This window comes from Phascolarctos cinereus, unplaced genomic scaffold (assembly GCF_003287225.1).
Source record: "Phascolarctos cinereus isolate Bilbo 61053 unplaced genomic scaffold, phaCin_HiC Scaffold_2;HRSCAF=192, whole genome shotgun sequence".
In the NCBI taxonomy this organism is placed as follows: domain Eukaryota; kingdom Metazoa; phylum Chordata; class Mammalia; order Diprotodontia; family Phascolarctidae; genus Phascolarctos; species Phascolarctos cinereus.
In genome coordinates, this window is record NW_027555625.1 from 313,487,929 (window position 1) to 313,543,209 (window position 55,281).

The following is a 55,281-nucleotide window of genomic DNA, read 5'->3' on the forward strand; positions in this document are numbered from 1 at the left end:
GGAACACAATAAAGAAAACAACGTAAATTGGTTTCATATATCCTCATACTTTACCCCGAGTACTTTTCTTGTTTCACCTTGTCGTCTGGGAGCACGGACCCCACCCCCCCCGAAACAATATATAGTATGACCCAACATGGCAGCGTTCACTTAGCCTCAACTAGGGGCGGAGCCGGAAGCGGTCTCACCCCGCCTCTCTGCAGGAGGGCGGGCGGCTTGGAAGGGGCGGGGTTCCGCTTCCGGCAGCGGTGGCTGCAGCCTCGCTCTGGTCCCTGCGGCTGGCGGCCCAGCCGTGTGTCTCCTCCTCCGCCGCCGCCATATTGTCTGTGTGAGGAGAGGGGAGAGCGGCCGCCGCCGCCGCCGCCACCACCACAGGTAAAGCGCAGTGGGCAAGCGGGGGGGTTGGGAGTGTGGGTTCGGATTGGGGGAACAAAATCTGCTGCTCAGCTGGCCTCTCCGAATTACTCCTAGAAGGCCTGCCGCCTTAACCCTACTCTCCCGCCCCCCCCCGCTCTGGGGGGCCCCCAGCAGCCTTCGGGGCCGTCTTTCGGGGGGCCAGCAGGGGCCGGGGCGGCGGGCGGGGACATCCTGGGGAACGGGGAGCAGGTCTCCAGGAAAGGGAAAGGAGAGATCTGGAAGTGTGTTGGGGTGGGGTAAGAGGGGGCTGGGGAGCCCCTCGAGGTAGAGAGGCTGGGAAGGGGGACAGCCTGGAAGGAAAGGGGAGGAGACATGGGTGGGGCGGGAGGGAGGGGCGGCTGACGAGGGACGGGGGGAGTGGTGTTGCAGGAGGTGGAGGAGAAGGGAGGGGGCTCCTAGGGGGACCTCGGGGGGGGGTTAATGCCCACCCGAAAGCAGAGGATTAGGCTGGAGGGAAGTCCAGGGTGGGGTCTATCGAGAGCAGAGGACCCTGGTGGGGAGGTACTAGGAAGGATGGGTGGGGTTGTAGTTTGGAGACTGGGTTTAGGCCCGGAAAGATAAGGGAAAGGGGTCTATTCAGAGTAGGTCTGGTGGCCTCGGACTATATCAGGTTAGAGTTGTAAAGGTGGTTACTGATGAACATGTGGAGGATAGGGGTTAAGTTAAGGTTTTGTGGAGTGTGTAGGGGGAGGGGATGGAACAAGATCGGCAATTTCTTGACTAGAAAAACGATGGGATTTAAGACAGTAGGGAGGAGCTTCTATAGGATGTAGGATGTACCCTTGTGTGTTTGGGGACAGCGTCCAGTCAATGAAGTTGCTTTCTTGGGTATTAGGAAAGATAGCTTTGTAGAAAAGGGAAAAGGTGAAAGAAACAGGTGGCCCAAACATTAAAAATAGGGAATATTTTTAGTGGGATTAGCTTCCTTATTTTATGGGACTAATAGTTATTAATAAGTTTAGCCTACATTTGGATAAAATTGGAGACCAAGAACCTGAGAAGAACCAAGACTTCCGAATGTTTTTTTCTACTTGCTGGATGACCTGTTTGATCTTAAGTCAGTTGACTTGACAAGCAAGTCTGAGCTGGGGCTGAATGTTAAAATTTGGCCTGGACTTCGGTGTCCTTGTAAACACCTCCAAGAACTTGTAGCTGTTGCTTTTCTCCATTCCAGAATTCCACCTTCAGCTTATCTGGATTGATTTGCCTTGTTCCAACTTTGGTGATTTGGCTTCATAATCTTTTGTGGGGGAGGGGCAGGGATGGGTAGTAAAATATTGACTTGGAAAACAAATTGCCTGTTATGTTTTCTGTTTGATCAACTGAGTAAAGAGTCAAATTACACTAGAACAGTTACCTTAAAAACAAAATTTTGAAATAATAGAATTTAAAATGTTGGGAATAATCTAGTCTAGTCCCTTTTACAGATGAAGAAATTGACACTGAGGATTTTACCCAAGGTCACAGATAATACTAGTTTAGGTTCTTTTAGTAAAGGACTGATGATGGGGAGAGAAAGAGGCCCAAAGTTGAGGAAGGGATTCATTTATGGGCAATGGTTGCTTCTTAGGGGCTGATAACAGCTGGTAACTAACTGTCTCAACACAAGGATATTTTTAGTTCTTCTTTTGCTACCCACTATCTTCCCTAATAAATCCTTGCTTGCTTTCACTTTTGTCTCCATGTTTGAACATTTAACTTAATATCCTGCCTTTTCCTTTTATATTCTTTTAAACTAAAGAATTAATTCCTTTGAGAAGTCATCTTAAAGTCTTTAGTAGATAAGAGCTGAAAAAAAGTTTGTTGGGAATAACTTTCTAAAGAACAAAGGCAACAAAGGATTACTTTTCTGAGGTGCCTGGCTCACAGATGCTCGGGTAGCATTGGGAAAACTTCCTCTTGACACTTAAATGTTCTGCTAGCATGAGATAGTCTCTGCTCTTTGATGTTTGTATAACAGTTCAAAGGTGGAAAGACCATCAACATGTGGCAAAATAAAAGTTTAGTTCTGTTTTGATAGAACTTTCAGAAAGTTTTTTTCTTATTCTGTCTACCATAATAGACTTCCTGGAAAAAATTATATGTTTAACGTGAAACTTATAGTGATATTGTCATTTTGTCCCCATTAATTTGTATTGCCCAGTAGAAATATGTCATCAGCAAGATCAAGTATACAGTTCAGTGCATCACCCTTTTGGAAGCTTATGCTTTTTAGAAATAAGGACTGTGCCGTGATATTATTTTCCAGTTTGGTAGACCTCTGGAAATTGTTCGAAGGGTCCTACTACTCCTTCCATCCACATCATTTGCTTTGAGGTCTCAAGGCTACCTATCTTTAAAGGTCCATGGATTTTATTGGTCACCTTCATTTCAAGGTTTAAGAGTCAGGCCTGAGACCTGCTGAATTATGCAGAATGTTGTATTTAGTGTTTGGAGAAATGCCTTTTAGTCTTAGTTTAACCAACTTCTATAGAATCAAGTGTAAAATAAATAATGGGTTTTTTAAAGTAGAAGAATCTGAAATGGATGAGACTGGGCTTGAGTAAAATGGGCTGCAGGAGAGGAAGTAACTAACTGAAAAAATACTTGGAATGGGAGTCAGAAGTTGCTGTGACCTTCAGCAAGTCACTTTACTTCAGGCCCTAGTTTTCTCATTTTACTAGATGAGGTGTTCTTAATATTTTTCGTGGGGGGTGGGGAAAAGTGTAGAGATGGACATTTTTGGCAGTGTGGTGAAGCCTATGGACTCCCCAGAATAATGATTTTTAAATTCATAAAATAAAATACGTAGGATTACAAAGGAAACAAATTTAATTGAAATAAAAGTTATCAGAATGTTTTAAAAATCTAGTTCAGTGACCTCAGGTTAAGAACCATTGCTACTAGATAATCTTTAAGGGTCTTTCCATGTGGATTTCTGTCTTACATATTTAATGAGAGAGGAGGGGAATAATGTTCTCTTTGTTTACAATTTCATAGAAGCAAAGAATTATAGAACTTAACAGACCTTAGATAGCTTATTTAGTTTCCTTGTTTTATAGATTTAAGAAAATGAGTGAGAGACTGACCCAAGGTCCCATAGCTAGTTAGTGGCAGATCAGGGATTAGAATCCAGTTTTCTTTACTCCCAGTCCCAACATGCTTTCCACTACATTTGCACTGTGGTCCCAAGGCAATATGCATATATGCACATGAGCACACAGTTCACAAGTTAACTGGTATGACTTGACCTAGTATTGAATAAGTACTCAGCCTTCTTTTGACAATAAGTTTCAAATGAGAAATCCTAGGTTTTTGGTTCCTGGCCTGTCATTAGTTAGTTTCCTGGATGACCTTGAGTAAGTTGTTTACTATCTCTGTTTCACAGGAGTATTTAGGGTGAATTAATATTGCTTTTGAACGCTTATGATAGATGAGGCTACAAAAGTAGAAAGCATTTTATTACTTGACTGCATTCAATAGTGGGAAATGTGAGCCAAACTAGATTTGCAAACAAGGAAGAAATTTCTCCAGGATTATTAAGACAAAATTCCCACTAAAAGAAAGATTTGAGTTGGATTATGGATACAGGGTGATTGTTTTTCTCCCTGTATTTTGTGTTCCTGAGAGTAGATTCTAACAGATTTCTCTGTTGAGTAGTCATTTTCCTATGGTCTAGATATCAAAGATTGTTAGCCTTTAAAAAAAAAAGTTTGAGGGTGAAAGATTCACAGTATCGCAAGATGTTGCTAAGAGTGGCATTTCAGTGCTTGCTTTAGGATCCTACACATAAGGTACCTACCTAGTAACTGTTGCTATGGTGGGCAAGCTTTTTTTTTTTTAATATTCTCTGTGAAGGAAAATATTGATGCCTTTTCTGAAGTAAAGGTTAACAGCTTAGATTAACTCTTATATGGTTTTAGAATTGTGGGTTCTTAGAACCATTAGAGCTCTTGAAGGTATTTGTCTGTGCTTACAGTTTTCTCGTTTTGGTGATTTCTTGATAGATTTTCTTAGATAAATTTATTTTAGTTTGTTGAGAAAGATGAGTATTGTGAATTCTCTGAAATTATAATTATATATGCTGATAGTTATTCAGAATTTTTTGTATGTTTATGGCAGTATTTTCTAGTTGCTAAAACAGCTCCCCAGTAATGAGACTTTACTGCTTATATCTTCAGATATTAAGACATTGATTCTTAAAATATGAATCATTATTCAAGTAAAGGTGAAATTGCAGAAAAATTCTCAGATATGTAAATATTCTATTAATTTACTTAGTAAGTCAGAATATACAGGGATTTGCCATGAACGTTTTTTAGCCATTGCACCTGTAACAATTGTAGGGTTTACCAAATGGCACAGGCTCAAAAGGTGAGTCATTTTACCTTTCCAGTCTTCGATTTCTTCATCTATAAAATGAGAGGGTTGGACTAGGAGATTTCTAGGTCACTTCCAATTTTTAATCTGAGAGAAATTGTGATAGTTAAGGTCTAGAGTGTTATATACTCTATAGGATATATAGAGTTGAGAGTGACCTTAGAGAGCATGTGGTCCAACCCTCTCCTCTTATAAATCAAGACTAGAAAGGTGAAATGACTTGCCTAAGGTTTCCTTCATGTTCAGTGAGTAGGACTTGAGGCCAGCTTTGCAGACTGACTCCTAAGGCTCTCTCTACAGTGCAGAAAGTTGGACACTTTCTGAAGTGTTTCCTGTTTCAGTATCAATTTGCTTTGTGTACATGAGGGTATAATTTCTGAAAGGTATTTGTAAATTTAAAATTTAGAAGTTCATGACCTTTATTAAACTGAGGCTACTATCAGTGAAGACAGATGGTTACAAGGAGGTGATTCAGGACTAAGACAAATCTTCAGACTTGTTTCCATCTACAATTTCCATTGTCTTTTTAATGAGATTTCTTGATATACAGTTTCTGTTAGTGGGCAAGGTCCTGTGTTGCTGGTACTTAAAATACCAGCAACACATGGCCTTACCTACTAACAGAAAGCCTAGACTGGGGAAGTGAATGCACTTTGGACTTCTTAAAAGATTTCTCTTTATTTTGGCGGACTGAGCATCTCTTAAAATGGCTAGAATTCCTCACTTCTGACATGGTTAAAACAACAACAACAACAACAACAACACAACAATCATGCTCTGCATTCCTGGGCTACCTTTTACCAGTATCAGAATTCTCTTATATCATGGGGTCTCAAGAAACAAAACTTGGGAGGTTCCTGGTGTATTGTGTGGCTGGTTAATTGCTTTGGTCTCTTGAGGTAGTTATTTCTTCATTAATGTTTGTCTCTTCTCCCTGCCCTATCCTCTGAGAGGATCCACCACTCTGCTTTCTTGTTTACTGTACATTGTCAGGGCTCCTATGCCATAAACTCCCCAGGGTTGGAACCTGTCTTATCATTACTTGCTCTCTGTTTTTATAACTCAATGTGTAATAAGTGGAAATAACATCTGTTTTATAGTTCTTCCTTTTTTTTAGCTGATTTTTATAATACTGTAGCTGCCTAACTAATCCAATTCAGATAAGTAAACCAGGAAGCCCTGCCTATTAGACTTCTTGATTTCTCCTTATTTCACTCCCTACCCCTACCCCCGCCCCCAGTCTAAAGACAGTTTTGACAGGGGTGTATCTGGAGAATTTTGAGTTGAACATTGAATAGGAATATTTATAGTTATATGTTAGTTCAGTTTAACAAACATGAAACACTTGCTTTGTGAAAGTGGTGGAACTTAATGCTAGGATAGAGTGACTTTTAAAAAAGCACAGCCCCTGCTGTTAAGAAATTTATACAAATTTTCAACTGTGTCATTGCAAGGGAAAGGTCCAAATAGTGATCTGAGACATAGATTTCAGGAGAGCAAGATCACATTAAGCTACACAGGTGACACCTGAACTGGGTCTTGAAGGGAAGGATTTCAGCAAGTATAGTTGAGGAGCTGGAATTGTATGTGTGAGACAAAGAAGGGCAAGAACGTGGCTAAGATGAAACACTGAGGGGGTTTAGTTAATAGGGAATGAAGTATTGTAAAGTAAAAGTGGGAAGACAACTTAAGAGACGGACTGTGAAGGGCCAGAAAGTCAGGATGAAGAGTTTGTACTTTGATAGGCAGTGGAGAGTTTTCTGAAGGGGGGTGGGTGTGTGTGTGTGTGTGTGTGTGTGTGTGTGTTAACAAGAAATGTTGTGATAATACCAGTACATTAAGAAGAGTTTGTTGGTGTAGCAGTGTGAAGGAGTGGTGTTGGAACATACTCTTTTGTAGGATATTCAGTTATATTGCGTTAAATTGGGATTATTCATGGTTTCTGAATGTTATTTCTCATGCTTCCAGAAGTTATTGCAGTTTATTGAGGAAGTAAAATTCTGTGTAGTCATGACAATTTAGTAAATTAACTGGGAGGTGGGTTTGCAGATGATAATTAAGTATTTGTTTTAAAATCTGTAAATCCAAAGTAATTTGCAAGTTCAGTCTTCAAAGAACGTTTGTTGAACATCTTAGGGAAGGGAAGAAACTATATAATACTTACTGTGTATGAGGTAGATGCTTATCCCCATTTTACAGTTAAGGCAGAAGAGGTTAAGTGACTTTCCCAGGGTCACACAGCTAGTAAGTGTCAAGTGTCTGAGGCTGGATATAAACTCAGGTCCTCCCAACTCCAGGGCCAGAGCTCTATCTACTGTTCCACCCAGTTGACCCTACTTCTAATAATCTTAAGCAAGACACTGTGTTGTCAGTGTATGCATCCAGTTTGTTCACTAGACCATAGCCTTTTAATTTTCCTATAAAAACAAAGAGTTCAGCTTTTGCTGTATCAATTATTTGTCACAAAATTCTGTGGTTATAGAATTTACAGTTGGAAGAGACCATAAAGATCATCTAGTCAGTCCTCTTATTTTACAGGTGAACAAACAGAGGCCAAGAGAGGTTTAAGTGAATTCTGCCTAGTAATAGAAGTCCTTCATTAATTTTCTATATTGGAAATGAAGAAGCAAAGGTCTGTAGAGAGTACTTTATTTGATGGTTGAAGTTGAAAGACCGGGCCTCAAAATGTCTGTCCTACTTTCTGAGGTTTTATACTGTGTTGCAATCATTTTTTTGTTGTGAAAATGTTAATGTTTTGTTGCTCATGTGTTTGTTTTTTTTACCTGGGGGGGAGTAAATAGTATATGCCATATTTTGTGAGAGAAGTGGAAAAAAGTAAAGGGAAATAATGCTCTGAATTATGAATAGGGAAGAGCTCAGGACTAAGAGTTCAGAGAGCTGTGTTAAAATTCTCTCTCTAATCTTCACATAATTATACTTAAGCTAAGTCACATCCCTTCTCTGGGTCTGTTACCTGACTTGCAAAATGAGGGGGTTGGATTAGATGGTTTTTAAATACCCTTTCCAACTCATGCTATTAATCTAAGAATTATAATTTCTTAATGTAAATATGCAGATTTATACAGGCAGAAGTTTCAAGGTGGTAAGTGAAACTGTGGCAGTTTACCTTCTATACCCTCGTGAGACAAATTGAACTGTTGGCTTTTTTTATTGATATCTTTTATTTCTTACATCATCATAGTTTTCCAAAGCAAAGCGTGTCTCCCTTGCTTTTCTCCTTCTAGAGAGCCATCCCATGTAACTATAAATAGTGTTTTTAGAGAGGAAAAAAAATCAGCACAACTGATAAACACATTGAAAAAGTCTGGAAATGTATAACACCTATTGACTTCCTACCTCCATTGGGGAGTGTGGGGAAAGGCTGAGGTGTCCTCTCATATTTCTTCATTTGAGTCCTGTTTGATTTTTGTGGGGAAAAAAATATTTTTTTTGCATCAGCTTGAGTTTTTAGTGTGTAGTTCTTCCTATTTACATTGTTTTCACTGTATATATTGTTTTCTTGACTCTGCTTGCTTTACTCTTACTTTGTCCATATAAATCTTTCTGTGCTTCTGTTTTCATCACACATTATTTCTTATAGCACAGTAATATTCCATTACATTCATATACCACAGTTTGTTTAACCATTCTCCAATGGAGGGGCATCTACTTTGTTTCCAATTCTTAGCTACCACAAAAAATGCTACTATAAATATTTTGGAGTATATGGGGACTTTCTTCTTATTGATGGCTGTCTTTGGAGTATAAGTCCAGTAATGGAGTCTCTGGTTCAAAGGATATGGACTTTTTTGTCACTTTATTTGCATAATTCCTAATTGCTTTCTCAGGTGTTCCAAATTTAATAATTTATTGTAAATTTGTGAGTTTTTTACTGCATTGAAATTTTGGTGGTACAGTATTTGGTCATTTAAACCTATAGTATCATACTGTAAACAAGTCATTACGTGCACATATTCCTGCCCATGCATGCTGAACTTCCCAACAGTGCTCAACAAGCTTACCTACCAACACTTGCTTGTTAAGACCTGTCATTAGACTTTACCACTGATCTCTTATAACTTTCATTTTGTGTGTTTATTTGGAAAATAATGTCATCACTACAACTTTAACTCTGTTATGCAACAGATGAAACATATTTGAATGTTTTTTCAAAAATTTTTTCTTTCCTTATGCTTCCACTGCCCCTTTATTTTTATTCAGTGCCCCACAATTGTACCTGAAGCTACTACCAGATGACCCCCCCATTGTTCCATTGTCCTCCAGGGGGCAGTATTGCTCACTTTGGGAACCTTTGATTAGTGTCATTTTACCTTTCTAGCACTATTTCCTATTATTTAACCTATCCACCCTACCCCTCCACCCCCCCACTCCTCATATACACGCATTTGATGCCTCAGCAAAACTGTTCTTAATTCAGGGCCTCGAATCATCCTGTGATCTTTCCCACCTCTGCTTGGTTCTATGGTTGCCTATTCCTGAGATACTTTTTCTCCCCCATTCACTTACTAATTTCTACCTCCTTTAAAGCCTAACCCAAATGTCTCCACCTCCATGATCTCCCTTTGATCCTTCATTAGTCTCCCTCAGACCCCTCCAAGCAGTTCATTTTGCAACTGTAACACATTTAGCATGTAAATTGTGTTCTGGTGTTACCTGTTCTTGACATTTCCTAGCTAGACTATCAACTCCTTGAGGGTTCCTAATCTTTGTATCTTCTCTAGTACTAAGCACTGCTCTATGCACAGTTGATACCTAATAAAAGCTTAAGAAACTAATTATTCAGATAGCTCATTATACATACTAACAATATAAAATTACAGAAGTAACTGAAATAACATCCCACCCCCCAAATTACAAAAAAATTCCCCATTTTTGACAGACTTTGCTAGGAAGAAAAAATAAAGACCTTTTTTCTTTGAGAAAAAAAAAGTGCCACTGATTATCTTTGAAAAGTCTTGGTGAAGATTGACATTTAACATTCAACAAACTTGGATCTTGTACTGGAGACCTAATTAAAGTGCAGAAAATGTTTTCTTTCTCCTCTGTTCTTCCCTCCCATTCCTCAGAAAACTTAGCAGTCATATACATGCTTTAAACTGCTTAAGTTAACAAATTATTCCACCTCATCCCCATATCATCTCTAATTACACCGTAAGAGTGCAAAGTCACCAAATATCGACATAGTTTATCAGGTTGTTTGAAGGGGATCATTCAGGTTGTTCTCTGGGTATGTTTAAGGCAAATTTAATAATATATTTTTGTTTTCATGTCGTCTATGTAAACTGCTGTTTCTTCCCCTCACTCCCTTCAAGAAAGTCATCCTTTGTAATAATTTTTAAAAGTTCATTGAAATTGGCCAATGTTGAAAAAGTCTGGTATTATATGCACTGCTTCACACTCGGCCCCACCTCTGCAAAGAAATAGAGAGAGGTGTCTTCTCATAACTCTTCTTTGGCTATTATAATTTGAAAACATTAAGTTTTTGTGTTTATGTATCAGAGCATTAGCTTTCAGTTTTTTTCCATTTACATTGTTATACTTACAGATTATGTTGCTTTATTAAGCCTATTTCATTTTGCATCTGTTTTTTATCTTTCACTGCTTCTCCATATTCATTTTGAGCCAGTCAGTAATATTTAATTACATTTATGTCCCATAGTTGTCATTCTCCAGTCAATGAGCATGTTCTTAATCTGCCAGTTCCTTGGTACCACAAAATTGCTGCTACAAACATTTTTATCTCTTTGCAACCCTTCTTTTTTGACATTGACTTCCTTGAGTTAGATATAGTGGAATCTCTGGGTCAAATGACATGGACATTCTAGTCACTTATTTCTGATTTGATTTTTATTGGATTTATTAGCTCTGTTTCTAATTTGTTAAATTGTAGGTCCAAAGGTAGTTTTTTTTAATTACTTTTTTTATTACAGTTTTCCTTTAAATCAACTGGTTATCATATGCTTCTATGCTTGGTTTAGGATAGTTTTACAATTCTTAAGTTTGCAATTTCTGTTGCTTGCTTTTGCAAAAGAAGCACAGTTAGCTTAGCAGAATTTATTTTCTGAAATTTTATTTTTCCCCATTTTTTCCCCCAGCCATTCTTTCGTCTAAACTTTAGAGGGTAAGCATCCAACTTCAGGCCACTTTGGGTAATAAGAAGTCTTTAAGAATAGTCAGTCAATAAACATTTATTAAGAACTTTTTATGTTCCAGGCACTGTGTTAAAGTGATGGGGTTAGAAAAAAAAGGCGAAAGCTAGTGCTTGGTTTCAAGGAGTTCACAAGTCTAATGGGGAAGACAACATCCAAACACCTATCATAGTATTTCGAAGCTTCAATCAATCATATCTTTCATAGTCATTCATTATTTTAAATGGGTATATACAGGGTTATGTGTTGGGCAAGGCAACCAAGATAAGATCTCTGTTCATGGGTGAAGGGTATTCAGGGGGTAACTAGGTGGCACAGTGGATGGAGTGCTAGGCCTGGACTTAGGAAGACTTGTCTTCCTGAGTTCAAATCTGGCCTCAGACACTTATTAGCTGTGTGTCCCAGAGAGAACCACTTAGCCCTATTTAGGAACTAAAGGAGAAGATGGCAAACCACTCCATTATCTTTGCCAAGAAAACCCCATCTGGGGTCATAAAGAGTTGGACATTACTGAAATGATTGAACAACAATAACAACAGGTATTTATGACATAGCTATAACTATAATGCAGAGTATAAGGAGAGCATATCAGGCATTGTAGTGTAATAGAAAGCTTGGGCTTGAGTCCCAAGTTCATGATTTTCTAGACTGACATTAGGGTGAATCACTTGAACCTGATATCAGTTTCTTCATTTATAAAATAGAAATAAAAATAATATTTGTACTACTTTGCTTTAAAAGGTTATGTGTAGGCAGTGCATTATTGTAGAAAGTGCATGAATTTGGAGTTAGAAAAACCTGTGTTTGAATTCCCAGCTCTGCTGCTTTACCTGTATGACTGGGTATGTTTAGTCTGGGGGCTTTAGGTTCCTCAGTGTAAAATGAAGGGGGTTGAACTAGATGTCTAAGGTTCCTTCCAGAAATTCTCTGAAATAAGAATATAGATAAAACATTATAAACCTTAAGGTATTATATAAATGTCACTTATTAAAGAAAGATACAAAGTGCTATATAACATCTAAGGAATGAGAGCTCATTTATGACCAGGAGAATTAGGAAAGAATTTATCCTTTGAGCCAGGTCTTAAACCAAAAAAGGTAAGATTTCAAGATGCAGAGACTAGACTTAGAGCATTTCAGAATTAGGGAACTGAGAGTAAAAACTAGCTCAGAAGTAATAATCCTTTTAGGTGGAATTTTAGCAGGACTTTACTTTGATTACCCTGCCTATTCCAAGGGTTTTGAATATAGCAGGTACTTAAAATAATAAATGAACACGAATCATGCTGATTGAAATTTATTCAGCATAGGGAGTGGCATAAGAGAAGGCTTAAAATGGGTAGTTAGTATGCCCAAAGGGTTTAAAACTGCATACCGTTTGATCCAGCAATACTACTACTACTACTAAGTCTGTATCCCAAAGAGATATAAAAAAAGGGAAAGGACCTATTTGTACAAAAATATAGCACCTTTTTGTAGTGGAAATTGAAGGGATGCCCGTCAATTGAGGAATGGCTGAGCAAGTTGTGGCATATGATTGTAATGAAATGTTACTGTGCTATAAGAAGTGATGAGTAGGCTGATTTCAGAAAAAAACTGGAAAGACTTATGTGAGATGATACAAAGTGAAATGAACAGAACCAGGAGAACATTGTACACAATAATGGCAATACTGTAGGATGGTAAACTGTGAATTATTCTCAGCAATACAATGATCTAAGACAGTGTCAAAGGACTCATGATGAAAAATGCTATCCACCTCCAGAGAAAGAACTGATGGAGTCTGAATGCAAATCAAAGCATGCTATTTTTTACTTTCTATATTTTTTGGTGGCTTTTTATTTCCTTTGGGTCTGTGTCTTCTTTCACAGCATGACTGATAATGGTAATATATTTTACATGATTGAAAATGTATGACATATCAAATTATTTACTGTTTGGAGGGGGGAGCGAGAATTTGAACTCAAAATTTTTTTAAATGAATGTTAAAAATTGTCTTTACATGTAATTGGAGAAAAAATAAAATTATTTAAATAGTGGTGGAGAAAGGTATTAAGCACCTTTTTCAAATTTGGTGAGAACTTTTCATATTATGTTCCATTTGAGCCTCAGCAACATAGTAAGCTAGGTAATACAGGTATTAGACTCATTTTACAGATGCAGAAACAACCTCAGAAAGGTTAAATAAGTTGATTTTGATCACATAGTTATTAGCTATTATAGGTGGAATATGAACACAATTCTTCCTGACTCCAAATCCATAACTATCCATTTATACCATCCCCTGCCTCTGGGGAGTCTTACATTCTCTGTTGTCATGTTGGAAAGTGAGATTGTGAGATGGTTTTGCATACAGCATTAATAATGATAGCTGCATGTCCTTTGTTAGAGGCATAATCATACATAAAGTTTCATAATTGGTTTGCTGTAAAACTGCTTCATTTTCTTAATTTCCAATCAGGAACCAGAGTTGTGCTTTAGGGATTTATTTTTCCTTAGATATTTTATGGAGATCAATACACATATATTGTTGTAGTTAAACTGGAGCACTGGACTTGAAGTCAAGATACTTAGGTTCAGGTGATTCTGACACTAAATATGTGGCCTTGGATAAATAATTTCTCTTAGGTTATTTTTCTTTATCTTTAAAATGGGCGTTCCTCACAGGGTTGTTGTGAGGATCAAATGAGATAATTGATGCAAAGCACGTATAAAACTATATGGCATCATGCAGACTTAAGTGCCGTGAGACCTCATTCATTTGGACCTGGGAAGAATCTCTAAATATTAATATATATTAATATTAATAATTAATGTTAATATTAATAAAACCATTCACATTATATAGGCTTACAAAACACTTTATTCACAAAACCTGTGAGATAGGTTGTACAGGATTAAATAATCTTAGATTTAAAGCTAGAGGAAATCTTAAAGGTCATTGAATTCCCCTTGTATTTTGGATATTTTTGTTTTTGTTTTTTTCAAACGAGGACAGTGAGGCCCAGCAAGCATGTGACTTGCCCAGGGTCTCAGAGCAGTAGAGTCAGGATTTGATGCCAGGACCTTTTGAGTGCTGAATCCTGCACTAGTATTTTGGCTTTCTACCTTTTCTCTCAAATTTTAACAGATGAGGAAACAGTGTTATACAGTTTGCCCAAAGTTACACAGCTACTTAAATGGCAAAGCCAGGACTTGAACTCAGGTATTCTCTTTATAGGGCAGCTAGTTAAGGCAGTGAATAGAGCACCAGGCCTGGAGTCAGGAAAACTATTTTCCTGGGTTCAAATTCTACTTCAGACATTTGCTAGCTGTGTGACCCTGGGCAAGTCACTTAACCCTATTTGCCTCAGTTTCCTCATCTGTAAAATGAGCTGGAGAAGGAAATGGCAAACCATCCCCCTATCTTTGCCAGGAAAACACCAAATGGGGTCACAAAGGGTCAGACACCACTGAAAAAAACTGAACAATGTTCACTTTATGATTCAGTCTTTTTCCTCTACTTCCAAGTTCACTTTAAAGCATCTATAGCACCTATCATTCATAGGTGTACTCCGATTCAAGAACTAACTTGATGTAATTGGGTGCATTTTAGTTGATAGGGCTCCACTGGGTATATGATCTCATTAGTGGGGTTACTTCCTCTTCTACAAATTAGAACTAGTATACAGCTTCATTTGCACAATTTCTGCCTGAGCCCTTTCATTAATTCACTATGTAATGCTTTAATTCTCTTAATATTTTATAGATACCTCTGCAACATTTAATTTGACCTTTTACTGTTCCTTGCTTGACTAGCCCTACTGAAATTAGGGGTGGTTTTTTTTTATATTTTAGTAATATGAAACTAGGCTGCGCTCCATTCTTTGTTGATAAAAATTCTGTGCAATTAACATAGCATTTTGTTTGTATATTCTAAGCCTCTTAAGTACTTAAAATATTCTTTTTATAAAATAGCCAAGTTATTCTGTTTACACTATTAATTTGTTTAGCCACTATTTTTTTTTCATAATGTAAAGGTAATGGTCCAAGTTCAGAATTGGAATTAATTGAATTAATAAGGTTTTCTTTAAAATACAGAAACAGTAATATTAAATAGAAATCAAACTTCCATGTTTCAGACACCCAAGAACTTTGGGTTTTGTGTCCTTGATCTCTTATGATTTTTTAAGTAAACTTTTATTGGTGACTTTTTTTTATATCACTAGACTTTCTCCCATCATTCTTCCCCCTTTCCCTCCCAGTGAAACATCTTATATGACAAAGAATGTTTTTTAAAGAAAAAAGTGTGTGTGAGGGGAATCAGCAAAACCAACCAGCACATTGAAAAAGTTTGAACCTGTGGACCTCCCACCTCTGCAGAGAATTAGGGTAGGCGTTGGAGAGGCTATCTTCTCATATATCTCTTTGGGGGCACACTTGTTCTTTGTAATTTTGCAACATTTACTTGATTGTTGTGGTTCTTTCCATTACATTGTTGTAATCATTTTGTATATTGTTTTCTTGGCTCTGCTTACTTCACTTTGCCATTAGATCATGCAAGTCTTTTCCATGCTTCTCTATATTCATCATATACATAGTTTCATGCAACATGTAACATTTCATTACATTTATGTACCACAATTTGTGTAACAATTCTCTAATCAAATGGATGTCTACTTTGTTGCTAGTTCTTTCCTACCACAAAAGGAAAGAACTGCTGTAATATAAAGTGTTGGTGTATATGGATACTTCTTATCAGCGATGTCACATTTAAATTGGAAATTTTGTTGTTTGGAACTTCCTTTAGAAAGGTAAGCAGTTAGATAAGCATAGACTTGTAGATTTTGAAGGCATACTTCACAGTTTACAGAGAGCTTTTTTCACCACAGTCCCTTGTGAGCATTATCCCCATATCCACAGCATTTTATAGATGAAGAAACTGAGACTTAGAAGTGAAGTAACTAAGGATCATGGAATTTAGAGTTAGACAGGACCTTAAAAAACACGTAGCCAAACCTTACAAATTTTATAGCTTGGAAAACCAGTGTCTGGAAAATAAAAGTGATTTTCTCAAAGGTGCAGAGATAGAAAGTAGAGCCCTGATTGGAACTCTTAATCCACTATCCTAGGCATATCATATTGCCAAGAAAATATAGTTAATGAATGCCAGACTCAGGTCCAGAATCTGGGTCTTGAGATTGTAATTATGTGCTACCATCCCTTACCTTGTTTATTTGTTATATAAATGTACAGTCTGGTTATAAAAAAGAGCTCCCAACAACAGTTAAACTGTTAAAACAGTTGTCAACATCATTTGCCTATAAAAGCTGTATTTTCCTCAGGAATACTTATGGATATATTTACTGTACAAATCTGTCTTCCTTAGGAATGGTTGATTTATAGTGCATGGATTTTTTTTTTAATCTTGCTTTCTAGATAGAAGTTGCCTTATAAATATTAGGGTTACAGTTTGTAAATTGTTTTGGCTGGTTTGTTAGTTTAGAATTCCACTGCAAACTAGCTTTAGAATAACTACCAACTGCAGGGGAAAACCTGCTAAAACATTATTATTAATTAGTTTTTCTCTGTCAAACAACTTGATTTTATCTTTAGTTGCTAAAAATAAAAGGCAGTATGGTGGAACTGAACTTGGACTTAGAAGCCCTGGATTTGAGTCTCAGGGTGGCTTTCAATAAATCACTTCCCCTTTCTGAACCTTTGTTTTATCTTTTTTTACCTCAGAATCCAACTCCCTGTTCAATGTGATAGTAATAATATTTGTAACCTCACAAGGTTATTAAGAAGAAAGCAACTTGTAAACTATAAAGTGTTACAGAAATGTGAGCATATATTAGAAATGAAAGGCAGGTAGATTTCCAAAAAACCTGGAAAGACTTAAATGATGCAAAGTGAAATGCAAAATCAGGATAATGTGGAACACAGCAACATTGTGCAGTGATCAACTTATTATAAACTTAGCTCTTCTCAGCAATACAATGATCCAAGACAATTCCAAAAGACACATGATGGAAAATGCTATCCACATCCAAAGGAAGAACTATGGAGTCTGAATTCAGATTGAAACATGCTATTTTCACTGTTTTTCTGTTTCACTGTTTTTTCTTTCTCGTAGCTTTTCCCTTTTGTTTTGATTTTTTCACAACGTGACTAATGTGGAAATATGATTAATATGATTGTATATGTGTAACCTATATCATATTGCTTGCTATCTTGGGCAGGGAGGTGGGGAGGAAGGGAAGGAGAAAGATTTGGAACTCAAAATCTTATAAGAATGAATGTTGAAAGCCAAAAGAAAAAGAAAAATAGTGTTTTGGAAAAAAAGTGAGCACATGTTTTTGCAAAAAGACATACACACACATTAGAAGAAGCAGAGCAGTTGCTGATCTACATGGGGAAGGTTCCTTCACTAGGGGTTCCCTATATCTATCTACAAGACCTGATCTTATTGGTGTAGGAACTCCTAGTGAGGAAATTCCCCTTAACTATACAGATAAGCAATTAGTCTGCAGTTCAGTGAGGCAGGAGATGGAGGGAAACAACTTAGTAAGCCAGTTAAACTGGAATGGAGAGTGTATAAAGGGGATAAATAGAAGACCAGAAATGTAGATAAGTAGGTTCATGGAGAACTTTAAAATTCTGGGCAAATGATTTGTGTTATATCCTAGGGGAAATAGGGAGCCACTGGAGATTTTTGAGTTAAGGGAGTGAAGTAATCCAATCTTTTTTATTATTTATGTTAATCAGCTATTATCAATGATAGAGGAAAGAGAAAAAAAGGTTATAGTAAGAGATTTTACTGATTCTTAGTCCAATCAGGTCAATAAACTTACATTTTAAATGGTGCATAATAGGGTTTTCTGGGTTTTTTCTTGATCACTTTGCATTTTTATCCCATTTTAGGTCATGCAGAGCCACATTAATGATCTCTAGTTTATGATTATAGTCTGACTTTTTTTTAAAAAATTTTAATTTTTAGGCAGTTGGGGTTAAGTGACTTGCTCCGGGTCAAAGAGCTAGTGTCAAGTGTTTGGTCTGAGGCTGGATTTGAACTCGGGTCCTCCTGACTTCAGGGCAGGTGCTCTGTCCACTGCACTACCTAGCTGCCCCCCATAGTCTGACTTTTTAATGGGAAAAAATAGTGAAGAGATTTTCTTATATCTGATTGATAAAGTCCTGTTTTAAAATTTTAGCCTAAAAAACAAGGCTGTTACCATGCCCAAGGAATCAGTATCCTAAGGCTTTGTTAGAGAAATCCTGTGGCATTAATTACTTAATAGTAGAAAGAATACTAGATTAGATTCAGAAGACCTGGGTTCAAATCCCACCATCTGTATGGCGAAGGACAAATCTCTTTCCCCTGTGAACTTCCTCCCGCCACCCCCCACCCCCAAACTACAGCAGTTTTCTTAACTATGACCAGGAATAATAGTTACTGCATTGCCTGCCTTGGAGAGCCATTGTGAAAAAAAATGCTTTGTGAATCTTGAAATCTAGCTGTTACTAGCAAGAACATATTATGTTATGGTCTGAAGCACTGCTCTACTTAATGGAATCTGTGATGAATATTTTTGTGAAGGATGGCATCTTTTTGTGTTTAGATGTCAAGAGAGCTTGGATTAAAAAAGTCATGTAATGTTAGAGATAATTCCTATTTCATAGCATTTTAATGTTTACTAAGAGCAGTGCTTATGATCCCATGAATTATGCAATACAAATAATATTATTTCCATCTTACAGATGAATTAAATGAAAGAATATGAGGGAAAGGGAAGTGTCTATAGTCAGGTACCTAGTATAGGAGAGTTGAGAAAGGAGCCTGCATCTTCTGCCTCTTATCTAATATACCAACACCCCTTAAAAATAGATAATAAAAAACTGGTCACACAGTGACTACTAGCCTTCACACTTAAATGAGTAACTTAAGATGATATACCTACAATTACTCTAAATTATTGAAGTTTAACATCAATCATAGCTTCCTGACTAACCGGGAGCCATGATGTCTAGAAGAGAGAGAAATGGAAAATATAAATTATTGGAGTATTTTAAAGTGGCATAACTTGGGAGACGTCCTTGTGTCCTTGATGGAGAGCTGATCTTGGAACCAGGAAGAGTGGGGTTCAGTACTTGCCTCTGATACTGGCACATTCCTTCACTCCTCAAGTGCTTTAGGCAAATTTAAGACTATAAGTTGTGAAGGTGCTGACCTACATAGCTAGAAGGAGTTTTCTCATCTGAGAGTTCCCTATATCAGTGAAATCACAGGTCCAGTTCATATCGCTGTAATTGGGGAATAACTTTTTTTTCAGTCATTTGGATTAGGTAACTTAAAGAAGGGCATAGCAGCCCCATTGTGTTCCCTTCGAACCTCTTCAGGCTCATTTCCTATTGTGAAATAAGGAGTTTTAGATTAAGTGACTTTTGTGGAGTCAGAAAATGAAGTATCACGTGAGAAGAACAGCAAAAAAGCCAATGTCCCCATCATAAGAGGAATAAAATGTAAAGACTGGCAAGGTATAGTAGGAAGGGGTCAGGGCATGAAGGATTTTAAATGTCAAACAAAACTTTATATTTGATACTGGATAGCCAGACACTCTGCCAAGTGCTTTTTACAGAAATCTCATTTGATCCTGACAACAACATTGGGAAGTAGGTGCTATTATCATAATTTTACAGTTGAGGAAAGTATAAAATGGAAGTAATAAGATCCATTAAAATTTGAGTAGGGAAGCGATAACTTGGTTAGACTTATGCCATAGGAAGATCACTGACAGCTGATTGAAGGATGAACTGGAATGAGGAGGGATTTGTTGCAGTAAGATGAACCATAAAGTTCTTGTAGTGTTCCAGGCATGAGGTGACAAGGGCCACGTCATTGTGGTGGCTATGTAAGTGGAGAAAAAGAAACTTCTAGGAAAGATGTTGTGAAGGTAGACTTGGCAACAGATTGGATATGTGAGGTGAGTACAAACAAGGGGTCAAGGATGACGTTGAGGTTGCAAACCTGGGCTACCAGGAGAATGGTGCTGGCCTGGACAGTAATACTGAAATCAGGAAGGTGAGAGGGCTTGGGAAGAAAAATAAATGCTCTTTTGGCTTGTTGAAATATCTACTAGACGTCCATTTTGAAATGTCCAGTAAGCAGCTAGCCATGTAAGATTAGAGATTAGGGATGGATAAATAGATCTGAGAATTATCTGCATTGAATCCATGGAAGTTGATAAGATCATTGAGGTAGTATAGAGGAACAGGCTCAAATTAGCCAATAAACATTTATTAAGCAGCAACTATGTACCAGACACTGTGCTACGTGCCAGTGGGTAGGGATACAAAAAGAGGGAAAAGACTGCCCCTGACCTCCAGGAACTCACAATCAGATAGGGGAAACAACAGGCAAACAAATATGTACAAATAAGCTATATACACTGGAAAAATAGGAAAGAATTAAAAGTGGGAAGGCATTAGAATTGAGAAATTGGGAAAAGCTTACTGTAGAAGATGGGATTTTAATTGATCCTTGAAAGATACCAAAACAACCAGTAGGCTGAAATGAGGGGAGAATATTCCAGGCATGGGGAACAGCCAGAGAAAATACCTGGAACCAAGAGAGAAATGTCTTGTTTGTGGATCAGCAAGAAGGCTGATGTCATTGGATCAAAGAGTACGTGCTGGTGATGAATAAGGTATAAGAAGACTGGAAAAGTGGGATAAGGTTGAACCTAGACTTTAGGAAAATCACTTTGGTGACTGAATGGAGGATAGATTGGAATAAGGAGAGACTTGAGGAAGGAAGACCCCCTAATAGGCTACTTTAGAGGTCCAAGCATGAGGTGATAAGGGCCTGCACCAGGTGTGGCAGTACCAGAGGAGGGAAGGGAGCGTATTTGAGAGATTTCAAAGGTGAATTCAACAGGTCTTGGCAATAGATTGGATATGGGGTGGGGGAAAGGAAAATAGTGTTGAATCAAGTATGAAACCTGAGTTTTGAGGTGGTACCCTTGACACTATTAAGAAAGTGGAAGGAGACAGATGGTGTTTAGGGGGAAAGATAATGAGTTCACTTTTGGACATGTTGGGTTTAAGATGTTTACTGAACATCTAGTTCAAGATATCTGAAAAGCAATTGGAAATGCAAGATTTAGAGGTCAGCAGAGAGATTAGGGCAGGGTAGGTGGATTTGAAAATCATCCACATAGAGATGAGATCACAGAGTGACTTAGTGTAGAAGGAGAAGAAAAGAAGGCCTAGGACAGAGCTCTGTTGGACACTTACAGTTAGAGGGTGTGACTTTTGTGAAGATCAAGCAAAAGAGATTGAGGAGTGGTCTGATTGATACTTGTGAGATACCTACAAGTAAGTAGACATGACCTAGAAGAAGATTTCAGCAAAGGAAATTGAGTAGTCACACAGGAGAGAACCAGGTAGGAGAACCGGGAGAAAACTGTCCCCAAAATCTGAAAACTCCCATTATTCCTGTCCACTTCTTACCTTGGAAGATCCCTTTATCTGTCACCCTTTTCTCTAATTGGTCAGTTTTCCCCAGAACCTCCATTTTAAGGAAAAGTGCCCATGCTAATCATGTTCATTCTTCTTCAGGCTCCACTCCTGATTCCAGACTTCATTCTCCATCATGCCTCTTTACAGGTACCTTTCCAATCTCCTTCTACCCCCTACCTTCCAGGTTCATAACTAGCTACTAGATGAGCCCTAAGGTCCCTTCTGTCTCTGACATCTTGTGATCTTTTCCTTTTTAATTTGTGTGGGCTGGCATATATTCATAAGTAGGACCCCCAATTTAAAGTTAATTATATCTATTCAGAATGGCCTTCTATTTGAGCCTGTCTGCTTTGGGTCTCTTCCCACTCAATTGCATCTTCCACCCAGCTGCCAGTCATTTACCTTAATCACAGATCTAGCCATGTTACTCCCTTACTCAGTAAACTCCAATGGCTATTGCCTTTAGGATCAAATATAAACTCCTTTCTTTGGTTTTTAAAGCTCTTTGCAACATGGCCTCAACCTATATTCCCAATTTATTATATATAATAACCTTCATGTACTTTATGGTTCCTCACATGACACTCCATATATAGTCTCAGTGCCTTTATACTGGCCATCCTCCATTACTGGAAGATACTCCCTTCTCACCTGTGCCTCATAGACTCTCTTATTTCCTGCAGGACTCATTTTGGGCACCATTTCCTACATTTTACCTTTGCTAATTTTCCCTGACAACTAGTGCCCTTTCTCCTTAAACTACTTTGTATTCTGTATATACTTAAATGTGTACATGTCTTCCCTGATAGAGTATAAACTCCATGAGAGCTGGGATGGTTTGGTGTTTTTTTTTTGTCTTCATGTCCCCCAGTGTAATGCCTGACACATATTAGATGCTTTGAAAATATTTGTTGGTTGATTCATCTAGGTCAGCCTTCTCTTTTTACAAATAAGGAAGCTGAGGCCCACAGAGGGGAGGGAGCTTGGCCAAGATCAGACAGGTAGTAAGTGGTAGAGTTAAGATTCAAACACTGATCCTGTGGTTAAAAATCTGGTACTCTCAGGGGCAGCTAGGTGGTGCAGTGGATAATGCACCGGCCCTGGATTCAGGAGGACCTTAGTTCAAATCCTGCCTCACACACATAACACTCACTAGCTGTGTGACCCTGGGCAAGTCACTTAACCCCATTGCCTAGCCAAAAAACCAACAAAAATCTGATACTCTTTTTCACAACACCATTATAAATCTTTCTGTAATAGTATTTAGGTTTAAAATAATTTTGCTGTATTAGAATAATAATTGATTTATGGTTACAAGGCAATTTGCATACATTATCTAATTACATCTTGATAATAACCCTTCAAGATTAGTATAGTAAGTATATGGATTTTACTGATGAGAAATCTGAGGGCAGAGAAGCCAGTGACTTGAATATGGTCACAGCTGTTATGTTGTAGTGTCAGAATTAAATCTTTCTACTGACATAGTCTAGTAGTCTTATTATAACACGTTAAAGCAGTGCTAGATTTAGTCGAAGAACATGGATTGATTGTCCCATTTCTGTACATATTCTCCCTACGTGACCTTGGACAAGTCACTTAACCTCTCTGAACCAACTTTAGTTTCCTTGTGTATAAAACCCAGGGTATTGGTCTACATTGCATCTGAGTCCTTTGGAGCTCTAAGTCTTATGATCCTATTTGTCCCTAGTTTCTGTGCTCCTTTGTGTTTTTTCCCACCCCTTACTTTGTTTCCAAATTTTCTTTCTTGTATTTAGTTCTCCTGGGCACCATTTTATTCCCACAGAATCTTTCTAAAGAGGCAGAGCATTGTGGGGCTACATTGCTACAGATCAAGAATCCCGAGTGTAATTTTCTGCCTGGTGAAGGATAGCCATTTGGAATTAGTCTGAATGGTGATGTATGTTTGACAGTGTGCAAATGTGGTTGATTATTAAATAGTTAACTAGGCCTTTTCCAGTAGAGAATTAAGTCCACTAGATCGTAATTTATAGATCCTATCTGATAGAGTCAGAAGCTGCAGAGGTCATTTTAGCCAAACACTTGAGAATCTGGAGAATTTCATAGTAATTGGCTTTGCTCTGCTCTCGGTGGAGCAAACCACACTCTTAGGGCAGAAAGGAGCAAGAAAGAACCCAGAGCCAGTTAATGCAGTGTTAACTCTTGACTGGCTGGAAATGGACTTTTGTCTGTGAAATAATAAACAATCGAACAGTCTAAAGTTGAGTTGTGGAGGTTTTCTTAGTCTGGTAACTGAGTGGTTGTCATAGGTAGCTGAGATCCTGCTTTATAATATTATGATCCTGCATTTTGATGGCTGGGTGTCAATTATTACTAATAACTCCTATTTCTAAATTAGAAGCACTTTAAGATTTATAGAATGCTTTTACCATACCAACCCATTAAGGTAGATTATATTTTTACTTTGCATATGAGGCTTTGAGAGGTTGAGTGGCTTGCACAGTCATAGATCTGGGACTTGAACCCAGGTGTACTGACATTATGCTATGTTGTCTTATCAGAAGTGGGTTAACTGTAGTGCCTAAAGCTTTTGTGTTCTAAGGGAAACAAAGCATGATGGACTTGTCCTTTGTGGGATCTTAGAGGCCATCTAGTCCAACCAATCCTGAGTTCCTCCCCCCTCAAAAAAAAAAAAAAAGCTGAGGCCCAGAAAGAAATGACTAAGCAGAGCCAGATTGTGAACCTTTGGTTCCTCTTTTATTATTCTTCCCTTAGAACATGATGCCTTGTCGTGCTCAAGTGAGAGGACTCTAAAGTTTGCTAAGAGTTTATATGTATAACGTCTCAAGAACCCTATGAGGCAGGTGCAACAAGTTGTATTATGCCTATTTTATAATTGAGGAAGATGGAAGTTTAGATAAGTTAAAGAAGTGACTTGCCCATGCTCACCTAACTAAAAACTAATGAAAGGAAGGAAGATGTCTTTGGATCATGAAGCAGTTTTTTTCTGTGTGGAAAGAAGAAACACCCATTGCAATGATATTATTCACCTTTTCTGTGATGTTTTGTGGTTTATAAAACTTTTCCTGTAACATCTCTTAGGGGTAGTTGTAGTATCCTCAATTCAGATGAAGGAGTCTGGTCCAAAGAGAAAAAGATTTTTTTTTTGAGGGTCACAGACAATAAATGGCAGAATCAGGACCTAGGATTTTCTGACTTGTGACAGCATGGAAGGAACACTAAACTTTAAAAAACCTGGATTCAGGTTCCATTTCTCCCATTTGTTAGCTGTATAACATTAAGTGACACACAACCAGAGAAGTAACCTGGTATAGTACATATACAGAGTGCTGAATTTGGAATCTGAAAACCACAATTCAGATCCCACCCCAGATACTACCCTAGGTGATTATGGGCAAATCACTTAACCTCTCAGAGCATCAGTTTTCTCATCTGCAAAAAGGAGGTGATGGTATTTGATCTGCCTACTTCTCATAGTTCTTATGAGACAATAATTTTCTGATACTTGAATGCCTGGCAGATAGTAGACACTTAATGCATGCTTGTTGGTAGATTACTTCTGTGAGTTTTGTTTCCTCAATATGTAGAATGTGGGGGTTGGATTAGATTATTTCTAAGGTCCCTCCCAGGTCATAGTCTGACATTGATACCTAAATCTATTGTAGGTAACAAAGAAAGCAGCTGATTTTCTTACTTTTTTTTTATACTTTATCTGATTACTTACAGGGACAGAACAGGAAATTAGACGTGGTGTTTTTGCATCTCAAGATAATACTGATATTTTCAGGCATAGAAATTAGTTACAGTATCTTGCCAGCTATCACTGGATAAGACAGAAGTAGCAGGAATTATTTCAAATCATCATTTTAACCTCCTAGTTACTGACAACTTAGAAAGTAATAAGCTATTATTTATCTATTACAGAATACTTACTGGGTAAGGTATGTGGGATAGGTTTCCGAAATATGAGTTGAATAGATTAGGGCCCCTATATTCTAAAAATGAACTGGCTTTGTGCCTAGCCATGGTGATAGCTTCAAAAATACATTACATCATATAGTTACAAAGTATTTTGACTACACTCTCTGATCCTCACAACAATTCTATGTCAGATATTCAGCAGATATAGACTTCTAGAAATGAAATTACTTATCCAGATTCAAACTGCTACTAGAGTGACATTCAGGAGAGCCAAATTCAAATCTTCTGACTCCGATTCCATTCCTTTCTGTTATGCCACCATTGTATTAAGAATATTTCTAAATCACCCACAAATAATTGTCTTGTTAATTCTGAAGTAAGTACATGATGGTTATCTGTGCCAATGTCTTCAAAGTAAGGATAGGGGCCAACTGGGGGACTGTGGCCTTACACCAAGAGATGTGTCATCAACTAAATGTTTGTTAGATGTACTCTCCCTTTGATGGCCCATTGTGGGGCTTCTTTCCAGTTACACTTATCTTTACCCTTTCTACCCAACATTCCTCTACTGCACCCTGTTTTTCTACTGTGGAAATTCCCAGCCTTTCCTTCTTGGGGAATGTGAGGAGAGAAGAAAAATTGGCTCCTACAGGCAATTATAAGCTAACCACTACCTGAGTACCTACTGCTGTGCAGATGTACAGTACCTTCACATGCATACCACTGATTACTCACCCATGTCTCCCAAGATTACCTCTTGGAATTAGGAGTAATGGCCAGATAAGAGCCCTTATTCCTCCACTTTTCATTTACAGTGGCTCAGCCAGTTGAACAGAATAAGCAGGCATGGATGGGTTACCAAGGAGCATAGATCTCATTACATTAACTTTCACCCTGAACTCACTTCTCTCAAAAATTTCTCTAGGATACTACTAGTATATTTAGGATCCCACCATCCTTCCACTCTTCTAGATTTGAAACATTGGTATCATCTTAAACTCCTCACTCTCCTTCACTCCACATATCTAATCAAGTACATGATCTTGCCATTTCTACCTTCACATCTCTCAAATCTGGCCCCTTCTTTTTACTCACAGAGCCTCTACCCTAATTGAAACCCTCATCACTTGTCACTTGGACTATATGTTACATTAGACTTCTTAATTGATCTCCCTGCCTCTCTCTAATCTGTCCTCCACAAGACTGGCAGAAATAATTAATAAATAAGTAGATATATACATGGGGGATTGCCTGCTCACATTTTTTAGTTATGGTAGATAATTTTATTTTAAAAATTGGAGACCACTGGTCTCTGCAGTACAAAAAGTAATTTGGAAAGAACTGAACTTAAGTTTCCCCTTCTTGTTTAAAAAAAAAATCACTTTTACATCATAAAAAGTATATTTTATGTAGCTGTCAGCCAGCGTGGCTGCCTGAAAAGAGGCAGACTATAGTTAGTCCCACATACCTACTCTAGCAAAAACCTGAAATTCATACCAGACCAAATACTGATCAAGAAATCCAATGAGAAATTATGTAGCACATGACACCCCATCAACTATGCAGAAGGTTGGCCAGAAGCCCATACCCAACAGGCAGTAGGAAAGAGAGCTACAAGTACAGGCTGACAGGCCAGCAAAGCTCGTGTCTGGGAGCAGTAGGAATGGAGACCCTTCTCCACCCTCCTACAGGAAGCTCCAAGATGGAGACCTTGAAAGCCCTAGGGAGTTTTAGGGATCAGTTCAGCTCTTGAGACTTAGACCAGGAAAGCTCAGGGCCTCAGGGTTTCCAAGGTCCTTCGCACTCTGGCTTGAGGGTTATAGAGGGCCTAGAAGATCCAGTACTTTGAACCTTAAAGGTTGGACCCGGAAGGTCCTAATCTTGGGAGGTAGAGGTTGGTACAAGAACCTAGTAACCCAAAGGTGAAGTTAAGCAGAGGTCTGAACCTGGCTCTAGCACAAAGCTCCATTTCTAAAGGTGGAGAGATGAGTAAACTAAGAGACCAAACTACATAAAAAATTATTACAAATATAGAGACTCCCTCTCCCATCAAAGGAGAGAGTAACTCTTAACCAGAAGCATAAGCTCAAAGGGAAAATGGAATTTCCATAAGTACTACATTAATACCTAGGGGGGAAAAATCAGACAAGAGGTGGGTTTTTTATTTGTTTTTAATGAAGTAAAAGCTCTGGAGGAAAATTGGAAGGAGAATAAGTAACTTAGAAGAGAACTTGGCAAACCTCACCAGGTAACAAGCTCTCTAAGAAGTAGTATAGACCAAACTGAAATGAGTAGTTCTATGAAACGGCAATAAGTATTAGGAGAAAATTAGATTGAAACGTAGGGGGGGAAAATGTGAAGTCTGATATTAAAACTGACCTAGAAAACAATTGACCTTGGAAAGCAGGTCAAGGAGACATAATTTAAGAGTCATTGGACTCCTTGAAAAGCATGATTTTAAAAAAATCCTAGGACTATAAGAAATCATAAATTAAAACTACCCAGAGCTAGTAGAACCAGAGGACAAAGTGAGGATAGAAAGAATCCACCAATTACCTTCTAAAAGGAAAAGCCCCAGGAACATTATAGCCAAAATCTAGAGCTGCCACATCAAAAGTAATGCATGCATCCAGAAAGAAGTTCCACACACCAAGGAACCAGTCAGGATCACAAAACTTGGCAGCTTCTACTTAAATGAGAACTATTAAAATGCAGTATTCTAGAAGGCAAAAAAAAGAAAAGGCTTATAATCAAGAATAAATTAACCAGCAAAGCCAAGTATAATAGGGGGTAGCGGAATGAAATAGAGGACTTTCAGGTGTTTCTAATTAAAGACTAGTCCTGAATACAAATATAAGTGGAGAAAACTAGAAAGGTGAATTTATTTGAGCATTTAGAAGGAGCTGTATGAAGTACTAACATTCTAGTTGGGGAGAAGAGACAAATGTCAAAACCTTAATGTCTTCAAAGGGTATTAGGTAGTTAAATATGAAAAACAGTACCAGGGGAGGGGATTGGTTTTGTTCCAAGGGTTTAAAGAGAAGAAAAGAGTGAAAGGGTCAAAGGGATACATTAGTATAGAAATAGGGACAAAGGGGTAGGACTTTATATTTCTCAAAATTTAGAGTGTATAAGGAGAAATTGGGAGGGGATCGGAGGACGATTAAATACATACAGACAGTGTGGTGGAAGTAGGTATTAGGGAGAATAGGACTTGAAGTGGAAAGATAATGCCAGGAAGGGCATAGTGGAAAGCAAAACAAACTTTTAGAAGTAATTTGTGGAATTTATTGTATAGTTTTTTAAAGAAAGAAGTTATGAAATGACTCACAGGTTCACATATAATCTTTATGTTCTGTGTATATGGAGATGCTCTTTTTTGATGTTTTTAGTTCAGAATTTTTAAAAAGTTTTCTTTTTATAACAATGTCACATCTCAATGACTGTCTTTCTATATAAAAACCTCCCTTGTAGAAAAAGTAAGTTAGAATACACTGACCCAGTCTTGACCACATCAAGACCTCACCTAAAATTCCACTGTTCTTTCCAGAGAAAGATTCCTCAGTTTTCACCCTGAAAATCATTAAATCATTGCTCTTGCATTCGTTGGCTGTTTGTTTAGTGCTAGAAGAGACTGAATGAAAAAGGAAGAAAAGAGTGTAAATAAAGCATTTTAAAACTACGTAATAGAAAACACAAAGGAATTCAGAAGAGAACAAGGCAATTTTGCTACTACTTTGTTAAATTTAATATTTACTTTTAAAAAACTATGTAATAGGAGTTCATAATTTCATGTGTTCATAAGTTCATTATTTTCTTTTTCTGTTGACTAAGTTCATGAGAAAAAAGGAAATGGACAGTGTCCTCAGTTGGCAGCCAGGAGACTTGGCTTCTATTTCTTTTCTATTCCCTTTCCCTCTCCCCTTCCCCCATTTTTCCTTTTGAGATTATAATATCCTGTCTTTAGGACTTCACAAGATTGTTGTGATGATCAGTGAAACAGTGAAATGCAAACACTATATAAATGCATTGTATTATTTTTATTAATTGGAATATTGTATTGATAACTCTGTCATAGGTCAAGCTCCAGTATATACTGAGTAGCCAAGGTTTTGGGGAATAGATGCTCATTTCTGTTTTGTGTCCTGTACATTTCTATATGTCCTATAAATTTCTCAATTAGGAAATAGCTTGACAGTTATTTTTCCTGTTCTGAAGTTTTTTTTAAAGGCTTTTTGTCAATAGGTCAAGGTCTGTGAGATTAAAGCCACCAAATTTAGTGTCATAAATGGCAGGTAGGAACCAGAGAAAACATATTTTAAGCAAAACAGACCTGTGTGCTGGACTACAAAGATCATAGATTGTGTTTTGGTCAATACCCGGTAACTGTATAGGGTCCATGGAAGGAGATGGTATTCCTTCAGATGAGTGAGTTTATAAGTGAATGCGCAAGGTTTTGAGGCTTTAGTGGTTCTTGTTGAGGGAGGGAAGGGAGGAGGTGGGTCCACAAAGATTGGTTAGGTTTTTTTCCTGCCTTTAGGAATGGCAGTGCTAGTTAGTGTAGCAATATCTTCAGCATCTGCAATGTAAATTGGATAGTTTGTGTTTGTTTCACTTAAGCCAGTGAAAAGCCAGGCACTGGTTAATGCTTACTGGCTCATCAGACTATTTGGTAGCTGGTATATTGTAAAGACAGGCTCCTTTGGAAGGAAAGTACTTATGAATACAGAGATATTTTGTTCTTTGAGTTTGAGTTAAGCTGCTTAATAGCTTGTGACCTTGGGCACATCACTTAACCATCCTTGTAGTCCTATATCTATGTCTGTCCTTTGACCACATAAGTGATTTGAATATATTTTTATTTTATATTTTATTATGAGTATAATAATTCAGTATTTAAAAAAGAGAACAAGATTGTAGATGAAACTAAGTATAATTTTTTAAAAGGAAGGAAGTTTCAGGAAATGGCTGGAGTAGACCTAACACAGAGCCCAACTTTCCTTTTGTAGAATTGATTTCTAATCTACCTCCTCACAGTTGTACTAAAAACTTAAGATTTCATTGAACTTGGGTCCAAATTCTGTCTTTGTCGTTTACTACTAGGCAAGTTGCTTGGCTCTTGGGCCTTCAGTTTCCTCATCTTTAAAAGGAGGTAGTTGGACTAGATGCCTTGCAAGGTTCTGTCCAGCTCTGAATGTGATTCTATGAGAAATAGATTATAGAGCTATTTGTCCTAGGCAATATTATTCACTTAAAAGATTTATTGACAACCTACTGTGTGTATAACATTGTGCTTACTTCTTTGGAGAATACCAATATGTCTGACATTGTTTCTTTCTCTTTGAAAGTTAGTAATCCAGTTAGGGAAATAAGGTATGTACACGAGTAAGATAAAGATGACAGTGGTATATAAGTACTGAGTAGGTGTATAGGTAATATTACTTTCTCTACCTTAGACCACATAACTAGTTGAGTCCACACACTGAATGAAACAAAACAAAATTTAATTTTAATTTTGAAATTCTATTTTTATTTTCAAGTGCTAGTTGGTAAAATGGAATGAGTCAGTTGCTTGGATTACAGTAGTGGCATTGATGATTGCTGATGTTTATCATTACTGTATGAGGTTCGCAAAACAATAGTATTAAACTAATATCTCACTCAGTGTAGGAACAGTTTTTTTTTAGTTCCAGCTAAAGGGAGTGATTTAGCTCAATTTTTGGCAAGTATTAAGAAAGTACTGTAATCTCAATAATCAGTGTACCTTTATTTAGTACATTGATCCTTTGGTACCTCTATAGTACCTTTAACTTTGAGCATCTACCCTGGAAAGGCATCTACTGATGTAAAAATTCCAGGCCTTAACAGATAACTTGTGTATAAAATTTTGGGTCTTACTAAGTAGGTGCATCTGATCCTTCCATGTTGGTCTTCTTACTGTGCATATTTCTGTAGTGGTCAAAAAGTTTCTATGTTTTCATTGTTTATTGGTTAGATAAGTATTTAGTGTGATTTTTGAAAGGTCCTCTGTGATGTGACCCCACCTACCTATGTAGACTTACCTTCTGTTCTGCCTCTTTGTTACAGACAAACCGGATTACTCATTGATTTTTACCCACCACCAAGTTATTTTTCCCTCTTCTGTTCTCACTGTATTTTCTGTGTTTCTTAGACACTTAAAAAATTTCTGTTGATCTGCATAACTTTTCTCCTTAGTTAAATTGTAAACTACTTGAGTGGATACTGCCTTTTATTTATCTTTGCACCATATGTGTGCTAATAAGCCATAATAGTTATGTTTAAATATTGAATGGTTGGATACCAAATCCTTTTTTTTCTGGAAACATGAGACATCCAAGATTTCCTTGCCAAAGTCTCAAATGATCCTTCATAATATGGGAAAAACTGTATCATTTTAAGGATAGTTTGGATTTTCATACAGCAATAAGTACTGTGGTTGATACATTTAAGAGAGATTTGTTGCTAAGTCATAGAGTTAGAGGTATTGCAAAGAATGGTATTTATGAGCCATTCCTTCCCTCAGTTCCCCATTACATTTTTTTAAGTAATCATTTGTTCATTTTGTTTCTGCAGTTGGAGAAAACAAGGGGTCTAAACAAGGCCTTACCCCTAGTTGGCTCTGAATTAAGTGACTACCAGAACTTTAACATCAAGTCCAGCTTTGCCCGCCAACCTGTCTGACATGTCGGGACCCGTGCCAAGCAGGGCCAGAGTTTACACTGATGTTAACACACACAGACCCCGGGAGTACTGGGACTACGAGTCACATGTGGTGGAATGGGGGTAATTGTCTCCACTTGCTTCACTTTATTCTCCCAAAGGCCCTGAACCTTGTTGGATTTGGCTTTGTAATGTCTGGAAAGCTACCTGTTTGTGCAGCTGTAATACATCAGGGTCGAGGCCAGTGTCCCAGCTTGCATACGTCTCTTAGGTTTGCAAATTCTGTTACTGTCTTGAAGAAATAATTTTGTTTCAATGGCCTCACTATTTTAAAAAACAATGAATCCTAGCATTCTTTTCTCTGGCATAAAGCATTTACCTTAGGTGTAACTGTTAGATGTGAAGCAAATTAGACTTCTATGGAAATACTTCATTAACCCAAAGAATTTTGAGAATAGTGTAACAATTGGTACTTAGATATATTAAGGAAACCCCCAAATCTTGTCCAAGGTACTCTTGGGAATAGAGAACTTTTTTTCCCACCCTTCAGGATTTTGAGGTAAATCTTGAATATTGTTCCCTTTTTTATGAAATACAAAATAAAATGCCTAAATGCATTTTGTCAGAAGACTATGTCTTTGGAATTTGACCCAAATGTTCACTGGAGCAGTTACAGTGTCATTCAGTGCAGCTTGTTTAATGGTGGTAGTACCCATTTCCTCCTCGAAGTGGTCCATATTTATCAGGTCATACCCTGAGTGTAAGCACAATTTAGAGAATACGTGTATTTCTACTTACAGCAACCTTGAGCACTATCTTAATTTAAAGAATGCTTTGGACTCAGTCCTATTTAAATGTCTAAACATCTCTTTCAAGTTTTTGGCATACTGCCATTTAGTTTCCTTGAATTCCTTCATTTATATGTTTATAGAAGAGTAGAAATGGGACAGCTAAGCTTAACTTGTCCAAATTGTAAAGCGTTTATTCCATAGCAGTTATCATTTTCACATTTATATACATTCGTAGTACTTCAGGCCTTCCCATTATGTCTGGGTCCCTTTTAATTGTTTGAATAAAATAGGTGGCCAGTTAACTATTTAGTTGACTTTTAGAATAAAACTTTAGTGCTCATAAAAGAGACCTGTTTGGTACTTTTATGGAGCGAAATTATCCAGAGTAGGAAACAGTAGAAATGAATGTATCGTTAACCTCTAGTTTGTGATAAAGTAGAAGAAAAGACCTGTCTCTGTGGTTCATGAACTACAGAATAGTCTACCAAAAATTTCTTCTTTCCTTTCTAGGCTTTAAATGGGGCTGTCCTTTAAGATGTACATTACAAAAAACAAAAGGATACATTTCACAGTTTACCGGGTTTTTACAAATGCAGATATAGGTACAGTCATTTTTAAAACCTCTTTCTTCCTTCCCTGGTTAGAAGAGATAGGCCCTCATAAGCAGACTATTTCTTGGTAGTAAATAAATGTGGAGTCTTTTGAGGCTAATGGTGTCCTTTGTTTGCAGAAACCAAGACGACTATCAACTAGTTCGAAAGTTAGGCCGGGGTAAATACAGTGAAGTATTTGAAGCCATCAACATCACAAATAATGAAAAAGTAGTTGTTAAAATTCTCAAGGTAAGTGAAGGGAGAAATTTTTAATATTCAGAGATAATTTGAAATGGGGTCTCTTGTTACTGTTTTAGTAGTAGGGAAAAAATAGGCATTAATATCTTGAATTTATATAAATGACTTGTGACTTTTCAATGTATTTTTATATTTTTATACTGGTCTTATTTTCTAATAACTATGTGAAGTAGGTAAAGCAAGTTTCATTGTTTGAGGTACAGTGGGTGTAAGTGTCTTGTCTGAGGTCACAACTAGCTAGTTAGTAGCAGAACCAAAGCTAGAATCCAGCTTTTAATAACTTACGCTTCCATACTAACCAGTATTATTTCTCTGTATGTTGATACATAGAGAACAGCAAAAAAGTTTTAAATACAGTTCTTGTTCTCTGGGAATTTAACTGATTAACTGGTCAGATGAACATTTTAGAATAAGAGAAAGAAGAGAATTGCGAAAGTTTACAGAAAAGAGAAATCATTTCTAGCTGCTGGGAGCAAGAAATGCTTCACAACTAGGCCTTAAAAAGCTGGTAGGATTAAAACAGCTGGGGAGAGGTATTCTGGAAGAACCAAATGACTTCCAAATTCTCTTCCAGTTTTAAAATTCTGTATTTTTTATATTCTACACAGCTAGGAATCAAAATTTTCTGGCTGGGTAGGTGTGTTAACAAAAGGAGAATAGTGTTTTAGCTGCAGTTGACAAAGTGGATTTGAAAGGTTAAGACCAGAAACGGGAAGACAGATTAGAGGCTGTGTTAGTAATCCAGATATGTAAGATGTGAGGTTCCTGAGTAATGTTTTGGGGGTGAGGAATTTTTGTATAACACATGTTCACACACTCTCCCCCAAGTATGCATGGGGGGGGGGAGTGTGGAGAGAGAGAGAAAACGACCGTGAACCCGGGCTTCTGGGTCAGTTGATTTAAAAAAGAATTGATATTTATTTATGGAATGCCTAGAATATGTAAGTCACAACCTTGTAAAGAAGTAAAAACAAGCGTCTAATTACAAAAAAAAGTTAATGTTGTTAGAGTAACAAGAGTAGTTAAAGCAAACAAGTCATTAAAAATGAGTATTTATAGTAGGATGCAAGTTTCTTGAGGACAGAGACTACAGTCTCATTTTTGAGAGTGCCTAGCCCATGGTAGGTGCTTAATAAATGTGTTGATTGAAGGCAGTACAGGAGATATGCTAAATAAAGGCTATATAGACCAATGTTGCTGAGGTTAAGAAGAAAAAGAGGGCATCAATTATGGGTAAGAGTAGATGGCTATTGTGGCCTCTTCCAATTGAAAAATTATGTGATTATGTGACTCTAGTATTATAATCAGGAAAGGATTCATGGAAGGAAGCAGTAGGGTCTAGACCAGGGCCTCAAAGATGGATAGGATTCAGGTAAGAGGAAGTGAGTTGGAGAGATGATAATATCATGTAGTTAGGCAGAAATAGGAATGATTTATTCACTGTCCTCTAAATACAGCTATATGGCAGAGGGTTCCTTTGTTGTTAATTAGTGATTCTAGTTACAATGGATACGTTGGCTTTGAATTCAAGACCAATGAGTTTAAATTGTGAGGGACTTTGAGAATAGCTTGGAGAGAGGGGGCATTTAACTTCAGCTGCTGTTTTAAATTTTTACTTTTTAAACTTTTACAAAGAAGAATGGTTAAAATTGCATTGGATTTTCATGAGAGTGTATTATAAACCATAGCCATTTCCATGCAAGCTATGCTGCTGTGACCATAACGGTCCTGTTGTGTGCATATCTGAATATAACCATGGTAAATCACATCTTTGTACATCTTTTTTATATACTGAAATACTCTTGAATATCATATTTTACTAACATGACTGTCTCCCCTTTTTAGCCTGTAAAGAAGAAGAAAATCAAGCGTGAAATAAAGATTTTGGAGAATCTGCGAGGTGGCCCCAATATAATCACGCTGGCAGATATAGTAAAAGACCCCGTGGTGAGTATGGTAGATGTTAGCAAGGCCTGCTGAGGTTGGATTTGACTTTGAATAAAACTGGCTTCTTTCTGTTTTTGCCTCTGCCCTTAAGTCCTACTTTTGAAATGCTTAATCAGATCAGCCATTTAATCAGATTAGCTTCTTTCTTTCAAAGAGACCTCCACCCACAGACTATTTCTTATTCTTCTAGGATAAGAGACTGATAGCACTGGAAACTGAAATGTGTTAATCCATTTTGCAAACTCAGGTCCGATGCAGATGGGCACGCATTTTGGGCTGCCTAGAGCCTGGTGAGACTTCAGCTCCATGTCTTCTGTCTGAATCCATCCCAGAAATTACCTAAGTGTGGTGATTATCTGAGGGGGGAGGGATCTTAGCACTAGAGGGTTTTCTACTACTGAGGCTGAGGCCGAGACTGCCAAACTCACCACAAAGAGCCTGCAAAACACTGTACCAGTCAAAGATTTCAGTGTTGTTGCTAATTTTTGTTTTCTTTTTTTCCCCAGTCACGAACACCTGCCTTGGTTTTTGAACACGTAAACAACACAGACTTCAAGGTATAATATGTGACAGACCTTTTCAGTTCTTGATTTTCCATCTGTTACATGACTTTTAACTAGAAATGATGCCATCAGAAGGGCCTGCATCTAAGTTGCTTTAAGAGGGAGCGTATCATCTTGACATAGTATATTTTAAGATGTAAAAACTTAACAATCTTTGTATTTTGCCACTCTATTCATTTGATAGTGCCTAACAAAAATCTGTACTTCGTATCTCACCACTCTGATCCACTTGCTAAAAGATTTCCCCTGATGTCTTAACAGAAGAAAGCCATACTGCATGCTTAGTTAGGATCTACTCTGAGATGTGGTTTCTAAGAACACATTATTGTGTTTAAAAACAAGCAAGGGTCTTCTTTGCCTTAGGACAGGGGTGGGGAACCTGTGGCCTGGAGACCTTAGGATAATTATGAAGCTCTTCTTACCTTAAGATAATTGTGAAGAACTTCCAAAAAGCTCTGAAGCTTTTAAAATAACTTTTAAACTTAATGTGACAATAGATCAAATGCTGTTAGAATAGGACTTTTACACAAAACAACCAAAATTTGTCTAGACTATGGGAGCTTAGAGAATTTTGGAGTTATAGAGACATTTGACATGCATTTCATATTTCACATCATTCTTGTAACAGTAATGTTGAATCTCAAAATTTTCCTTTGGCAGACAAAAAAAAAAGGGAGAAACATTTTGTTTAGAATCAGATTATTAATACCTGGAAAAACCTTCTTAGCACATCATCATCCATTTGCTAGACAACCCAAAAAGTCTGTAGCTCTTTGGAAACTGAAGAAGACATTATCAGATTGTGCTGTATTTGCTTTTGAATTGGGACTAGGATAAAAGCACAGTTGAATTGGCTCTGCGTGTTTGGCACCATTTTAATCCTACATGTTGGATGATAATCTGCAGTGCTGGCTGTATAAACCAAGGATTGTATATTCCCTATTGAAGTGATACTGTGTGTGCTCAACAGCTTTTTACTAGTATATCACAGTTATAAGGAGGAGATCAGTGTAGTATAGTAGATAGAGCACTGAACTGAGAGCTGGGAATTCTAGGTTTGTTTACATCTCAGTTATGACTTTGAGCAGATCACTTCCCATGGCCTTGGTTTCCTTCTTGGTACAATGAAGGGAATTGGGCTATCACTTCCAAAGTCTAATCCATCTGTAGTAGTCCATTATGTATTTCTGCCACATAATGAGCCTAAATAGTTCCTCTTCATTTTACGTACTGGGTTAAGAATCTAAAGGGTCCTTATTGTGAACTTTAGATGAGAGAAAGCAAGACCAGTAAGTCAGTGAGACTGGAACAATGGTGCTTTGGAAAGTTCTCAAAGTAGGACTCAGTTTGAATTACTAGAAACAAGAATGAGAAATTACCTTCCTATTGGCATTACTTCATCCTGAGTTATTGTATTTGTCTTCAACAGCAATTGTACCAGACGTTAACAGACTATGATATTCGATTTTATATGTATGAGATTTTGAAGGTAAGACTTTTGATGGTGATTTGGGGAATAAGCTTATTATATTCAGATGACTTCTGTTGCTGAAAGTAAGACCATCCTGAAAGTGTTCCTAAAATTCTTAATTGCCCAACTGTTGTACATAAATCGAGAAGCTATAAGAAAACACATAAGTTTTTTTAAAAAAACAAGTCTTCCAAACTTTAGTATTCTCTCCCCTCTTCCTCTTTTCAGTTCTCATGAAAGTTGCTAAGAAGCAGGTTTTGGCCTTATATGAGGAAAAACTTTGTAACAATTAGAGGTACTACTGGTGGAGTTAACTGGCTCACTGGAGATTTTCAAGAAAAGACTTGGTGACTGTTAGGCATTGTTACAGGAATTGAATTGTATGACCTCTGAAGTCCCTTCTAACTGAGATTCTTTGATTCCATGTATTTGATTGGTCGTGTTGAGACTAGTGAATTTACTCTAAAATATTAAGTGAACAAAAAATTTGGCCTAGGAATCTTTTCTATGGTACTAAGTGGTACTGTGAGAACTTTATAAAACAATAAGATATATCACTGATTTTGTTGGGATGAGTATGGTGCAGCTCCCAACCCCTTCTTGGCCTTTGGTAGACTTAGTATTTAATGAATTTGGCCAAAAAAACTCATCAGTTGGTATTCAGCTTTCTGGTGATAAGCCTGTCCTTACTAACCTAGATTGGTCTTTGGATGATAGGTGCACAGTTTATTATTCCTTGCGCATCCTTCAAGCCTTTGCATGTTAGTGTAGGACCTACCAAACCTTGTGCCCAACAGGCATGGCTTTTCAGACCTCAGAATCATTTTTATGCCATATTATAGCACCTGATGTAAGCCTTTGTTAGAGGTTCTTTTATCAAGCCACAGGAATAGTAACCGGTTTTGTAACTGCCTAAAGAGATTCAATTCCAAATTGAACCAAACATTTACTAAGCACTTACTGTATGTGAAATACTGTGCAGAGTGTCATTGGAGGTATGGAGATGGGTAAGATACAGTCTTTATTCTTAAGAAATTGCCTTTTTTATATAATCTTATTTTCCTTAGTAGGTTTTTCGGTGGAATATCATTAAAATGATTGTCATAAGAGCGTGGGTTGTGGTAGGTTTGGAAGGTTTAAATCAGTGAGCAATATGGTTTGGGCTGGAACAAGGCAATTGGGAGGGATCTGGGACATGTGATATATATTGATGATCTCCACTATATTTTATTCATTCTTTAAAAATGTTATTTTCAAGATTAGGAAAGCTAGTTATGGCTAAAATTGTAGGCCCTTTCATAATTTTATTTGATAAACACCCCCCACACTCATTCAAAGGATGTTATCAGGCAAATCAAGAGCAGATTACCTACTGTCCAGTTACTAAGAGATCATTTCCCATGGTTTATTTAAACCTGTTCTTGGAGCATGTTGATTGATAGTGGACTTTGATTCTTAAAATTAAGTTACTAAAGTACTTAGTCGCAAGTTAGGCCCAATAGATCTAAGAACTCTTATTAGTTCAAAAGATATGACTGTCTCTTTTTATGTCCAGTGAGGATTGACCTAACAACTGTGGTAAACAGAACATGACAAGTGATATCAAGGGAGATCATTGTAATGGACAGAACACTGGCTTTAGATCAGAGGACCAGCATTCAGATCCAGACACTGCTGCTACCTGTATAACCATGGGCAAGGACTTTTACACTCTTTCCCCCCATCTCAGCTTCAGTTTCTTTACCTGCAAAATGAAAGGAATAGACTAAATAGTCTCTAATGTCTCTTCCAACTCAACTAGTGATTCTGTACACAAAGATTTTAAAAAGGAAAAAAAAAGTTTGTATACTATTGCATATCCATAGTCCCTCGCTTTTAAAAAGGGGAAAGAAATGGATATTCCCATTTCTTCTCTAGAACTAGAATGCTCTCATTCTACTGTCAAATCATGTCAAGTCAGCAAGCATTCATTAAGTACCTTCGTGCCAGGCACTGTTATAATAAGCTTTGTGGATAAAAAGAAAGGCAAAAATTGTAGGCCTCAATATGCTACAAATATACTAGACTTGTCCCCAGGAGGAGTGTTATCTCAGTTTGCCCTTCAGAAAGGGCAATAATTTGAGCAACTCCTGTCAGCTGATTTAGCTGTGCTGGCAAGTTCCAAAGGTTATAACCCTCTACACCTTAGTTTTGGACACAGCTACGTTGTGATGTGGCAGATTCTTGATTGAAAACAGTATTTCTTTTACTTAAGAAGACAGTGTGAAGTTTCTGCTCTTGGAGTCAAAAGGCGTGGGTTCTCATGACATGGCTGTGCCACTAATTTACTTTGAAACATTTATGAAATTTACTTTACCTCTCAACTACAATTTCTTCATCTTTAAAAATGCAGGTTATACTTGCATTGTATACCTCACTAGACTAGAAGTGAGGTGGTGTGAAGAAAAGTCCTTTGCAAACCTTGAAATATTTTGGAAATATGAATTATTTCATTAAATATAAACCTTTTTAGGAGCATAAGTATCTGTCAGAGTCACAATGCTGCCAAATGCACAAAGCTAGTGCGTGTATATGTATCAGAATTACAATGTTGTCCTTGAATAAACTAAGGTATAGGGGCTATAAATGTGGTATAGTTGAAAGAGTACTAGACCTAGCAACCAGAAGATTCTCGGTTTTAATATGTCTCCCCTTAATCCTTTTCCCACCTCCTGCTCTCTTTCTGAGGCTTCAGTTTTCTTATTTTGTACAATGACAGGAGATTGGACTACATGGCCTCTGAGCTTTCCTTTTTTTTTTTAGTGAGGCAGTTGGGGTTAAGTGACTTGCCCAGGGTCACACAGCTAGTGAGTGTTATGTGTCTGAGGCTGGATTTGAACTCAGGTACTCCTGACTTCAGGGCCGGTGCTCTATCCACTGCGCCACCTAGCTGCCCCTGAGCTCTCCTTTGGCTCTATGTTCTTGGGGCTACTTTGAGCTTTGACATTTTCATTATCCTAAGGTCCTTTTCAACTCAGAGGCTCTGTGTTCTCTTTCAATTTTAACATTCTATGATTTTGATTACTGCCGAAAAAGATAAACCATTCAGGTGGTCTGTGTGAAAACTATTGAAGGGTAGCACTTCCAGGACAGAGAAGTAGTTGTTTACTTATAGGTTATTTTTCCTAGAAGTGTCAAGACTTCATGAGAATGAAAATTGATAGGAATACAATAGTGGACACTTGGGCTTCTAGAACTGAACCGAGATATAAGTTAGCAATGTAATTTCATAGATTGATCCTTTTCTTCTTTTATACATTCTCTCTGCAGGCCCTGGACTATTGTCATAGCATGGGGATTATGCATAGAGATGTTAAACCTCATAATGTCATGATCGATCACGAACACAGAAAGGTATAAAGCAGCAGACTAAGATTTCATTTGTTTTTATCAGCTCCAACATCCACTTTCAACTGCAACATGTTGAAGCCATCGTTGCTGGGGATAAAAATCTAAGAAGAGAGTCAGTGTGGTGAACAGGAAAGAGTTTTGAGCTAGGAATCGGAAGACCTGGGTTCTTATTCCAAATCTGTCAGTAAAAATCTGTGAGATCAAGTCATCCAGCCTACTTTTTTGGTGCTTCCATTTCCTTACATGTATAGTGCATTTAATAATACTGACCTGCCTAACTTACAGGGTTGTTTTGAGAACCAAGAGTATATGAAAGTGTTTTGCAAATTATAAAGTGCTAAATATATTTAATATGGATGTATATGTAGAGCCTGTATCAGATTGCATGCCGTCTTGAGGAGGAATGGGAGGGGGAGAAAATTGAAAACTCAAAAGCTTATGAAAGTGAATGTTGAAAACTAAAAATAAATTAGTTAAAAATAAAAAATAATTATAAAGTGATACTAATCTCATATTTATCTAGATCTTTATTATTACAAAGGGTTCTCGTTGATTGTTTCATTTGATCCTCACAATATTCTTATAAAGCAGGCAGCGTAGTTATCATTGCCTTTCTTTTAAAGATAAGGCAGTTGAGGCATAGAGAACTTGTGGCTTGCCCAAGGTCACACAGCTAAGTAAACAGAGGCAGGGCTAAATCCTAAAACTTCCTAGTTTCATTGTTCTTGCCATCAAATGTTGTTTTTGAAGAGAAAAAAAAATTAAAATCTTTGGAATTTTTTTACATAAGACTTTTTAACTAAAGAAATACAAATTAGTGAGCTAATACCTACTAAACATGTCTCTGGGAAATATTTGATTGAGTCATCCTTTGGGCAAAAGTTGTATCACATTAAGTTTCTTGCGCCAAGCAAGTTGGTTACTTGGAGACATGTGATAATTCCCATCTGTTGTATGCTTTAAGGATGGGCAACTAGTGTAATGAACTAGTATCTAGTGCCATAGAAATAAACAGCCTTAAAAATACTTACAGTATGGAGAACACCACTAGGTACTTCGGGGAGTTTTGGGTACCGTAATAATGGTAATAAGATGTGTAATAAGATTGTGCACGTCTGCCCCTATGCGCAAAGGTAACAAGTGCAAGTAAAAGATTCACATCAAGTATTATGGGTCTCACATTTGAAAAGGAAGTGACTACTGCCCATATGAAAGAACAAGACTGCCTGTGGAGAAAGTGGGAACTGATGTAGGCCTTTGAAGCTAGTGAAGGGTTTCAAGAAGTGGTGTGTGGTATGAGACTGTTCCTGACATGGAGGACAGTGAGGGCAAAGGCATAGAAGGCATCCAGAGCAGCAGATTATTCAGTGTGGCTGAAAAGTAATTCTGAAGGGAAGGAGTCATACAGAAGTGGAAAGGCACAGTTCAACTTTCTGTCATTCAGAAACTGATTCTTCACAAGCACAGTTCTCATATGTGTATTGGGGCATGGCGGTGGTGGATGTTTTATCATTTGAGATTATATTGCCTCTACTGATTATTCTCTGTCTTGGAGGGGGACTGTTTTGTTTAGTTGCTTTTTCAAAGACCCCAAATTGATGTTATTTCTCCCTTTTTTTTTTCTAGCTGCGACTAATAGACTGGGGCTTGGCTGAATTCTATCATCCTGGCCAAGAATATAATGTCCGAGTGGCTTCCCGGTATTTTAAAGGTCCTGAGCTTCTCGTAGACTATCAGGTGAGAAGTACAAATGAGACTCAAGTTGGGAGTGTTGATTATATGTGAAGCATCTTTAGTTTATGCCAACACAGATGGCTCTTCATTGGTTCTTCGTAATGATGCCTTACTGCTTCTACCCGGTTAAAAACTAAACCTGATTACCCACAAATTGGTCACCATACTCTGACCTAGTGATCATAAATACATAGAGTGTTAGGGTTGTATACTCAACTTTGTTCAGACTGCTGAATGCATAAATCCCCCATGTAAAGTAAAGTACTTGGTGAGATGGAAAAAGCATTGTATTTAGAGTCAGAGGTTCTAACTCAGGGCCTTGTTTCTGCTACTTGCTTACTTTTTTGAGAACCTCCCAACCCCCAACCCCCCCCCCAGGTAATTAAATAAATAAATAAAAACCACTGAGCTTTAGTTCCTTATCTGTTTTGCTTTTGGGTGAGGCAATTGGGGTTAAGTGATTTTCCCAGGGTCACACAGCTAGTAAGTGTCAAGTGTCTGAGGCCAGATTTGAACTCCAAGGCCAGAGCTCTATCCACTGCGTCACCTAGCTGCCTCTGGTTTCCTTTTCTTTAAATAAGTGGCTTGTCAGTCTACCTTTCCCTGGTCTTGCAATCTTAAACCTGTTCTTAACCTACACTGAGAACTCCAATTCCTCAGCCTCTCAGTTCTCTCCCAGACATAACCCTGCACTAGCTATAATCTCCTCGTTTTCCACTCTTGACCCCTTGATGAACCAGTTCAACTCTACAATATATTCTTCTCTTGAGTCCCTTACTCCTTTATCCTATCATCTATCTTTCCCCTGCCAAGCCTCAGACCTGTATTTCTACTCTCCTCATACTTCACTCTTACCTATGTGCTGCCGGATAAAACAAGAAAATCACAAAACCAAACTGACTGGTTCTACAAATTAATGTTACACAAACTCAACTGTGTCTTCACTGCTGCAAGACAATTTTTTTTTCCCTTACCACAGCAGCTCTTCCAAACCTTTTCAAACCTCTCTTGGCTCCCTCTTCTACCATTCTCTCAACTGAGAACTTTGTCTCATGTTTTACTGAGAAGAAAAAAAGTTTTCATTAAGAGCTTCTTCTCCCCTACACCTCATCTTACATCACTCAGATGCCTTCTACCAGTATCTAATCTACCCCATCTTACATGAAGAAGTAGCCCTTCTCCTTGTAAGACTAACTTCTTTAACATGCATCCCATTCCATCCTCTCTTCTCCAGCTGATTCACTCTTATTACTACTCTCTTACCCTCAATCTCTCCAGGTACTCCAGTACTAACTACTTCCACACTTCCTACAAATACATCTACTCTGTTCACTCCTTGATCCTATCCATCCTTCCTAATTATCCCATATCTCTCCTTCCTCTTGTGACTAAAGTCTTTGAAAAGCCTCTGCTGCCTTTCCTCTTATTCAGCTCTCTACAGCCTGGCTTCCAGCCTCATCATTTCACTGAAACTGCTTTCTTCAAAGTTAGCAATAGTATTTTAATTGCCAAATCTGGTAACCTTTTCTCAGTCCTCTTTCTTCTTCTGTATAACCTTTGACATGTTAATCACCTTTACCTTGATACTCTCATCTTTCTGGGTTTTCCTGATACCACTCTCTCCTGGTTCTCCTCCTGCCTATCTGACTGCTACTTCTCAGTGTCCTTTGCTGTATCTTTGTCCAGGTCACACCTACTAATCCTGAATGTCCCCCAGGGCTCTGCTCTGAGTCTTCTGCTCTTCTTCCTCTATACCATTTCAGTTGATGATCTCATCAGTTCCCATGGATTCAGTTATCTGTGCTGATGATTCTCAAAAGTACTTATCAGATATATTCATCTAGTCCTAACCTTACTTCTGACCTTCATTCTCACATCTTCAGCTACCTATCTAGAACTGGATGTCTAGTAGACACCTTAAACTCTATGTGTCTAAAACTGAACTCATTTTTCTCCCCAAACCCTCCATTCTTCACTTCCTTAATAACATCAAGGACAGCACCATTGTCCCAGTCACTCAAACTTGCAACCTACCTGTTTTTTTCAACTCTCCATATCCAAGCTATTGCTATGACTGTTTAATTAACCTTGCTCACATCTCTCAAAACCTCTTCTCTTCTCTGACTCTGCCACTACCCTGATGAAGACTCACCACCTCATGCCTAGACTATTGCAGTAGCCTGCTGGTTGGCCTCCTTGCAATAAGTCCCCCTTCCACCCCCACCCCCACTTCAGTCCATCATCCACTTAGTTGTCACAATGATCTTCCTATTGCACAGGTCTGATCATGTCACATACAACACACAACACATCCCCACTCCCAACAAATAAATTCTAGTGACTCCCTGTAATTTTCAGCATCAAATATAAAATCCTCTATTTGGTGTTCAGAGCCCTTCATAACTTAACTTCCTCTCTCCTGCCTCATCTTTTCAGTCTTCTTACATCTTACTCTGTGATCCAGTGATGTTTGCCTCCTCAGTGATTCTAGAACAAGACATTCCATTTCCTGACTCCTCACATTTTCACTCACTGTCCCCCAGGCCTAGAAAGCTCTCCCTCCTCATCTCTCCCTCCTCTCCAATCTTGCTTCAAGTCCCACCTGAAATCCCAATTCTACAGAAACTTTTCCCTATCCCCCTTAATACTGATGTGTTCTTTCTATGGTTTATTTCCAATTTGTCCTGTATACAGCTTATTTGTACATGGTAGTTTGTGTATTGTCTCTCCCATTTCGCTGTGAGCTTCTTGAAAAAAGGGACTGTCTTTTACCTTTCTTTGTATCTCCATAACTTAGCACAATACCTGGCACATAGTAGGCACTTAACAAATGTCTTTTGACTGACTAGAAGCTCTTTAAGGGTCCTGCTATTTCTGAATATTCTGAACTAGTTATTGAAGATGCATTTCCTCACAAGACATCCTGTCCCAATATCAAGCATCTCAAATTGTTTGAAAGTTCTTCATTATATTTCATAATCTGCCTATTTGTTGCTTCAAACCTTTGGTACTACTTCTCACCTCTGGAGCCAAGAGGAACAAGTCTAACCACTCTTCAACATGACAGTTCTTCGTATTCTCTAGTGCATCTTTCATCTCCGAGTAACTCAGGGTAATAAAATTTTAGAATTGGAAGAGACCTTAAATATCAAGTCAAACACTTACTCTTTCTGCACATGTGGAAGTTGAGACTCAAAGTAATTTTTTCTAGATCACACAATTGACTTAGCAGCCCTTTAAATATGTTTTAATTCAACAAACATGAGGGGCTTTCTATGTACAGGTCACTATGCTAGGTGCTAGGGATACAAAAGCATCAATGAAAAAATCCCTGCTATCAAGATTACATTTTATCTGGGGGGAAAACATGTACACAAATAACAGTACATGAAAAACTGAGGAGATGGTATTAACAGCTAAAGAGGATCTGGGAAGACTTGTAAGAATGGAAGGATCTTGAGAAGGGGAGATGAACCAGCGCGTTATAAGCGTGGAGTAGGCTGGAGGTGTGAAGTGGCAAGTTTAGGAAAGAGCTAGTAATCCAGTTTGTCAGGAACAGAATTCTTAGAGGGGAGATGGAAAGGTTGAGGGATCCAGATTGTCAGGTTAAGGGAATAATATAAGATATTGTAACTAAATCAGTAGTACCTACCAAATCTGAATTAGAAATGTAGGAATTATACATGTGAATCTTTAGATTAGCATTTTGTTGTTTTCCGAACTCTGTATCTGTTGAATTCAGCACCCATCCTCCATACTAAATTATGGTCAGCTGACATTTTAGATTTATCAAATGCTTTCTAAATTTAAGTGAAACTTAATGCACAACCCTAGGAGCCTTGTTGAAGATTGAACCAAATTAATCATGAACAATGCCAAAGGATTTCTGTATTCTCTGTTCTTTTGTGCAGATGTATGATTACAGTTTGGATATGTGGAGCTTGGGTTGTATGTTGGCAAGCATGATCTTCCGGAAGGAGCCGTTTTTCCATGGACATGACAATTATGATCAGGTGATACCCTATGACATGTATTTGCTATCAGGAAAACACCATTTCTTGAACTGAAATTTGCAAGCAGCACAGCTGGAAATATCTCCCCAAACATTTTCACAGATTTTATATTGAGTGTTTAAAGGGTTAATTTTTTTTATCAGTCTTGTCCTGTCTCTTCCTATAGAAGGGGTGAGGTGGCTATTTTGATAGAACTTTGAGGTGTAGCTCAAGGTACAGATGTCATAGAAATTTAGACCTGAAGTAGGCACTTTAGAGATCATCTACTCCAACCTCCTCATTTTACAGAAAAGGAAGTATAAGATCCAAAGAAGTAAAAGTGACTTGTCCAAAGTCACATAAATGAGTAGCAGAACCAGTATTTGAATACAGCTTCCCTAACTTCAAATTCAGTACTATTATAATCCCCATTTTACAGATAGACTTGCTCAGAGTCTCACAGCTAGTATAAGTGATATGTTAAGTGAAAAAATAGTACTGGATTGAGAATTGGGAAACTTGGGTTCTAAATCCTGGTTTTGTCACTCACTGGCTATGGGATCTTGAATAATTTATCACTTGATCTCTGTAGATTCATTTTGTTACCTGTAAAATAAAGGTGTGCATCTCAACATCTTAAGCATCACAAATGTAGCTTATCTGACCCTGGGATATGATTCACTTGAGATTTTTAGCAAAATATATTTTTAAAAATTAGCTAACACATGTGAAAGGATGTTAGTAGGACCTAACCACTTTCCCTTGTAGGATTCTTTGGCACCTCCTAACTATGTAAAAGTAGATTCTCTTTCATGAGTCTATTGGAGTGAAAACAGAGCCACCATCAGTGATAAAAATCTGGAATCATGAAAAGATGTGTACTGACACCCACAGATCTCAAGAAGAGTCTTTTGAATGCTGATATTCTCACTAGCTTGATCAAAGTTGTTCTATGGCAGTCTTTATTCATGAAAGGATTAGTTACTGATTTTGTGTGTGTGTGTGTGTATTGGCACCATGTTTAGTCTGCCTAGTAAATACTGTGGCTAGCTGGTTTTTAACAGGTCAGTGTGAAAGTCTGCCTTTTTCCACCACTTCCTTAAAAAATGTGGGTAGCTCCATTGGTTTTAGAAAGTGAATATAATTGGTAATCCCCTTTCAGTTGATTAGTCTTATCTTTATGCAAATGCTTATGTTGTGTTTTGTTTTTTGTTATTTAACTTAGTTGGTAAGGATAGCAAAGGTGCTGGGGACAGAAGACTTATATGACTATATCGACAAGTACAACATTGAACTAGATCCACGTTTCAATGATATCCTGGGCAGGTAAGTCAGAAAAGGAAAGACATCGTTGGGCTAGGGCAAGGAGGGTTGGCTTTTTTTATTCCTCAGAAGGAAATCTTGACTAGACTAAGGAAGAACAGTTAGGTTCTAGTTGCCCACATTGCTCTAGTGCTTCAGCACACTACATAGAGGAAACCTATTTTTAAAAGTGTGGTTGGGGCTGAATGGTAGTTTTCCAACCCTCAAGTGACTGGTGTTATTTTTGGAAATGGAGCGGAAAGACCACTGGACTACGAATAAAAAGACCCTTGGTTCTAGGCATAGCACTATCACTTCCTTACTATTTGACCTTGAGCAAATCACTTCTATTGAGTTCCAGGTTCCTTCTCTCTAAAATAAGTGGGTTGGACTAAATGATCCTTAAGGCCCCTTCTAGCTCTAATGTTCCCTGTTTGGTTTCATTTTCAGTGAATGAAATCTGTATTAAAAGCTCAGTAAATTCAGTCACATTCTCATCTTCACTTAACCTGCTGCTTCAAAATAGACAACTGTCCAGGAAGAAGGGAAAAGAAACTACATGCTCTAAATCACAACTCTGTTTCTTACATATAGGAAATTGATTCCTCATCACTAGGGATTACATAATAGTGTCTTATAATCACTTATTAAAATGAAAGTTAGAGTCTTTAGGAGCTATATGGTCATTGGGCAAGAGATAAACATAGCCATTGCTGAAATTTAGTGTTAATATTAGAAGGAGAGAGAAAAGGGCAGATTTCATGAGTCTCCCCTATGTAGTAGCATGTGACCCCCTGAAATAACTTGATTGTTGTTGATTCAAGAAATGTGTAAATTTTCTTCCCCCCAACAGCATGTACTTCGTATTTTCAATTTATTTTGTTGCCAGCAAGTGGCAAGAATAGAGTAAAACTGTCCTTGGGAGTCCAATAGCAACTGTTGCTAGTTTTGATCACTTTGTTTGCCACAGGCTCAGCTCCCAGTTCTCTAAGGAGAAATGAAACCTCGCACTGACAGTTGTACTTGTCTAATTGTTGTCTTCCTTCGTTGCTCTTCAGGCACTCCCGTAAGCGATGGGAGCGTTTTGTTCACAGTGAAAACCAGCACCTGGTCAGTCCAGAAGCCCTTGATTTCTTGGACAAACTGCTTCGATATGATCACCAGTCACGACTCACCGCAAGAGAGGCCATGGAACACCCTTATTTCTGTGAGTAAAGTCTCCTAAATTCTTTGCGGGTTTTTTTTTGGGGGGGGTTAAGGAAGTTGGGGTTAAGTGACTTGCCCAGGTCACACAGCTAGTAAGTGTCAAGTGTTTGGTCTGAGGTCAGATTTGAACTCAGGTCCTCCTGACTTCAGGGCTGGTGCTCTATCCACTGTGCCACCTAGCTGCCCCTCTAAATTCTTTTCCCTCGTAATCCTGTGACTCCTGCCACCCTAACAACAAAGTCCTTATGGGTTATACTTTTATTTGGCAATCTGATCACTGGTTAGGAGAGTTCAGAACAAGCTAGTGGCATTATATTTATTGTTCCTCTCATGAGACTGTAATGATAAAGGTGGTTTGGTACAGTGTAAATAAAGATCATCAAACCAGGAATCAGGTTCACTAAGCTTTCTCTAGTACTGGCTCTGCCACTCAAGAGCTTTGTGACCTTTTGCAAGTCATTTGTGCCTCCTGGACTTCATTTTCCTCTATAGATGAGGAAACTATGCCATAATTTGTATATGAAGAGAATGATTACCTACAGTATCTGAATGAAACAACCCATGGAGTGGGAATCAAAAGACCTGGCTCTGCCATTACTTTACCTAGTGGCCTTGAGCAACAGTAATACTAGTAGCCAACATTTATATGGCACTTTTAAGGTTTCCAAAAGTGCTTTACAATCTTTCTCTGGGCCTCAGTTTTCCCCTTTAAAATGAAGGGATTATATCAGATAATTAAAAAGCTCATTTCCCTTCTTGTTATAACATCCTGTATTCCCAAGAGTTAGTTCTGCCAGATTTTAACATTCCATAACATCCAGAAATCTAACTTGTCATGTTCTACAAGTTTATAGTTTCTTTGGAATTATTGTTCTAAGGGTAGTATAGTGATGTCTCTGCTGAGCTACATGCACACTACACACTTCAACTCCAAATCCTTTTTTTTTCTTGTGAGGCAATTGGGGTTAAGTGACTTGTCCAGAGTCATATAGCTAGTGAGTATTATGGGTCTGAGGGTGGATTTGAACTCAAGTCCCCCTCCAGGGCCAGTGCTCTATCCACTGTACTACCTAGCTGCCCCTATTGTCTCATTTCTTGCAAAGATAATTGGCCTCAAACAGACATCAAATATGTAACGTTGGCCTTAGTTGCACCATGCCCTAGACACCTCCATCCTTAGATTACAGTAAAACTCACCTTATCTCTGTTAAGTTCATGTAAGATATTTAGCAATTGTCAAATTGTATAATACTAGGTGCTATGAAATACTGTTCTAGCCAAAATGAATAATATTTGCTTTATTGAAGCCTAGAAAGACCTGCTTGACCATAAAATAATCATACCATGTGGTTTAACAATACAGTTTAACAATGGTGGAAGAATTTTTCCTTTTATTTTACTTATATGTGATTCAGGGTGTCTCCAAATTTAATCATACAAGTAAGTTATTTGAAAAGCAGAATCTTAGACAATAAATAGCTAGTATTTATATATCATTTTAAGGTTTACAAAGCACTTTATATGTTATCTCATTCAATCCTCACAACAACACTGTGAGGCTGCTACTGTTATTATCCCCATTTTTCAGGTAATAACAATAGCAGCCTCACAATGTTGTGAGGACTTGTCCAGTGTAGCACAGCTAGTAAGTTCCTGAAGCAGAATTCAAACTTGGTCCTTAATTCTAAGTCCTAAGGTACACCAAGCTGCCATATATAAATGTGCTCATATGTAATATAGCAGATGATTACAAGAATGTAATAATAAGTTAAAATCTATATAGCTTATTAAGGTTTGCAGTGTGCTTTACAGACGTTCTCATTTTATCCTCACATTACATCCTGTGAAGCACGTGCTATTATTATCTCTGTTATAAATGAGGAAACTGAGTCAGGTAGCAGTTATGTGGCTTCCCCAGGTGTCTGACTGAGGCAGGACTCAAACTTGAATCTTCCTGACTCCCAAGTGCAGTGCTCTATCCCATTGTACTACGTATATGCCCCATATAAACAGAAAGAAAAATAGCATCAACAAAATGAATCTAAACACTGTGCCTTGACCAGACTTAGCTCCTGAGAAGATTGGGAAAATGCCTTTCTTTTCCTTTTTGCAGAGGTTGGGGATTCTGAATGTGAGTGGAATGTTGTATAAACTCTTAGTCACAATTGATTTGTTTGGTTGGCTGAACAGCTTTTTTTCTCTCCTTAAAATCTTTGTTAAAAGAGAGGACTTGCTAAATAGGAGAGGTATGAGTCGGGATGTTTAGAAATGAGGAAGATGTAAAAACAAAACATATCAAGAATTTTTTAAGGGATTAATCACTTAAAAGTCATATAATCTCAGATATGATAGTCCAAATTAGAACATTCTTGATATGTGATCAGTCTCTATTTGAGAACCTCCAGCATGGGGGAATGTTTGTATATTTTAGGATAATCTTGATTTGTTAAGCTTGTATGGAGCCAGAATTTGCCTTCTTATAGCTTTCAGCAGCATGACATAGTTCTTCCTTTTCTAGAACTATGAAGAACCAGTTTGCAACTTCATACCTAAAATCCCCAGACTGTGTTCAAACAAAACAGAACTTAAACACATTGTCTCCTTTACAGACCCAATTGTGAAGGACCAGGCTCGGATGGGCACATCCAACATGCCAAGCGGCAGCACTCCTGTCAGCACCGCCAACATGATGTCAGGTCAGTTCTTCTGGTATTTTATCTTAGGGAAGAGAGTGGTGGATTTTTACCTCCTTCCCCTTCTGGATGCTGTTATTAGCATCAACAAATGATTCCTATAAATCATCTTTAGAAAGGAGTAATTAATTACCAAAGGCTTCAGCTCACTTGTAAAGGGTAGGGAAAATTAAATGACTTTCAGAAATGGAAATAGAAAATTTAGCAGAGAAAGGGGAAGAGATATGGTGGTATTTTTATTCCACTGGGTATTATTCCCCTCTTTGGGCTCCATAATTCCTAGTAGGGAGCAGACATTGAGAATGAGCCTAGCTATTAAACGTCATCTTCATTGTTCAATGTTGCCACCTCCTTAGCTGAGTTGGTGGAAGAACCTTTATAAAAGGTAGGACAAAATTATTCAAAGGAAGCCATAGCCGCTGATCTTGGGAATGTTACTGTTTGTTAATGCATATGCTTGGGATTGGGGGTGGATGGCCACCCAGTCTATTCAGGAAAGGGGGAGACCTACCAAGATCTCAGTCCCACCTGGAATTTATTGTCTGTTTTGTTTACTCTGTTGGCTGGTCTTGCTTACCCTTCAGTTGCAAGGACAAAACAGCAGACTTGCTTAGAGCCAAGGCCAAATACTAGTAAATCAGGAGCAGAAACTCTTACTCTGTCTTGTTCATACTGGTCATTAGCATGAGAGTTGGGTACCATCTAACTTGACTTTTCATAAGGTTTTATTTATTCACTTTCTCTTAAATGTTTGTGAAGGCCTTTGAGAGATCATTCATTGGCTTTGTGTCACATTAAGAGAAATTAGAGAAATGGTTCCAGGCAAGGCGTGATGTGGTCTCATGACCCCACCGCCCCCCGCCAAAAAAAAGAAGTTATGTTCCAGTGGAATTTGGGGATAGTAGAGGTAAAAATAAAGTTGAGTTAGACTGGGTCAGGTAGAATAGAAAAAGTGAGTATACACACATCTCCTGGCAGGGCTAGAGACAGACTCCAAATTGTATTTTAATCTGGTACAATGTGGCATTCTATATGAGCCTCTTTATTCAAAGAGACTGTGTGGTCAGACACCAAAGAGAAAACAATAAAGCCCACATTTAGAAATTATTTGATTGGGAGAGGCTTATAATTTCAGATATGCTGATTAGAGGCTAGGGGATGTCAAACAGAATCAGATTACCAAATTCCACTTTAATTTAAGAGTTTCCAAAACATAGTCACTTGAAGCCATTTTCATTGACATTTAATAAAGCTAACCCAGTCTTCTCCATGAGTGTCTCAAGCTTTGGAAGAAAAGTTCCATGCCACCCAGTGATAGAAGCTTCCATCTGTCACGATCCCTAACTTATTCTCTGTTATTTGGTTTCAGGGATTACTTCAGTGCCAACCCCTTCACCACTTGGACCTCTAGCAGGCTCGCCAGTGATTGCTGCTGCCAACCCTCTGGGGATGCCAGTTCCAGCTACCGCAGGCGCTCAGCAGTAATGACGGCCTCTGTCTCCTGATGCCTGAGCAGAGCCGGGCGGGGGAGGGGGTTCCACGCCATCTCTCCCTTTGATGCAGTTGTGCCTGGCAGGGGAGGGGATGGAACACTTCGGAGGCGCCGTGTCTGAACAGTTGCTTGTGGATTTATAGTAGTTCAGTCATTATAAAAAATTATTATAGGCTGATTTTTTCTTTTTTCTTTTTTTTTTTTTTACTCGAACTTTTCGTAACTCAGGGGATTCCCTGACAAATTACCTGCAGATGGAATATTTCACGGACGATTTCCCCCCTCCCCAACCCAACCCAACCCTAATCCCAGCTCTTCATCTCAAGAACAATGATGAACCAACCCTTTTCCTGGCTGTTGCATTTAGCTGGAAATCTCTTCCAGTTCCCACCATTACTCCTCCACCAGCCCACACCTTGGGAGGTCTGTTGTCTTTGTGCTCTTCTCCAGAGATTACCAAAATACAGCTTTTCCAGGGAAGCAGGAAGGAAGGGGAAGGAGGAAGAGGGCCCAATTCTTCATAGTAATGTACTGGTCTCTTTAACACTCAACTCCAGGGGAGCTGGAATCCAGTAGGGTACACTGGCCCAACCATGGAACACAATCACATAGATGTTGAAAGTTTACCCAAAGTGCATACAGGTCATAAAAACCTCCACTCAGTATGAATCATGTCTTATTGACCTAACCCTAAATTCAGCTCACTTGCATGTAATTTTAGTTTTAAAGTTTAATTTGAAAATTAAACACTTGCCCTCCCTTCTTCCCCCCTGCCTCCCCAGTCTTCTTCCTTTATTCCCCTTCCAGTCAAGGTTCCCTAGTAGAGTTGACTGTACTATAGGTAAGATCTTTTTTCACGTAGCAGATGAGGGGTGGGGGAGACAAGGAGAAACCTTCCCTGATTTTTTTACTTGCAATTTTGCATTAAATTTGTTACTGGGTATAACCTCTTGCCTTTTTAAAAAAAAAAACACAACAGCAACAGAAACCCCAAAACGTTGTTTATACCAATTTCATGCTAATGGCTATTAAAGAGCTAGAGCTGATGGGACATCAGACCACACCAAGTAACATTTTGAGGCTTCTTTTTCCCCTATTTGCCCTTTTCCTTCACGTGCCATCCAGTGAGAATACCTGTGACCTCAGTCTCATAAATGTATGCTGAGGGGCAGGAGCAAAGCAAAGTCCCTCTAAATGAAAGTGAAGCAGTAGATCTGTAGTTGTGGAACAATATTAACCGTTGACAACGACAAAGCACCCTTATTTCAGCCCTGCTCCACATTCCTTGCTGTGTGTATATATATATACTACTTTGTCCTTCCTATGTGAAAGATCCAGTGTTGGAATTCTTTGGTGTAAATAAACGTTTGGTTTTATTTATCAAGGTTAGATTTAAGTCCCTGTGTAAAGATCTTGCTGGATGGGTGTGTCACTTTACACTGAAGGGGCCTGCAGCCAGCCCTTTATGGATTGGGGGAAGCAACCTCTTCTATTCTCTCACCCACTCTGAATGATCCTGGGCAGTGCATAGAAGCCTTCTAGAAACATCAAGCCAAAACGTTGGGGAATAAGGATCCTTTGCCATAAAACTCCTTTTGTGTCTCAGCCATGCCAGGATTTGGGATGGGAAAAGGATGTGTGGTGTGTGTGTATGAGTGTGTGTGTATGTGTGTGTGTGTACACTCTCTACTGTAACCTAGCCACCAAACTTTATTGGGTGCACCATTGGAGAAGCCTAGTTTTTTAAGCACAATGACAAAGCATCAGCTCTGGATTTTCTCCCCTTATCGCATTGCAGT

At 38.1% G+C, this 55,281-nt stretch overlaps 1 protein-coding gene across 2 annotated transcripts; it reads left to right on the top strand.

Annotated features, from left to right (window-relative positions):
* The first annotated feature begins 228 nt into the window (after nt 1–228).
* On the top strand, nt 229–54,866 carry CSNK2A1 (casein kinase 2 alpha 1). 2 transcript variants are annotated; one of them, XM_020990666.2, is made up of 14 exons: nt 229–375; nt 21,545–21,592; nt 31,964–32,173; nt 33,572–33,683; nt 35,538–35,639; nt 36,146–36,196; nt 37,632–37,691; nt 40,983–41,066; nt 42,690–42,800; nt 46,709–46,810; nt 48,015–48,115; nt 49,150–49,298; nt 51,907–51,993; nt 53,360–54,866. In XM_020990666.2, exons 3-14 carry the CDS (start codon nt 32,073–32,075, stop codon nt 53,473–53,475), a joined length of 1,176 nt encoding a protein of 391 aa, XP_020846325.1. In that variant the 5' UTR covers nt 229–375; nt 21,545–21,592; nt 31,964–32,072; the 3' UTR covers nt 53,476–54,866. The 2 variants fall into 2 exon arrangements, with proteins under 2 accessions (XP_020846325.1, XP_020846326.1); XM_020990667.2 differs by lacking the exon at nt 21,545–21,592.
* The last annotated feature ends 415 nt before the right edge of the window (nt 54,867–55,281 follow it).

What these genes read in the sequence shown, in the direction of transcription:
- CSNK2A1 (XM_020990666.2), top strand. Translation starts at nt 32,073, where the DNA reads ATGTCGGGACCCGTGCCAAGCAGGGCCAGAGTTTACACTGATGTTAAC. An exon ending in TAAACAACACAGACTTCAAG is followed by an intron (nt 36,197 to 37,631) that starts GTATAATATGTG and finishes TGTCTTCAACAG; the next exon opens with CAATTGTACCAGACGTTAAC. An exon ending in CATGGAACACCCTTATTTCT is followed by an intron (nt 49,299 to 51,906) that starts GTGAGTAAAGTC and finishes TCTCCTTTACAG; the next exon opens with ACCCAATTGTGAAGGACCAG.